General features: G+C 52.0%; 9 protein-coding genes across 9 annotated transcripts in view; 3 read left to right on the forward strand and 6 right to left on the reverse strand.

The window, feature by feature from the left end:
- The first annotated feature begins 1,493 nt into the window (after positions 1 to 1,493).
- On the forward strand, positions 1,494 to 3,191 carry LOC34621177 (CWF19-like protein 2). Its single transcript, XM_026337481.1, has 5 exons — positions 1,494 to 1,655; positions 1,815 to 1,953; positions 2,360 to 2,396; positions 2,656 to 2,721; positions 2,876 to 3,191. The coding sequence occupies exons 1-5, from the start codon at positions 1,494 to 1,496 to the stop codon at positions 3,189 to 3,191; spliced, it is 720 nt and encodes a 239-aa protein (XP_026193266.1).
- Positions 3,192 to 3,673: 482 nt separating this feature from the next.
- Positions 3,674 to 6,304, reverse strand: LOC34621178. Its single transcript, XM_026337482.1, has 3 exons — positions 5,804 to 6,304; positions 4,917 to 5,716; positions 3,674 to 4,796 (listed from the first exon to the last, which is right to left on the reverse strand). Exons 1-3 carry the CDS (start codon positions 6,302 to 6,304, stop codon positions 3,674 to 3,676), a joined length of 2,424 nt encoding a protein of 807 aa, XP_026193267.1.
- Positions 6,305 to 8,153: 1,849 nt separating this feature from the next.
- LOC34621179 lies at positions 8,154 to 11,685 on the reverse strand. The gene is made up of 4 exons (XM_026337483.1): positions 11,533 to 11,685; positions 9,503 to 9,574; positions 8,852 to 9,173; positions 8,154 to 8,407 (listed from the first exon to the last, which is right to left on the reverse strand). The coding sequence occupies exons 1-4, from the start codon at positions 11,683 to 11,685 to the stop codon at positions 8,154 to 8,156; spliced, it is 801 nt and encodes a 266-aa protein (XP_026193268.1).
- Positions 11,686 to 15,929: 4,244 nt separating this feature from the next.
- Positions 15,930 to 20,169, reverse strand: LOC34621180. Its single transcript, XM_026337484.1, has 9 exons — positions 20,141 to 20,169; positions 19,775 to 19,849; positions 18,745 to 19,225; positions 18,529 to 18,612; positions 18,244 to 18,324; positions 17,608 to 17,684; positions 16,944 to 17,475; positions 16,592 to 16,754; positions 15,930 to 16,429 (listed from the first exon to the last, which is right to left on the reverse strand). The coding sequence occupies exons 1-9, from the start codon at positions 20,167 to 20,169 to the stop codon at positions 15,930 to 15,932; spliced, it is 2,022 nt and encodes a 673-aa protein (XP_026193269.1).
- Positions 20,170 to 20,768: 599 nt separating this feature from the next.
- Positions 20,769 to 22,800, reverse strand: LOC113147318 (zinc finger CCCH domain-containing protein 13-like). The gene is made up of 2 exons (XM_026337485.1): positions 21,546 to 22,800; positions 20,769 to 20,818 (listed from the first exon to the last, which is right to left on the reverse strand). Exons 1-2 carry the CDS (start codon positions 22,798 to 22,800, stop codon positions 20,769 to 20,771), a joined length of 1,305 nt encoding a protein of 434 aa, XP_026193270.1.
- A 4,706-nt stretch (positions 22,801 to 27,506) lies between these two features.
- LOC34621185 (ATP synthase subunit beta, mitochondrial) lies at positions 27,507 to 29,714 on the reverse strand. Its single transcript, XM_022734409.2, has 3 exons — positions 29,340 to 29,714; positions 29,088 to 29,229; positions 27,507 to 28,579 (listed from the first exon to the last, which is right to left on the reverse strand). Exons 1-3 carry the CDS (start codon positions 29,712 to 29,714, stop codon positions 27,507 to 27,509), a joined length of 1,590 nt encoding a protein of 529 aa, XP_022586579.1.
- A 9,276-nt stretch (positions 29,715 to 38,990) lies between these two features.
- Positions 38,991 to 41,190, reverse strand: LOC34621187 (zinc finger CCCH domain-containing protein 33). The gene is made up of 3 exons (XM_026337487.1): positions 40,461 to 41,190; positions 39,338 to 39,685; positions 38,991 to 39,088 (listed from the first exon to the last, which is right to left on the reverse strand). Exons 1-3 carry the CDS (start codon positions 41,188 to 41,190, stop codon positions 38,991 to 38,993), a joined length of 1,176 nt encoding a protein of 391 aa, XP_026193272.1.
- A 7,111-nt stretch (positions 41,191 to 48,301) lies between these two features.
- Positions 48,302 to 49,546, forward strand: LOC34621189 (coiled-coil domain-containing protein 8 homolog). The gene has a single exon (XM_026337480.1). The coding sequence runs from the start codon at positions 48,302 to 48,304 to the stop codon at positions 49,544 to 49,546; it is 1,245 nt and encodes a 414-aa protein (XP_026193265.1).
- A 15,966-nt stretch (positions 49,547 to 65,512) lies between these two features.
- The window catches only part of LOC34623994, a 5,985-nt gene continuing 4,375 nt past the window's right edge, over positions 65,513 to 67,122 (forward strand). The window contains exons 1-3 of the mRNA XM_026337488.1: positions 65,513 to 65,593; positions 65,838 to 66,544; positions 66,901 to 67,091. Of these exons, the coding sequence (XP_026193273.1) occupies positions 65,513 to 65,593; positions 65,838 to 66,544; positions 66,901 to 67,091 (979 nt within the window). The remainder of the gene's footprint in view (positions 65,594 to 65,837; positions 66,545 to 66,900; positions 67,092 to 67,122) is intronic.

Raw genomic sequence — 67,122 nt, forward strand, 5'->3', positions numbered from 1 at the left:
CCCAGCTCCACTGATTCCTCACACACGCGCATGTGCCCCCCTTTAAGAGATAACAGTAACAGCGGATGTGTGTATTCGTGCAACGAATGGTAGGGTAAAGAGATTTTGTTTGTTGTTGGTTTTTGAAGCGGGGTACGGCGAACGTGTTCCTCATGTGTCTGCAGTTCTTACGTGTGCTCTTCCGCTCTTCTCTCTCTCTCTCTCTCTCTCTCTCTCTCTCTCTCTCTCTCTCTCTCTCTGTCTCTCTCTTTCTGTCTCTCTCTTTCTCTCTTCAGTGTCTGCGTTTGTAAAGGCTTTTCCTGGCCGGCACGTTAGATGCTTCTTTGGCTTAGTTTTTCCAGTGCAAAGGCAGCGAGAAGAACGTATATACGATTCTATCGAGGGGGCAGGGGCGGAGGTAGTGACCACACGTAAATATGGAGCGAGACGGCGGAAGGAGGACGAACGGGGTGCACTTGCTGCGAGGGGATGTGCTGCTTGCAGATCCAAGTTCCCTTAACTCTCTCAAGCAACAGCTGCGGCAGCGAAAAGAGGACGAACGCCGCGGTCGCCTCAACCAGGCCCAGTCAGTACAGCACAGTAGCCTATTAGCCCCTCCCTACACAGACTGCTAATGATGCATGCGTGTATGTTTGTGTGTGTGTGTGTATGTTTGTGTGTGTGTGTATGTTTGTGTGTCTGTGTGTGTGTGTATGTTTGTGTGTGTGTGTGTGTATATTTGTGTGTCTGTGTGTGTGTGTATGTTTGTGTGTCTGTGTGTGTGTGTGTATGTTTCTGTGTGTGTATGTTTCTGTGTGTGTATGTTTCTGTGTGTATGTTTCTGTGTGTGTGTGTTTGGCGCCCGTCTTCCTACGGGCATGGGGGTGGAGGGGAACGGTGTGTATGGGGACGCGATGTGAGGGGAAGGGAAGGGATAGAAGTAGGTAGAGTTGCTCTTGATGCGGCTGTAAAAGAGTCTGTTTCTAAATGTGCGTTTGCATCTGCGGGCGCTTCTGTGGTGTCACAGAACAAAATGTCTGTGGTGTATCGACAGCACGGAGTTTGAAAGGGCTCGGAGTCAGAGTTTGCTCTCGCTGTCTCCCCTGGCTTTCCTTTGCACCCCTCCCATCCACAGATGCGTCCATCCGGACCATCTTCTCATCGTTCCGATCGTAAGATGACACCCCGTGCCACTCCCTATGCCGCCTGCCGCCCCGCTCGATGCGCCTCGCTCACGGGTTTTTCTTTGCCTCTCGCGTTTTGCCCCTCCTCATGCCTTCGCCCCTCCAGTTCCCCTACGCTCGTTGGCATGGCAGAGAGATCGAGAACCCGCCAGCTTGCAGTTCCCCAGCCGTAGAGACGTGCTTGCTTGCTCCTAGTTGGCTGGCCCTTGCTGGTTAGCTGTGTCGCTCGCAGTGGTGCTTCTTCTCGGGTGTCTCGGCTTTTTCCCGCAGGCGCACTGTGCCGCCCTCACGGGCTTGGAGGAAGAGCCTTTTGAGTGCGTGCGCAACTACATGAAGTCGCTTGTGGCGTTCTTTGCAAGCAGAGGAGAGGCTCCCCTTTTCTTGGAGACGGTCCCTAAGCAAGCCGAGGCGGAGAGGCAAATGGCGGGTCTGGGGGAGCACACTGAGATCGAGGTTCTTCCTCTGCCTGCGGAGAGGCTAAAAGAAGCCCGAGTGAGGCGTGTCTTACGGTGAAGGCGTTGCGCTGTGTTGGAGTGGGGGTTTTAGCGTCTCCCAGCGGACCTCATTCTTGCCCTGTGTAGCCACTACGGCCGAGGCTCTGAAACTCCCCTTACAAGCGAGCAATTCTTGGGGTGTGGATGTGCGTCTTAGGTATACTTTCGGAAGGCATTCGACGAGTCTGAGGGGTTCTGGCAAAGTCACAAGACTGTGATCGAGGCGAAGGGACGCCAGGGCGTCCGCGCGGCTATCCCGAAGGGATTCCCATACATTTACGTTGACTTTTCCCTGGGTAAACCACAAGCTTCCTGCATCTTAAGGGGCTCTCTCTCTCTCTCTTAGACGCCAGCTAGCTGGGTGTCTACAGGTTGCTCTGAGGAGGTCTGCAAAAACGCGCTCCCCCTTGGGGGCAGCCGTAACGAAGACCAGCAGCCGCCGCGCTAGGGTCAAGATCTACATACATGTAGTCCATGCATGCATGCATGGACTAAAATTATGTAAAACTATGTATGTACGCAATAGTGTCTGTGAATGCGCGCGCGCTCACACACACACACGTGTGTGTGTGTGTGTGTGTATGTGTGTGTGTGTGTGTGTGTGTGTGTGTGTGTGTATGTGTGTGTGTGTGTCTCTGTGTGTGTGTGTGTGTGTGTGAATTTCCGTGTCTGTCTGTCTGTCTGTCTGTCTGAGGGGTTCAGAGGATGGGCTAGCCCACGTGATCGAAGATGGAGAGGAGTTCAGTCGCAGTTTTGGCCGTGAAGTCTTCTTGGGGATTTTGGAGAAGAAGACGGAGAGGCCTTTTAGGGACCCCAGGTAAATGCCGAAGGGCGAAGCGTAGAGCGTAGACGGTGGGCATGCCTTCGACTGCATGCTGTGTTGCCATGTCCAGGCAAGCACGAAATCGCCTAGTGCAGAGCTCACCGGAGCCAGCAGTTGCGAGGTGGTCCTTCAGGGCCTGCTAGCATGTACACGGTGCGTGTGCTGTCTGTTGTAGAGCGTACAAGTCGAACATTGAACGTCTAAAGCGCGACTATGCCCCATATGACTGGACGCAAGCGCAGCAAGGGGATCGCTCTTAGAAGACTTTACGGAGGCCTTAAGAGACTCGCGTTTGGCGTAGCTCCCTGAACCGCCGCTCACAGGCTCTCTTAGATGTCTTTCGAGGAGGCTGTGTGGCGGCATTGAATGAGGCCCTTTCAGGCTTTGCCCACGAGGCCTGTGCACTTCTCTGGGGGGAGAAGAGGGCTGGCGGGGAGGGTGCTTTGGCCGTCGCCGTTGCAAGCTCCCTTGCAAGACTCCCCCAGTGATTCTGAAGATAGCTCGTTGAGAGGGCCTTGTTTGCCTCTGAGAGGTAGGGGGAGGGGGCCTTACGCAACTCAGACTGCGTGCTCTCGGGCACCTCTAGTAGGGCTTCTGGCCGTGCCAAAGCTTTTAAGACAATGCAGTGCAGGCTTTTTTGGTAGAAGCCGATGTGTAGTGTCTGTCACTTGTATACGTCCTCCACCCACCGAGAGAGCTCTAGTGCACTGATACAACGGCGCCGGCAAATACAACTGCAGCCAGCTATCGCAGGCCTTAGCGGCTGGCACTGACTATGCCTGACTCTCTGCGCCTTGCCGTCTGCGGCTGCCTTAGTGTTATGGTGTTCTTGCCTCTATCGCTGCAGCTGCTGCTTCGGCAGCGGGCTGCTCGACTGCACGGGAGTACGTGCCGTGCATGGCGAAATCGCAGACTCGCTCGCGCCGCGCCAGAGCCACAGCCCTCGTTACACTGCGTCGCCGCAACTATGGCGAACCTGTCTGCGGGCAGCTGCAGCACCAGCTGCTGCTGCTGCAGGCTGCCGGTGCAGCTACCCTTAGTTAGGCCTTCCGCGCAGCCTTTTGGCTCGAAGGAGGGAGGTGTACCTGGTAAGTCAACCGAAAACTCCTTACCTGCTTCCTTGCCCTACCTGCTGGCGCGCATGCGTCCACGCATGCGTTCACGCATGCGTTCACGCATGCGGTAGCACCACCTCAGAGGGCCTTCAAGGGAAAGTGCTGCACTAACTCGGGAAAGAAACTCGGCACCAGCTGCTGGCTTGCTGCTCTCTTGCTGAGGAGGGCCAAATCCGCAGCCAGGAGGGCCTCTTGCCCCGCTCGTGCCCGCAGGGCCTCTACGAGGGGGGCCCCCTGCATGCTTTTTTCCAAGGCAGCAAAAGACAAAGCGTAGCTCTTCCTGCGAGAAGGCACACTCTCTGGCCCCGTGTGGGGAACCAACCCTGGCGTCCCCTCGCCTTGCGCTCCACTTGCTGCCCCCGCCGTGCGAGCCGCTGCAGGCGGCTCCTGCCACAGCATCTTGGCAGCTGCAGCTCGCTGCAGCTCCCACAGACTCCCCTCTATGACGTACAGCTGCAGAGACTTAGCGGCGACACGCTGGGCCTGCTGCAGCACATCGCGGAGAACAGCGGCAGCCGCACTAACGGCCTGCTGCTCTGCGGAGAGCAGCAGCAGTTGCTGCTTCCGTGCGCTTGCCTCCGTGGGGTCCGCCTCCGTCTGCTGTTGCGCTTGCTGCTGGCGTTCCCCTTCGCGCTTCTCCTCACCCTCGTCTCGCTGCTCTGGTTTGGACGCTTCCTCTTCGCCAACGGCCCGCAGGGCAGCCCTCTGGTGGTTGTGCTGGCGCTGCGGCGAGTCGCTTTTCGCTGACTCTGCGTTCCTCTGCAACATGCGCAGGAGAGAAACCACGTGTTCATGCAGCTCCTGCTCTGCTCGCACGAAGGTGCTCACGAGCGTCTCGGAGGCTTTGCGCTTCTCCTGGAGCGCCGCTTGCATCAGCTGGGAAGCTTCGCCAAGCCTCCCGCCGCTAACGCTGCTCTCTCTGTCCAGAGGCCCCTGAAAACTGAATGGCAGTTCGCCTCGCAGCAAAGCTTCACGGATCGGCTGCTTTTCAGCAGGAAGGAGCAGCTGCTCCTGCCGGCTGGTTCTTTCCTTTTGGTCCTGGCGTTGCTGGCCGTGCTGCAGCTTCGAAGCGTCTGCGTTTTGCAGTTCTGACAGACCATCTTCATCTTTTTCACGGTGCGCTAGCGGCTGTTTTGGTTGTTGTTGCTCATTTTCAGCCTTCACTTTTTGATGCTGTTCGCCTTGCGGCTTGTGCTGCTGCCTGTGGGGCGTTCGTTTTTTCAGGAGCAGCTGCTCTTCGCTCTGCGGGTGCTGGTCGCTCCGCTGCTCCTCCTGCCGATGCAGCTGCTGCGCAGCCTCCTGCTGCTGCTGCTGCTGCTGCCGCTGTGGAAGACTATTCTCAGCGTCGCGTTTTAACGCCTCCTGGTCGTTCTCCTCCCTCCCGGCCAGTGCTGCTGGCGGAGGCGATTTCGCAGTTTCTGGTCCAGGTGTCACTGCACCTTCTGCGCTTTCTGCGCTTGATCCTGCAATGTGCAGTGACGTCCTTTGAGGCGCTGGGTGTGCTTCTACAGGCTCGATAGCCGCAGAAAGCTGTCTCACAGGCAGAGCTGACTGCTGTCTTCCCGGGGAAAGTTGTGGTGCGTCGTTGTTGGGTTCTTGCATCAGCAGCTCCAGCTTACGCCCTTCCTCCTTCTCCTCAACCAGGTTTAAAAGCACGTTATACGCTTGCTGTTGCAGCGCGACACCCCTTCTGAGCTCGATGTAAGCATGTGTTGCATCAACGATCAGACTGGCCATGAAGGAGCTGCTATCGCCAAAAATTGCGGCAGCAGCTGCTCTCGCCGCCGTTGCTGCTTTCGTCGCAGTCTGTTGCTTCTGGTGATGCTGCTGCTGCTTGTACATCCATGCGTGGTGCAGGTGTTGCTGCTGCTGGTGTGGCTGCTGCTGTAGATACTGCTTGATCGAGACGCCGAGGGTCCCATAGCCTCCCGGGAGCAGCCCTTCTTCCTCAGCTGCATGCAAGGCGATAATACACTTTTTTGCAGCCTCAGAAGGGAATGCTGCGCTGGCAGAAAGGCACCAGCAGAGAGCTCCCATCAAAGCAAGCCCAAGCAAGGCGACAATGATTAACCATGAGAAGCAGGGTTTGCCTCGCTTGGCATACTCCTCGGCGAGCTGCCGCTGCTGCTGCTGCTGCTGCTCGCGTTGCTGATGCTGTTGCTGCAGGGTGCCGCGCCTCTGAATGCCGCCAGCGCCTTTGCTATCCACCCGATCTTCAGAAGACTTCTGCGGGATGTCGGGGGGCCTCCACGAGGGGCCCCCTGCCCCCCCGTCGCTTGTTTTGCCCGCCATTCCGCCGACTCCCCCAAAGGCGGTGGCTCTTCCGCCTCCAAAGCCTAGGGCCAGAAGAGCCCTCTTGAGGCTGCTACGGCGCTGTTGCTGCTGCAGCGCGTCTGCGGCGGTGCCTCCAGAGCAGCCGAGCGGAGTGTCTGCAGACTCCTGACATGGCTGGAGACACAGGGAGGCCCCCTCAGCGTCCCTTGCTGACCAGGGGGGCCCCTCTTCGCGGCTTGCCGCCGCTAAATGCTTGGCAGCGGCTGACCGCGTTGCGCCGACTGCTGCGGCCGTGGTAGACCCCGGGGTGGACGCTGCTGTGGCAAGCGAAGCCGGATACTGCGGAGTAAGTGGTTCTTCCTCGTACGCAGAGTCTACGCCCCCGCTGCGCTGCTGCAGGAAGGGGGGAGCAACGGCCGCAGCAACGCAAGTCATGGTTGCTGAATGCTCTAAAGAGAGAGGCAATACCTGAGGGATGGTCAGTGCGCAGGACGGAAGCTTTCCTGCGCCGGACGCTGCATGGTGTCTGTTGACAGAGGCGGCCCCACGGGCTTCGGATTTCCGCCAGTCCAGCGAATTTACGGTACCTTTGATACTGAATACAACTTTCGAATAAAAAGGCGCTTTGGGCTGCGAGGCGTTGCAGCAGCAGGAGCCAAAATGCTGAGGTTGCGGCTGCGGGGTGACCAACCTCCGCCTGACTAGGTACCAACCATCATCTATTGCGCACCAACTCTCGGTTGCAAAACTCAATTAGTGGTGAATTGACCTTTAGATCGCATTTCACGTGTGCTTCCTTCTAGTTGTCACATTCCGATCCCTAATGTAAGGCAGTCGGTTGACGAGGTGACCTGAACCGCCTCGCAGCCGATTTGAGACCAAGGCGAAATTACGCGAAACATGGCAAGATCTGGACTGTCATTTGGCTTACAGCTTGTTAGGGTTCAAATAGGTACCTTTCATTCGCACGGGGGAATGATCGGGTGCATGATCCCTCGCAGGCCGTCTGTTCGGCCACAAGCCGTAAGCTCCAAAACCTCGTAAATCTCATGCCTCAGCCCACGAAGACGCCTCAGTCTTCTGCTTATTTGAATCCAACACCAGAAATCGAGTGATCACCGAGCTCTAAACGCTGCTGAAAGCATTTGCCCTCGCCTAGTGGTCACCTCAGTCTCCTGCTCACCGCTTCCCCCTGTGCATTGCGCGCGCTGCTTCGAAATAATTAGGAAATCACAAGCAGGAAGTTTGCATTAAACAAATGGCTCAAAATTTATCTGCGGGGCAGGCAGTATGCCCAACACAAGCACCCGTGTGCTCATCGCCCATGCTGGTCGGCGTACAGTTAAATGCTCAGCACAACTCGCTCTAGGCGTGCCACTCCGTGCAGTTAGATCCTTTGCACTTCATCAGTCTCATGAAGCCCACGCCTATACACGACGGCTGTTTCGCGACCACCTGTTTTCACGCCAGCCATCCAGACACAAAGCCTGCTGCTCTTGCTGCGTGATATCTTCCCCCCTCGCCCCCGTAGCCCTGGCGTTTGAAAATACGGTTAAATAGCATGACTGACAGTTCAGAGGTGCCGTGCGTGCACTGTATGTAGTGCAGAGACTAACGCTGCCCTCTTTGGGTGAGCTCGAAGCTATCCACTGCTGCCTCCCTGCTAGCATATTTGAGAGCGCTGCGACAAGGCTGTTCGCAGCATGCACGTTTGCAGAGCAACAAGCCGTGATCTTTAATGAGAAAGTGTCACTTCAGTGCCTTCTCTCCGACGTGCTGAGACTATGCGGCTTTGAAAAGCGGAAAGCCTCACAAAACCTGTGCGGCCCTCAGCGGCCTCGCCACTGTTCGTACGAACAATAAAACAAAAGAATGAGTTACGTTGAATGTGGCATAAAATTCCAGAAGGGAGGTCAGAGACACCAAGACCGTCCACGTCAGTGGAGCAAAGGAGCCTCTCAGAGCAAAATGTGGTACTTTTCTGCTGTCGGGATCTGATGGAAGGCGGCACAGCCATCCACACAAAGGGCAGCGAAGATCCACGCGTCAGCGGCAGACCACTGAACGCTGCACAAAGAATCCTGCAGCAGCAAGCCACGCAGAAGACACCGCAGCTACATGCAACGAAGAAGACTTCACGAGAGGAAACCACTGGCAACACGACGCATCTTGGAGGCACACACAAATACACATAGAAACACGTAGGCATAGAGATTTCTTTAGACAACCTCTAGCACTTCGACCCCATCGCGCTCTCCTCCGCATTCTCCTTTTCTTCCATTTACTAATTCCACTGTGTCTCTCTGAGGTCTTGTGTTTCAGAGTTGCTCTGGCGCGTACCGCGCATATGGCGCTCCTGCCTCGGTTTTCTAGAGAGCCCACCTCTCTCGGAACTCACATTGCTTGTTTCGTCGACACACAGGAGGCGGCCGTTCGTGCTTTCAGGTGCAGCCTGCTTTTCTTCAGGTAAGCAGACACTCTGAGAGGGCCCTGCCAAAGCGTGTTCGACGCGGTGCAGCTTCAGACAGCCGTCTGTGCCTGCAGACGTGAAGTGGGAAAAGCGCGCGTGTAAGGACCCTGGTAAAGTGCGAAGTCATATCAACTTCTTGTGGGCTAGGAATTTCAAAGAGGATTCTATCTACACCACCTAGCGTTTGCGACCAAGTACCTGCAGTGAGGAGCAGCTGATCATGGAACGGATTAAGCTGCGTGTGCGCCACCCAGTGTGCTTGCACGTCTCGTAAGGTCTGCAGCGCGGCAAGCAAGCAAGGCGGCAAAGAAGCAGAGGTGAGGTCCAGGCAGATTTGTGGAGGGCAGCAGCAGTGAAAAAGCACCGGAGGCGAACCAGGGAGGCCCCTGGACGCGGTGCGATCACAGTCGGCTGGGAGCAGGAATGCCAAGACACCGCGCAGAAAAAAGGCAAAAAAGAGGCGGCGAGAAAGACGGCGAGGCACACGGAGAGGAAAGGACAGTTGCTCCCGCTTTTTGCATGCAGAAGAAAGACCTTAACGGGCGCTTGAAGGCTTCGGATATCCCACGTTCTGACAGCGCCGTCGGTTCCTCCTGACACGAACGAGAATGGCAAGCTGGGGTTAAAGCAGAGGGAGATGGGGGCAGCAAGCGGCCCGTGAGGATCCGTTGAGACGCGCACACACCCGAAGGTGCTCTCGCCGAGGCTGCTGCAGCCAAGCACCCCCGCCTCGTGAGGCTGTTCCCGCAAATCCCACAGCGCGAGGAGGCCTCCGCTGCTCCCACCAGTGCGAAGCAGAGATGGATATCGGCTGCGGCTGTGCGCCGTCAGCACCTGTCTCAATACACACCCCCACACAGAAAATGCAGGGGCACACATGGGGGGCGCTGCTGCAGACGGAGAGCTAGCTAGCTAGCTAGCTAGAGCTGGGAGTGTCCACATGTAGAGTGCCAGGAGAGGTCCAAAGGACGATAGGAGTCAGAAAACAGAGGAACAACCCGGCCCTCTGAGAGAGAGGAGGCGCGCATGAGAAACGGCTCGGCACGCAGCCGTCATTCGAGCGGCAGTCCGCCTTGGCGTCCTCTTGCTAAAGGCGCTAGAAACACCACGCTATGAGACTCTCCCCAAACCTCGAGAATCAGGGATGCTCTTGCAAAGCCTACGATGTTGGAATCGTGTGGATCCCATGCGGCCGCTTCGCACGCCATCTGCGCCTGCTGAAGCAGCCCGAGAGCCTGCAGCAGGAAGAAGCAGCGTGATAGAGCAGCTGCATGTAGCAGCAGGAAGAAGCAGCGTGATACAGCAGCTGCATGTAGCAGCAGGAAGAAGCAGCGCGATACAGCAGGTGCATGTAGCGGCAGGAAGAAGCAGCGTGATACAGCAGCTGCATGTAGCAGCAGGAAGAAGCCGCGTGATACAGCAGCTGCATGTAGCAGCAGGAAGAAGCCGCGTGATACAGCAGCTGCATGTAGCGGCAGGAAGAAGCAGCATGCCGAGGCACTGGCGCTCAAAATTCCGCCTCCCCAGAAACGAGAGAATGAGAGGCTGCCGAGGGAAGAAGCAAAGAGAAGATCCAATGTGGAGACACAGCGAGCTCTTTCTCTTTCTATCCTCTCTCTCTATGTATAGAGAGAGGGAACGCAGCAGAACACGGTTTAGCTGAGCACCACTCGGGACGTACTTGAAAGCATGATTCCCTTTGCTGAAAGATTTGGCATCTCTCACTCTCTGCACACAATGCCTTTAGGGGTCTCAGGCTTTCCGGTGCAAGCAACACACTGCAGCCACACAGCAGCAGTCCTCGAAAGGGGCCATCCAATGCGAGCAGGAACGCCACATGCGAAGCCGCAAAAAAAGCAGCAGCAGCAGCAGCGCCTTCCCACAGATGCGTGCAGGCCGCATGCATGCATGCGCATGCCAGGCGTTTAGAGCTGACGGAAGGGCCACTTGTAGAGAGCGGCTAAAGATTCAGAGAGCGGCGCAATAATACACCATAGATAGGATGCCCTTTTCCCCTCCCTCCCTCCCCTCCTTCGGTCGAAGCAATCTGCAAAGGGAGAGTAGATTGCTGGCAGATAGAAAGTGCCTTCCCCCAGCCCCCTAATCCTCTTCTCCCTCCCCACGCCACCTGTCGCAGTGCGCACAAGCAAGGAATTTCTGACTGCAGCCCTATGCTAAAGGACCCCAGTGCTGATCAGGGAAGCCTTTTGAAGACACGCCAAGGCGAGGGCGACAAAAGGTCCGTGAAAAATCCTTTACCTGTGCAGCAAGCCAAAAGGACGGGCTGGCTGCAGTGTATCGACGCCTGGGGTGCGTAGGTTGCTGCTGCCCTTGTTGAAGTCCGCATGCTGTTGAAGAGGGGCAGTCGCTCTCCAAAGGGACACTGAAGGGGCTGAGCAAAAACAGAGAGAATCTGCATCTCGCTAGCGACTGATGCCTCGGCAATACGCGCAGAACAAGCCTTTAGACCCTACGCGTCTACTGGCAGGCGAAGGACTAGAGAGCTGCGGAAAGTTTTTATGCACCTGCAAGGGCATGATAGAGAGAGCGAGAGACAGAGAGAGACAGAGACAGAGAGAGACAGAGAGCGAGAGAGAGAGAGATAAAGAAAGAAAGGAAGAAAGAAAGAGAGGGAGTCGGCTGCACCGAGCGCCTTCCCGCTTCGATGAATAGTGCGATGTCTTTCTCTCAGTATGGTGTGGTGGTATCTTCTACTAGAGGACGGCGGAAGGGAGGAAAGGGGAGGGAAAGGAGACGCTGAGGAGCTTGGTGGGCAAGGAACTTCGAGAAGAGTTACCAGGGTTGTTTGACGCCACGAGCAGCGAAATATCTGCAACATCCGCATCCGTCTGTTTCAAACACAGCGGCGCAACTGCGGCAGCTGGACTTGGTGCTGGGAAACTGAGGACTAAAGAAGCCTCCAGAGTCTCTTCTTCGTAGAGCAGCAGATACACCTGAGATCACCACCGCATGGGGGAAGGGGGCCATGGGTTTTTTTTACGTCTTACAGGATTTTTAGGATTTTGCGCGAAGAACACGAAGACAGCCCCCATACCGCGCATACACACGGAAAACGCACAGCTACAGAAGGAGGGAGGAAGCGCATGCTCCGCCTGCAGGAGACGTGTCGAAAAAGGGCATGCTCTAAAGAGGTCGCAAAGCAGCGCAGCCGGCCGAAGACTACTGGGCGTACCTCATTCTCTTTGGTGGGATGTGCTGAGCATGCCAGAAAGAGATGCGGTTCGAGCGCAGACGTCGAAGCACTGTCTCCTCCAGAAAAAGCAACTGGACAGAGACAGCCACCCGGAAGAGGCAGCTCTACACAGACACCACACGCCTCACACATCTTCGCAAACGTACACACACCTATACACATGCAGACGAGCAGGCAAACGTTCACATGCCTATACACATGCCTACACACAGATCTACACACAAACACACCCACACACCTATACACATGCAGACGAGCAGACAAACATACACACACCTATACACAGACCTATACACATGCCTATAGACAAACACACCCACACACAGCTATACACATGCAGACGAGCAGGCAAACATTCACATGCCTATACACATGCCTACACACAGATCTACACTCAAACACACCCACACACCTATACACATGCAGACGAGCAGACAAACATACACACACCTATACACATGCCTATAGACAAACACACCCACACACAGCTATACACATGCAGACGAGCAGGCAAACATTCCCATGCCTATACACATGCCTATGCACAAACACACCCACACACAGCTATACACATGCAGACGAGCAGGCAAGCATACACACACCTATACACATGCCTATACACAAACACACCCACACACAGCTATACACATGCAGACGAGCAGGCAAACATAAACATGCCTATACAGAGGCCTATACAAACAGATCTACGAACATATACATTCACCTACACACGTGTGCAGACAACATCCACAGACCTACACACATGCGTACACATGCCTATACTCAGACATTTCATCCCCATGTCTACAGCGCCTGATGTGCGCGGAGCTATAGGGGGCAGGCTCGTGATGGCAAAAGGCCTTGCGCTGAAACAGCTACAGTCTGACGCTTCTTGGAATGACACTGTGCAAGTGGCGAGTGAGGAGAGGCGCAACAGTCAAGTGGAGGGCTAAGCGGTGAGGCATGTGGATCAGACGAGAAGGCGATCGAAGAGAACGGGAAAGCGTGTTTTGTTTCCACGAAGGGGCGAAATCTTCCACAGAAGAAGGGGAAAAGACGCGCTTACTGTAGCTATGTGCAAACGTCTGTGAAGGCGCTTCAGGCTCCTCTTTTTCAGTGGTGGCTTCGGCATCCATTGGAGGCAACGAGATTCAGAGGTTTCTTGTTGTTGTCTATCCTGGGTGCCGATTGATGCACGCATGCAGGGGTACTCTGCTCTCTTTTAGAGCCCTTCTGCCCCCCTTCCCTCCCCCGAAATAGTAGGAAGGTGTGTGTATGTTGTGCGTGTGTGGCGGCAGGGGTGACAGCGCCCACTCACTCACTTCCTCACACACACACACAAACACCTCCTTACAAATTAGAGGAGAATGCCTTCCTCTGCAGCCTGTAGCGCTGCGGCGCAGCTACAAATGCGGAGGGGAGAGCGGTGATCGCAAACTCGGATTCGCTGCACAAGGGGCCTCCCTCCTCCTGGCAAAACAGCGAAGCGCTAAATAATTAGGGGCGTTCTCCTGCAGCCACGTGGCAACGAGCGCACATTAGGGGGCCCATATATTGATACAGATATTTACATCTATATATGCAGCCTCTCCGGGAAGCCTATGTTGCCTGAGTCGCAGTTGCATCGGCTGTCAACGCGGGAGGGACGCATAGGGCGCATCGAGGACTTGCGCTGTTCAGTGAATAAAGCATTCTTTCCTGAGCATCCGATGACACGCATAGCAGACACCTACGCAGAAAAGTCGCAAGTCCTGTATATCGCGTGTAGTAAGCCTTCAGGCTGGCAGGTGTATGGGGAGCAAGGGGAGGCCTGGCAGTAAGGAGGGGGCTGGTGTTGGTAGCGAGCGCCACCATCTGCGCACAGTGCGAGCGTTTTGATCACGAAATCGACCCTTAGTTCTACGCTTTGTCCTTCTTAATATCCCTATCAGAATTTACGGGCTCAGAACGGTGTAAGCCTGGGCGCGCATCGATTGCCCTCTAGCAGCGGAACGCCTTTCTACACATGCCCCTGCTGCATGTTCAGAAGGGGGACTGCCTATGCTGAAACGGCAGATATTAGCTCTTCATAGCCTTCGTGCCTGTCTCTCGCAGGAAATTTGCGCAACAAAGCGCTCAGCAGCGTAAATTTAGTCATGCTTTCCGTGCTTGCCACGCCCTGAGAAGGCGCGCACCAGCTACACCCCATTCATCATCCCACCACACGACACCACACGACACCACACTCACTCATTCGCGAGTTTGGGTTTTTCTCTGTACTGCCCGTGCGTGTGTGTTTGTGTCTGCGTTGGGTACGTTTGCTTCCTGTCTCTCGCATGGGAACTGCCGCCTCAACGGCTGCTGTCGTGCCTGATGAGGCAGAAGCAGCAGCCGAGAGGCTCTCTGCTGCGCCGCTGCCCCCAACCAGGGATGGCTCCATTATTCTTGGAGAAGACTTCCTCGAGAGGTTCAGCGCCAGCCGCAGCCGACAGCCGCAGCAACAGCAGGCGCAGAGACAACAGCAACAGCCACAGCCACAGCAAACGCAGGCCAAGAGCGAAGAAGACGATAGCAGTTACTTGAGTCTCCCACCCGCAAAACCTCTAGGTAAGTGTTGAGGGGGGTAGTGTCAGAGGGCACAAGGTGGGGGCGCTTGGGAATGGAAGCTGCATGCAAACTTGTAAGGTGGAGTTCGAATTCTCAGGTTTGCTTCCGTCTCTATCGGGAGTCGTAGGCGCAGCAGAATTTTCTTTCGAGGAGCAGCAGCAACAGCAGAAACACCAGCACGCGCGCCAGCAGCAGCAGCAACGGCAGCGCCTGCTGCAGCAGCAGCAACAGCAACAACAACAGCAGGCAAACAGCCTAAAGTCGCGTGCAGCCTCCTTGTCACAAGCGCTGGCATCCGCAGGCTCCAAGTCTATACCCGCATCTCCCTGCAAGGAGCAACAAGAGCAAGTCTTGCAATGCCTCAAGCTAGTAGGACAGCAGCAAGAGCAGCAGCAGCAGGATCAACAGCAGCAGCAGGATCACCTTAGGCCCTTCCTGTCTTGCGCTGAATCCGTTGAAGCGCTTGTTGCCTGCGCCGTAGAAGCCAAGGCACATGCCCTGTAGAAGCAGCAGCAGCTGCCGCTGCTGCTGCTTCTAAAAATTTACCGCGAAGAAGGCGGGAAGGAAGGGGTAGAGACAACAGTACATCGTTTGACATTTCGCAAGATGCAGCTCATAATGCCTGCGCTCCTTTGCCGGAGGTGTAGTCTGCGCCACAGTATTGGGTACAGGTGGAGAGACACCTCACGTCTGCAGGAGGAGCCGCCAAGGCGCTGCGGCAGCTTTGACTTTACCCACGCAAACCCTACACTTTACCGAGTAGAAAGCCTTAGTTACTGTTTAGCCTTAGCAAAGAGCCGCGTGGAAGAACGGGAAGACGCGGCAAGAACACGCATACACCAGCAGACGCAGACAGGAGGAGGCGCTAAGCTGTGAGGCAGAGCCGCCTTTACACCACCTTTCAAGAGCATCGCCAAAGACAACGTTTCTGTATGTATGGGGGTGCCTGTGTGTGTGAGTGTATTTAGGCATGTATCTGTATTTTTATGTGCATATGCGTGTTTTGTGTATGTGTGTGTATAGGTATGTTTGTGCATCTGTGTGTATAGGTACGTTTGTCTATGGATGTATGCGGGTCAATGTGTGTTTGTATGTATCTGTATTTGTGTGTATATGTACGTGTGTGTATTTTTCTGTGCATTTACATATATATGTGTTTTCATGTATCTATGCGTGCTCTTGTATCTTTGTATGTGTGCTTATGTATCTTTGTGTGTATGTAGAAGTTTGTGCATGTGTGTGTCTGCATCGATGCGCATATGCATGCGTATGTAGAAATCCCCTGGAATACGCTTTCCTCGAGTGCAGACAGCTGGACTCAGACACACACGCGTATAGCTTGCCGGCCTGTAGAAAGGCCGTTGTGTTTTTGGCTGGTGATGCGTTTCTGCTGGGAAGCTTCCCGCCTCTCCTAGCTGTGTTGGTGCGTTTCTTACTAAATCCATGCGGTTTTGGCGAAACGCTGGCGCGTGCCTGCCGACTTCGGTTCCTCTGATGCATCTTTGTTGCTGCACAAATACTGCAAGCTGCCGTCGGTGTTCGGGGAATCAAGATGCACCACCCCAAGAGGGGCAAGCAGTTCCTCTCGCTAGAAAATAAATAAGTGCGCGCCAGCCGCAAGAACACACCATGCCTTCCTGATGTAGGCAGGCTCCTCCCCACGTGGACTCTAAAAGACGTATGCACATTCATATAATACGTAAATAGGGAAAAAGCAATCCATGCATGTACACGGGAAGGCGGGGAGGCACGACGACCCCACCACGACCATTCGGCTTGCCGCGCGCGGCTTATCTGCCCTTTCGAGGCGCAGCCTTCGCCTTGGCCTTTTTTGCTGACACCCTTCCTTTAGCTTTACTGCTGCCGCTGCTTGCTGCTGTCTCGTTTCTGTTCGAAATCGCCTCCCTGCCAGCAGCAGCGAGGTCCGTGCTGCTGCGCTTGACTGGCCGCGCACTTGCGAGGAGGCTAAGTGGGGTGTCTTCATCGCTGCTGCTGTTGTTGCTGCTCTCTTCCACCGCCTCCTTGCCTTGCTTTGCTGTCTCCGCTTCTGCGGTGCCACGCGCTGCCTCTGGGTTCTTCGCTTTCACGTCTCTTTGCCCCCCCAGCTGCAGAACCATACCGCCACTTAGAACCTCTTCCCTAGCTGCTGACGGTGCTGTGGCTCCGATTTCCACGGCACCAGCTGTTGGCATATCGCCTTCTCGCTTGTTACCATCCTCGCCATCATTATCATTATCCTCGCCTTCTCGCTTATTACCATCCTCGCCATCATTATCATTATCCTCGCCATCTCGCTTATTACCATCCTCGCCATCATTATCCTCGCCGTCTCGCTTATTACCATCTTCGCCATCATTATCCTCGCCTTCTCGCTTATTACCATCCTCGCCATCATTATCCGCGCCTTCTCGCTTATTATCGCCATCATTATCCTCGCCTTCTCGCTTATTACCATCATCATTATCATCACCCTGCTCGCCATCGCTGGCGCTGCTCCCCGGAGCGTGTTTCCTCAAACGACTTCGCTTGGTCTTACCGTCCCTTGCCTCCTCCCTTCCCTTTTTCCTCTTCGCCCCCGCCTTCCTGCTGCTACTACTACTGCTACTACTACTGCTACTACTGCTGGTGCCTGCTCCTGCATCTGCGTCATCAGGTTCGGCGCAGCTACCCAAGTGGTCTCGACTTCTTCTAGCGGCAGCCTCGCCATCTTCCGCCGCATGCGGCTGCTGGACTTCTGCCTGCTGCTGCTGCTGATTTCGCTGCTGCTCTTCCTCTTGCGGCTGCTCGCGTTTCTCGGAGTCTACCGTGTCACTCGATGTCGCTGCTAAAGGAGCAGTTTCCGCCTCCTGCTCCGAATCGCCCTCTACAGCAGTCCTTGACAAAGCCTCCGTAGCCACTCCCAAGCCGCCCGAGCGCGCCGAACCCTCGACAACACATGCAGCAGCCGTGAAGTCTATCAACAGGCATGCGTCTTCTTTCTTAGCCAAGCTACCACTGGATGCAGCGCCTTCTAGCAGCTGCACATCCTGCTGCTCCTCCTGCAGCCGTCTCTCCACTGGCTGCTGCTGCGCCTCCTTCAGCAGCTGCTGCGCCTCCTTCAACTGCTGCTGCGCCTCCTTCAGCTGCTGCTGCGCCTCCTTCAGCTGCTGCTGCAGCGCCTTGCTTTCAGCGGCTGCAGCACCCGCAGCAGCAGCCGCGGCAGCCTCCTGCTGCTGCAGCAGAGACGCAAAGGCCCCCTTCGCCGCTTTCGCCTCTTCGGCTGCCTCTTTAGTCTTCGCAAGCTCCCGAGACACCACAATCTGCTGCCGCCGCAACTGTTGCAGCTCTTGTACAGCCCTACAGCACGCACACCTCTTACGCAAAGACGCAAAATGCCGCACAGAGGCGTCGCTTTTCTGCCTCCCTCTATCTACCCCTCCCCTCTCTTCAGGACCTTCAAGCCCGCCAGTGGTTTGGAAGACGCCTGACTTTGTCTTATCGGCTTCTAACTGATCGTTCTTCGACTTGAGCGCATCCACGCAGCCGTTCAAAGCCTCCATCTGCTCCTGCAGCCAAGAACACACGCGTCTCCGCGCCGTTCGGTGTATACGTGTGTGCAGGCGGGTTCAAGCTGCGTCTTGCTCTATTTTCCAAAAGAACGCTTCGACACTGTCGTTGGTGTGCCCTCTGCTAACACTGGAAGCTCGTGCCAGCAGCAGCAGCAGGAGCAGCAGCAGCAGCAGCAGGAGGAGGAGCAGGAGGAGCAGCAGCAGCAGCGTTCAAAACAGCTGCGCTGCTGCAGCGGAGACAAGCGCAACAACACCGGCACGCCTTTTCCCCAGCCTGCAAGCAGCAGCTACCTCAGCGCCTTACCGCATGGGTAGCTTCGAGCTGTCGACGCTCCGCAAAAAACTTGGCAGAAAGAGACTCTACCTCGGCAACAGAGCGGCGCAAGTCGATGGACTAAGAAAAGCAGAACAAGCACGAGCGCAGCCGAACTTGCAGCTCGGCAAAGGCAAGAGTCGCCACGGAGCGCAAACGAAATGCCGCATGCTGCTGAGCGAGACTGCGAGAGGCACAGCATGCAGCAGAAAAGCAAGAAACACCGACAGCCCCCATACTTACAAGTTGCTGCGCGTGCCGCTGGGAATTTTGAACTTGCACTTGGAGCTGCCGCTCGGCTTCGCTTGCTTTCTGTTGCATATCCTGTGTGCAGAGAGTTCATTCGCAAGAAGATGGAGGTCTGTCAGTCTTCGAACTGGCGTGAAACTCATAAAGGCAGGCAGTGCCGCAGGCTACCTGTCAGCGGTGTTGTTGCCTCTGCGCAGTCCACTGTCGTGGAGGCAGCATTTTTCGTGTACTGTGTGTGTGTGGAGTTTATTTGATTGAGCCATGCGTAGAAATTCGAACCCCCGCAAACACACCTGCGCTAAAAGGTCCTTCTGAAGCAGCTGCTCCTGCAGACTGCGAATTTCCTGCCGCAGCAGCTCCACGCTGTGAGTGTCGCTTTCCGGGAAGCACCCCTTCGTCTGCATGGGGAGACGCAGACGCGGCGCACACGACTCCGCTTTACGCGCTAGGGGAGGGAGGGGGAGGAAGGGGCAGCGCTGAAAGCAGTCATTACGCCTGATCACCAGGCAGAGAAGCGACAAACGCATACTCAAGGCAGACAAAAGGCAGGGGCAAAACAGCAGCAGTGAGGCGCGCGGCAGACGCGAAAACGTCAAAAATCACGCCGAAGCAGAGACGAAAGGCAACAAAAACGCATGGAAAATTACGACACACATCCTTGGAGGAGATGTCAGTGCTCTCCCCTTGCGGTGCAGACGCCGTTCGCTGGATTAGTGACAGTTGTTGTTGTTGTTGCTGTGCAAGCTGCAGCGGAAGACCGTCCCCGGGTGGGGGAAGATCGCTCAATTTCCCTGGCATGAGCAGCTGCAGAGTTCGCTGCTGCCTTTGTCGCGCTCGGAGCTGCACAGCCACATCCTTCTTGATATTCCAGTGGCACAGGAAACACAGCGCCACCCCCGCATATCCAGCAGCAGGTCGTGAGTGGGGAAAAGCACCAATGCAGTTGCAGTGAACGCACATCTTCGGCAGACCATGTCTGAGGCAAAAACAAGGCAAAATACCCCAGAGCATGTACAAGTGCACAGACACACACAGACAGCACACAGACACAGATACAGAGACACACAAACACAGACAGCACACACACACACAGACAGCACACAGACACAGATACAGAGACACACAAACAGAGACACACAAAGACAGCACACACACAGATACAGAGACACACAAAGACAGCACACACACAGACAGATACAGAGATACAGAGACACACAAAGACAGCACACAGACACAGAGACACACACATACACACACATACACACACAGACACACAGACAGCACACAGACACCCACAGACAGTGGCAATGATACGCGCGCAGGCGCTCTGCTACTGCAGTAGCTCCTGCAGTAGCTCCTGCAGCAGCAGGAAACGGTGGTGTGCAAGCACATAGCCGGCTTAGCTGACATGCCGAGCGCTGCCTTAGGTGTAGCAGGAAAATTCTCTTTGTCGGTGCTGCCTGCCACGAAGAATAGCGAGAAGTTAGAGGTGCACTGCACATGCCATCAAGCTTGTGGCACTCACCTGGCGATGCGCGAGCGGCATCTGTTGCACTCTTCTGCTTCATGCCACGCAGACCAGCACCGGCAGAACCTACAGCTGCAGGAAGGCACCCGAAAACACACTGCGAGAGATATTCATTTGATGTCTTTCGCGGCAGCAGCACCGACAGACGGAAGAGGCAACTCTGGAAGGCGCGGCAATCGAATGGGGACTGTTGAGAAGGGCAGAGGAGGCATCCCCCGAGAGCCTCGGGGGATGGCGTACACCCCCTTTCCATCACCACAAGTCTTCGAGCGAAGGAGAAAATTGCGATCTGCTCGCGACAAAGACTACGCAATGCAAGGCAGCAAAAAGCCAGCACACTAGCGACACACACGAAGCACCTACATGCTGGGATCTTTTTTGTATTTCGCCATTTGCTGGGCGCATGCGAAGCAGGCTGGCCTTCCTAGAGCCTTTTCGATCTGAGCACAAGTGCGTGCGGATGCAGGCACTCTTTAGAAAGCGCATGCAGGATTCCGACGCTGCTGCCGCTGCAGGGAGGTGGGTGGGTGGGCTATCGATTTGGAGAGGCAAGTGGAAGCACGAAGGAGGGAGGCCAGAAGAAAGCGAACTTCCCCACGGCGTGGAAGAACCCCTCACTCCTCCTGAAGAGGCGTGATGCTAGAGCCAGAGGAAGCCGCGGAAGAGAGGAGCGAAAAGGAAAAAACGCGATGAGGTCGTGCGAGTTCGCGCAGCACGCGGGGGGTGGACAGACAGCTCGAGAGAGACGGGCAGGGAGGAGAAGACTATGCATGCGTGAGGGAGGAGCGGCAGCAAGAGAGAACCAAGGGCTGATAGCGTAGGACCAGAGAGGAGGCAAACGGGCAGTACAGACACACGCGTCGAGCGTTCAATGCAGTCGCTCGGTGCCGAGACAGCGGGTGTGACAGCGGCAGGAAGGGGAGGGAGGTGTTCAAAAAGGCCTCCTTGAGGATGCATTTTACCTGCACAGCAAATCGGTGCTGAATAAAGTCTACACCGCAGTGGCAGCAGGCGCTTCTTCCCACATGACGGAGGCATCCCCTGCAAACTCCGACCATCAACGCGCTGCTCGTGGAAACGCCGTTGTTGCCATTGTTGCTGCCGTTGTTGGTGCGACTGCCTGCTCGCTCGGGGAGCAGCGGCTCCTTGCAGTTCAGACAGAGCCGCTGCTGCTGCAGCTTTGCAACTGCCCGAAGGAGCGTCGCATCCACGCAGGCAGCGTGAGCTGATGCAGCGGGAGGGAGCAGCGGAGGGCGAGGCTGTGCTGGAAGCAGCGGATGCGCCTCGCGAGGCAGTTGCTGCTGCTGCTGCTGGAGGAGGAGGAGCTGCTGGGGGTGCTGCTCCTCGAGCTGCTGCTGCTGATGCATCGGCTGCTGCTGATGCATCGGCTGCTGCTGATGCATCGGCTGCTGCTGAGACGTCATATCCCGCGAAAAGCCGGCAGCTCCCCCCGCAGTGACAGGAGAGGGTGCGTCAAGGCTAGAGAAAGACTGCTGCTGCAAGTGCTGCTGCTGCTGCAGCTCCGGAGGCACAAGCAGCGCCTCCGCAACTGCCACTGCTGCAGCTCCCTCCGTCGTGCACAGCAATGCCTGGATGGAAGGCCTTAAAACTGCCGAAAGAGACTGCCCTGGTGTCTCTGACTGCTGCTGCAAGTGCTGCTGCTGCAAGTGCTGCTGCTGCGTTCTCCACGGGTTGAAAGAGAGTGCCTCTTTCTCCCCCCCCCGCAGACTTGCGCCCCCCCGACTCGTCCTCTGGGGAGAAGCAGAGCCTTGCCGCCTCCCTCCCGAGAGAGGCTGAGCCTCCTCCAGCAACTCCTCCTCTCCCCCCGCGTCTGACACAGACATGACTGAAGGAGACGGCAGATTCGAGTAGAAGAGCCCTCTCCCTCCTCCAGACGCGGCTGGATTACCTGCAGCGCTGCGACTCCCAAGGCTTCTTGCAGACTGAAATTCTCCTGCAGAAAACTTCTCATCCTCAGGAAGTCTGCAGAGAGAGGGCGACGACACACTTCGACTCAGACTCCTTCGCGATGTCTCCAAGCGGCGGCTTCTTCTTGGCTTCTCGTTAGAGCCGTCTCCAGAGGCTGCCGCTGCAGCAGCGCCTTCTTCACGCGAAACGGCTGCATTTCCTCTCTCTTTTCGATTGCCTTCAGGCAGGTGTTGTTGCTGTTGGTGCTCCTTTTGGTGTTGCTGCTGCTGCTGCTTTTGCAATGCAGGGGTAGACGCATCTGCCCCTGCGTTGTGCCACCCGCACTTGGGAAGATGAGCCTGCTGGTGCAACTGCTTTTTCTGGTGCAACTGCTCTTGCTCTTGCTGTTTCTGCTGCCGCTCTTGGGCTTGCTGTTGCAGCCGTTCCTTCTGCTGTTGAAACTGCTGCTGCCGCAGCAACTGCTGCATACGCTCCTTCTGGAGTTTCTGCTCAAGCTGCAACTGCTGCTCCAACTGCCTCTGCTTCTGCTGCTCTGCCTGGTGGGCTCGATCCCTCAGTCTTTCTCTATCCCTGTCCCTTTGCCTCTCTCTTTCTCTTTGCCTCTCTCTTTCTCTTTGCCTCTCTCTTTCTTTTTGCCTCTCTCTTTCTCTTTGCCTCTCTCCTTCTCTTTGCCTTTCTCTTTCTCTTTCCCCCTGTCTCTCTCTTTCCCCCTGCCTCTCTCTTTCCCCCTGTCTCTCTCTTTCCCCCTGTCTCTCTCTTTCCCACTCCCAGTCCTTGCCTCTACCAGCCTCTGCCGCTCCAGACTGCCCTTCGCTGCCTTCCCGCTGCGTGAGGGAGGCATTCGCTTCTGGAGCCTTCACTGCGGCAGCGCTGATGAGGCTACGAACGTCGAAACGACGCCGTCTCGCTGGCTGCGATGAGGATGGAGGGGCAGCCGCAGCAGTGGGGGGATGCTCCGCCTGAAGGGGAATTCCCTTGCTGCTGTGTGCAACACTGTTGCTATCGGTGCGCCTCCAGGGCGGAAGCGCATCACCGTGATGCTCATTTTCCAGCTGCGAAGGCGAATACAACGTGCCCCCTCCGGAGAACGCCATCTTCCCGTGCAAACTCCCCCTCCCCGAACCGCGCAGTCAATTGGAGAGACTCCTCCTCCTCGCTTCTTGCCCCTATAGGCCTCCTGCAGACCGCATGGAAGCTGCACCCAGTTGGCTTGCTCGGGAGGAGGGGTCGGTGCGAAGAAGGGGCGGGTGCTGTGGGGAGAAAAGTTGGATGACGCCTTGTAGAGCGACTGCAGTTGCTGCTGGTGCTCCTGCCGAGGCAGCCTGCCGCTGCTACCGCCGCATGCGCACGGAGGGGGGCAAGATCTGGCTTCTGCTCCAGTACGCGCCTCTTAATGTAGGCGTAATACGCATGCGTCAAGGTTTGACTGCTGAGGAATTCGCTGTCTCGCGTGGCGGTGCAGCACCTGCAGCCTCCGCCGCTGGAGGATCGCCACAGGCGCATGCGGCAGCGCCAGGTGGGGTGAAAAAGGGTCAAAGGTCAGAGAATAGCATTGAATTTTCGAGGACGGTTGCTCGCGCCTCCGAAGGAAGGGCCAAGAGGATCGGCTGTCACTGGCGCCGGCGGCGCCGTAGGTGCTGCTGCCCCCCTTTCTGCCGCTGCGGCAAAAAGCCCCAAAGGCTGCAGCTGTTCAGGGGGTTCTTCCGGCGTTTATCGGCGAAAAGGCGACTTGCACCTGCATATTGGCGCGGAATTTCGAGCGGCATAGTGCTGCGCCACGCCCAGAGGCGACGCCTTCGAAGAAGCTCTTAGGACCATCCAGCGTGGGCGTGGCGGGTGCGTCCCCCTTCCCGCCAGGCGGCAGACGGCACGGGTGCTCGGGAGATAATGCATTGCCGTCTTCCTCTTACTACGTGTTACACGCTAAACAAGCGGAATACGCCCACCAGAGACTTGGCACCCGAGAAAGCGCAGCCAAAAGGGGCTCGCAACCCCTCCCGCGTGTAGAGGTCCTCCTACACCTTGAGCCGGGCTCTGTCTGTCTGCCACACACGCGCAGGGAGCCCGCGAACTGCTCGGCTGTCAGCTTTGCTGCGCTTGTGCTCCAGTTCAAGGCGCATTAAGCGCACTTTATTCTTTTAAAGACACTTGGGAGATCTAATCGCAGAACCGACCCTTTTTTCTACGCAGTAGTCTGGCGGTCGGTCAAGAGCCCTCGGCTACACAACGGACCAGCGGGTCCACCGGCTGCACCTGCCAGCAGCCTCAGTCTTCGCATTTAGGCTTCCCCCGAACCGTTTCTTCTCGACTTTCACGCCAAGTTTTAAGTTATTTTCGATTTTAAAAGGCGTTTCAACAAAATCGCAACAAGCGCGCCGGAGGCATCAACGACCGCGAGACACGATCCTCCGACGCGTCACGCCACCAGACCTTCCGGCCCCATTCCCGAAGCGGCAAACTGCACTCCGAACTTCCAACGTTCAACATCAAAATCCGAACATGCAGCATCACCAGGGCGTTCCTGGAGCCTACGACATGCAGGCTCCTGGATTTCCGCATTACCCAAACCCCAGTGCGACCCCACCCGCAGTCCCCAAAACTGGCCGTACACCCCAACATCCCAGCCCCTCAAAGCGCTAGACAGGTGTCTTGGAGAGTAGTATGTGCCCCCATGGGTGCTTCGATGCCTTCCTTGTGGCTGCTGTTGCAGTGATGGACGGGAGCTACATGGACGCCTACGCGCAGTTGGCGATGCCTGAGCCTCCTCAGCCTGGACCGGACCCAAGCAGATCTGGAGCCTCCTTGGTGTACCTCGGCTTGCAGCAGCAGCACCAAATGCAGCTGCAGCAGCAGCACCAACAACAACAAATGCAGCACCACTTTCACATGCAGCAGCAACTGCAGCACCACTTACACATGCAGCAACAGCAGCAGCAGCAGGAGGCGTACGGACGCGGCGTAGGGGGCGCCGCTGCTGCTCAGGATTCTTTCTCTTTGGGCGTGGCACAACATCCCTCATCAGCCTTCCTCGAGTTTTGCAACGCAGCAGGAACCCACACCTCCAAAACACTAAGCGCCTCGTCTGGCTGGCCACAAGGAGACGGCCTGCTCCAATCTGTCCATCAACAGGCTTCGAACACGCCGCTCCTGCCGACAGCGCAATCGAGTGAGCTCCTTTCTGGGGAGTGGATGGATGTGGCGTCTGCACCTACGGGGGATGCCGACGGCCTTGCTGCTGCTTGCATTTTTAGCCGATTTTCTGCACACCTTCCGAGCGCCTGCGCTGCCTCATATCCCTCTTTTCTGTCCTTGTTTGAATGCTGTCGATCTTCCGCAATCCGAAGGATTTACAGCTGAGCGCTGCACTTCCGCTTCTTCACCTTGCCAGGTACGCAGAAACCTCCAGCAAGGGCGCCATGACAGCCCTCATAGGCTTCTTTACATGCGCATACCGGCTGTGTGTAAAATCTCAGCGGTTCAGGGCAGCTGGACTCCTTATAATTCGCATCGCGAGACATGTATTTGCATGTAGATAGCGTCACTAGGCTCTCCGTACTTTTGTTTCATTTTGCGGCGCAGGAGATCGAGCTTCAGTTCGAGTGTCTAGACGGCGTGTCTTTGAGTCATCCCGCCGCTCGTGTCTCTCTCTGCTGCTTTCTTCGGCCAGAAGAAGAGCACAACAGCCAGTGCCAAATCAACAGCGTAGAGCCTTTCCTCCTTTCGGGTGCCGATTCAGAAAGCACCGCAGCAGCTCAGCAGACACCACAGGCCTTTGTTGACTTCAAAGGAGGTGAGCGTGCCCAAATTACCATGGACGCGTGCCAACGAGCATGATTATGCAAAATAGGAGAGCATGCAGAGAGAAATGTCATGATGAAGCAGCGAAGGATTCCCCATTTTTGCACTGATACATGCACGCTTGCATGCGCGCACGCATTGGCTTCCGCATTCGCTGTTCTCTTTAATTTCAGCTTGATCCTGGCTATTTGCATGCTTCTTTGTATGCCACGGTATTTTCATTTAACGGCCTTTCTGCACGTGCGGTATACGCTTGTATTTATCGTGCAGCAAGGATGCGAATGTTGTGGAGAGGGGAAGAATTCTTGCATCTCAAGATTAATGAAGAGGTATAGCAGTGCCGGACCCAATCTCTTTCTGAGCCTGTGCTGTGGCTGTCATGAAAACATTACCTCGAATAATCGAATGCACGTGTGTATATGCATATATTTACATTTGTATACGTATATACATATGAGTACCTCTCGATTTTCGCTTTTTTGCGACCTGGTGTCATACTCTTGCGGTTTTACTTAGGTGCACGGGGAATCTAGCAGTACCGGTTTCATCAAGTTACAGTTCTCCTCGCTTCAAGAGAACATTCCTATGCGGGTTGACGTCATCAACAGGAGTGGTTTAACAAATGGATTTCTGATCCTCAGATACGCACTACTTGGGGATGTTCGTGCGGAGCCTGCTATACCCCTCTCCGCAGGTCGCTTGCAACAGCATCCTTCAGCAGAAGCGGCGGAGGTTACTACATCTGCGGAACTTACCCGGCTCCCCACGATGCCCAGCAACTTTGCACTGCAGCAGCAAATGCAGCTGCACCAGCAGTTACAGCAGCAGCAGCATTTTGGCAGCTTTGGGGTTGGAGAGACCCCAGTGCAACTCAGAAATCCGGAAAAGAGGCAGCAGATGAAGAATGCCGCACACCGCCAAAGCAAAAAGGTGAGCCGCGTCGTTCCCAGATTGATGCGGACATGTTCTTTGCACATCGCATACCGCTTTTGAAGGTTTGCTCAGCAGACACCCCAAGTGCCCTTTCGCGCCTCCCTTCGACACGCTGAAGGAATCATCTTCCGTCCACGACAGGTCCTTGCCGCACGTCTCACGGACTGAGGTAGCGGAAATTTTATAAGTTCTGTTATTTTTGTGTGTATTTTGCAGCACGGCGGCAGCACTGTCCTCTCTCGCTTCGGACGCTGGTGTTGTGAGCTGCCCAGTGTGGATCTGAACTAGAAGAGGGCGCCAACCGTGGGTCATAGTTCAGGACCCGTAGACATACATTGTACATTTCTATCCCCGAGTTCAGCTTCATGTATTCCGCCGTCAGATTTGACTGCCTCTGGACGCTGTGTAATTCGTTTGCTTTCGTGTTTGGCAACACCAGCAGTAGCCCAGCCGATGTAGTGAGCGTAGCTGTGCAACAACAGTCCCAACCTTCCAGCCCAGACGACCCTGGTAGTCACGGGGTTGCTGACAGTCAAAAGAAAATAAGTGGAGGTTTATAAACCTAAAATCAAATTGAGGGGCGACAGCTCAAAAAGACACCGAAGAAGGAAGGGATGACGAAGGGGGAAGGAACGATACAGCGAGAAAAACCCCCACGTTTCTGTCTGGGCACGCAGCGCCTCGTACTCGGCTAGACAGGTTGATTCAAGCATACAGACACACACATAGATGCGGGAATATACCCGTGAGAATTTCGTATCGGCACAGAATCCTTTTCTTGCACTCCTATTTAGACCTATATGTGTATTTAGCACGTCAGTAAGCAAGCAGTGGCATGCCTACAGCGCCCTCAGCCTCGGGGTCGCGCGTTCATCCTGTGTGGCTGCAAAGCGAGCACGGTTGGCCTCTCCAACGTGCGGTCAGAAGTCTGCATTAGAGCAGCCTCCTGCATGTGCAATCGCATCCCTGATGCTTGGTGTCTCATCTTTCCTCTTGCTTCCTAATGGGCGGCAAGCCTGCTGCTGTTTCGCCCTGCTGTTGCGGTTCAAACCTCATATTCTCTCGCCGTCTACATGGCAGCCTGCTGCGCCATCTTAAGGGCCTTTTCCTTGACTTCCTCAAGGCCTCCGCACATATAAAAGGCCATTTCGGGGAGATCGTCGACGTTGCCGCCAACGATGTCTTTGGCGGATTCGATGGTATCCTTCAGCTCGACGAACCGACCCGGCTTGCCTGTGAACACCTCGGCCACCGTGAATGGTTGCGAAAGGAAGCGTTGCATCTTTCTCGCTCGAGCGACAGTTAGCTTGTCTTCTTCGCTTAGTTCGTCCATTCCGAGGATTGCAATGATATCCTGAAGAGACTTGTAGTCCTGCAGAATCTTTTGAACTGCCCGAGCTGTCTCGTAGTGCTCAGTTCCAACAATGTCGGGTGAAAGCATGCGAGACGTGGAGTCTAGGGGGTCGACGGCTGGATAGATACCCAGTTCGCTGATCTGCCGAGACAGCACAGTTGTTGCATCCAAGTGGGCGAAAGTAGTGGCTGGTGCAGGGTCTGTCAAGTCGTCTGCAGGCACGTATACTGCCTGTACAGACGTGATGGATCCCTTCTTGGTGGTGGTAATTCTCTCTTGCAAAGCACCGAGATCCGTTGCCAGGGTCGGCTGATAACCCACAGCAGACGGAATGCGTCCCAGCAGCGCCGACACCTCACTACCTGCCTGTGTAAACCGGTAAATGTTATCGATAAAGAGCAACACATCTTGCCCTTCCTCGTCCCTGAAGTACTCCGCAACCGACAGTCCTGTGAGCGCCACTCTGGCCCTCGCCCCCGGAGGCTCATTCATCTGCCCATACACCAGAGCGGCCTTGCTGCCAGTGAAATCAAAGGAACCATCCTGCCGCTTTTGTCGCTTGATAACTCCCGTTTGCAGCATTTCGTGGTAGAGATCATTCCCTTCCCTTGTCCGTTCCCCGACTCCAGCGAAAACAGAGAAACCTCCATGCTTCTTGGCAACATTATTGATCAGTTCCATAATCAGCACCGTCTTGCCCACACCAGCACCCCCAAACAAGCCGATCTTGCCACCCTTCGCGTAAGGCGCCATCAGATCCACAACCTTAATGCCCGTAATCAGCAAACCTGAACAGCAGATGCGAAATAAACACAACAGGGCGTCAACAATAAAAGACGGATTTTTTTCGCGCACCCACGACAAAAACCCATGCACAAAACAGCGCTGTATACGCTCATGCTATTAAGTGCACAAAGCATGGTGTGCAGAGAGGAATATGCATAGCAAAGAAACCGGTCCCAAGCGCTATGGACAGACCAAAGCCACAAGAAAGTGTACAATAAATAAAACACGAAATACGCACTCGAAGCACAGGCATACTGGTATCCATGCATCCCATCATGGAGGGTCTTCCGCCCTCCCCCATCCTAAGAGGGAGCCGTCCGCTTCTGGGAACGACAGTTCCGGTATACTGTGGCTTGCACTAAGCGCTGCCTAAGTTCCCTGCTGTGGCTGCTTTCCCATCCCTGAATCGAAAGCTCCCAAAGAGCTCCTTCCCCTCCTCCTCAGTGAAACCCCCTTACAATCCAGCGTGGGGTCTCGCAATCAGGAATTTGTTGAACGAAATCCACTCACCCGGTTCTGTGGACTGATCTGCGAAAGTTGGTGCAGGTCTGTGGATCGAGTACGTCTTCTTGGCTGCAACTGCTCCACATTCATCCACAGGCTCCCCGATGACGTTTAGGATGCGGCCCAGCGTTGCTTCACCTACGGGTACCTGAGGAATTGTAGCACAAAGAAATCCATTAGAACCAACCTCCCACGATAACCCGAAACAATGACTCAGATGCGTATCGACGACACCACAAACCCAGAGGGGCTCCTTACCTGAATGGGTGCTCCCGTGTCCGTTACTGGCTGGCCTCTGACCAGACCATCCGTTCCGTCCATCGCAATCGTGCGTACAACATTTTCTCCCAAGTGTTGCGCTACCTCGAGCACCAAGCGACCCTCCCCCTTCGGCTGCTGCACCTCGAGGGAGTTCAGGATCGGGGGCAAGTGGCCATCGAACTCAACGTCTACCACCGCACCAATCACCTGCGATACTCGACCGGTTGCACTGCCCCCAGCTCCGGCTGCTGCCGCTGCTGTCTTGACAGCCGGAGCCGCCGCAGAAAAATATCGAGGATACAAATTGCACCGCGGAGGGGTGGAGAGCAGCCGGTTCCACACCAGCGCCCCGCGACTAAAGAAGGCACGCATCGTAAACCCTAAATCGTGGACCCTTAATAGGGTTGATGGCGGAGCACTGCCCTCTGAGAGACACACGCACAACAGCAAACAGAATGTGGGGATGCACGGGCACCGATAACGCCACCTCCCAGGTCGCCCTGAGATATACAAGCGCGTGGAGCATAAATAAGCAGATTTCAACCGGAGCGATAGACAAAAAACAACGGGAAAAGAACCTCGCAGACGCAGAAGAGTACAGAGGAGGGAACCCCCCGCCGCAGGGGGCGCCCTCGCTTGGAAACGTGAGGAAAGCTTTACCCGCTGGAGAGATATAGATCGAGGTGCAGAAACGACCACCTCAATGAGCTTGCCTAATAGCAACTGATGTCCTCAAGCTTCGTGAATACACCACCACACAGAGCCAAACTAGCAGCCAGCGCCGACTGCTGCACCCCGGAGCAGGAACAGCAACAACGGTAGCTACACAGACCCATCCGCCAAGGAGGAGGGTCATTCTCTTGAGCCTAGATCCCCCGCTTAGTGTACACAGCAGTCGTGTTGTACGTATTTTCTTCTATGCTTAATGCTTAATTACGCTTAAACCCTCCCTTTCTTCTGACAGCGTGACGCTGGGTTGCATGTTTTTATGGGACTCGGCTGCTGCGGCGTGGGTTCCCCTTGAGGGATGGACGCTTCATAAATAGGCTTTGTACATGAATTAAAGTACATATGAGGATCCGCATCTCACTCCCATGAGAGGAGGGGATATATTGATGCCATCCAAAGCAATCATGGCGTAAGGCAACTCATGTGGCTACACCCGTGCAGCGCTTCTCTTGATTTCTCCGCAAGTGAATCTTCTACCTAAAAAGCTCCAGATTCTCCTTGCTTTCACCCCGCAAAACTGTGGGCCCTTGGAAGGAGGGGTTAAACCGGCGTGCGAGTAACTGCGCAAGCGGGCCAACCATTTTTCAATTTAATTAAGAATTTAAGGGCTTACTGATTGATTTGTGTACTTCTGTCTTTTTTCTTGCGGAGGACTGTTAACTCGACGCAACGAGGCTCGAAGCGTACATGTGCGCTACATGCTATCTGCAACTAGTTGTGAACGGTTGGAATGCTTAAAATTTCCAACATAAAGGAAGAGGGACAACTACGGTGTGCGCAACTGCATCCTTTCGAGGAGCTGAAGCGGGGAAAAGAGAAATTTCACCTAAGAAGGCACTCAAGAAGCTTCGGCTCAGTATATAGAGGCCGGAGCTCAGTGTTTTCCTACGGAGACTATATATGCAGCGTTACAATTGCTAACTGCATGGTTCGATACAGCTGCTCCCTGCTCATTCAGTCGCTGTCAGTCCAGTAGTGTGTCAGGCCTCCATACAACAGTTTTTAGGCTTCGATCAACTTGTACGGTATTCGTTAATTTAAGGTTTTGGCGGCAGGCTGGGAGAAAACCGATCATCGATGGAAGTGGAGGCGGGATGGCGCCTGTTGGGCTGGCAGAGGCTGAGCTGCAGGCTATTCAAGAAGCAATACCTTCCACAGCCGTCAGAAAGGCATGATTTTTAAGTGGATAAAATGTTTGTGAGTGAGTCGGTGAGGCTGTGCTGACTATAAAAGTATGACGCCGGCAACGATGGGCAAGAACTCGAGGATTTTCTCAACCGGCTGGAAATGCACCTCGCTTTCGAGCCTACGGATGGAAAACAGGTGCTGCTTGCGACTCCTCGGTCTGTGCGGAGGTTAGCTTAACAGCAAGGTTTGGGAGGGTCGAGCAATAAGATGCAAGGATCCTAATAATAGATAAGTGTGTCGAGAAATATAAAAGCTTTGTTGGCAAAAACCACAGCATAGAGGAATAGTGGCCTTATCAGTGGTTCATCTCGGATGTACGCAAAGTGTAGAGCACATTGTCAAATGCGCCAGAGGTCAGGCCCTGCTGCCACTGTAAAAAGATCACAGAGCATTTAAACACTAATTCTTGTCTTAAAAGAGGGTCCATATTCTTAAAATGAACACTGTTCGACCTTGAAAACCTCGGGATCCAATAAATTAGCTCAGGCGTGGCCCTCCGGTTTTTTTCAACAGTATAGCCCTTTTGGAACGGTGGTAACATGTTGGGCTGACATCTTGAATATTTTACATATGTTGGCAACACGGAAGGTGCAGCTGTGTATACGGTTATGTCAGTTTCCCTCACGTTGGGAGCTTTGGGAGGCGGGGGCGCGGTAAAGAGGGAATTCCTTTCTGATCCTCAATTACTTTCTATCGAGTTTGTAGTGGGTTTGAAGTGAAGCTCCTCGCTATAATGGCCTTAGCTAAAGTGATACAAGTTGTGTTTGTGTCATTCACCATCCGCTTCCATCCCCAAAGTGTTCCTTTCCAACACTTTGCCAACGAGCATCAGATCAATGCGACAAAAAATAATCTAATTAAAACCAGATAAGTGCTCTTTTTCTAGATTCTGGCAAATTTACTGCATCCGGAGCCTGTGCCTCAGCGCGGGAAGCTACACCAAACCAAACAATATACTCTCAACGTCGCGCCCTATTTGATGTCTGCGTGGGAGACACTCGGCTTCGAACTAAAGAGCTCCAGGCCTGCCTGCCCCAGACTATCAAAGTTTTCAGTTGTAGAGGGAAGGGACAGCTACTGTGCGCTGTACTGCACCCTTGATCCGAACATCCACAGCTACTTGCACTGGACAAAAGCCCACATTCAGAAATACCGTGCCTTTCTGAATCGAGCCAACAACACTCAGCAAGAAATATGATATACGAACAGACAAGCCTTTAGCATCTTCTTTGATAATTTTTAAATAGCTAAACTCAGTGTTGTAGAGAGTGTTTAACTCTAGATTACCTCGCCAAAAGCACTACTGCAAAACGCGTTCGCGGATGCACGGATACGACATAGCACAACGCTAGCCCTGTTGTGCAACGACCAAGAAATAAGAATGTCGAAGGGACAAACTCAATTATTTATTATGTTCTAGTGAATATAAGCAGAAGGAGGAAATTAGCAGTTACCTTTCGTTTGTCCAGTCAAGCGAGCTCGAAATCCGACGCCATACTCGGGCTCCCACGCTCCAATATTAGTTGTTGATTGAAACCTCATCAGCATACTAAGAGCTCTTTGATATTTTTATATAGCTAAAATCAGTGTTGTAGGAAGTGTTTAACTCTAGATTACCTCGCCAAAAGCACTACTGCAAAACGCGTTCGCGGATGCACGGATACGACATAGTACAACGCTAGCCCTGTTGTGCAACGACCAAGAAATAAGGATGTCGAAGGGACAAACTCAAATTTTGAACATATTTCAGTGAATATGAGAAATTAGCAGCTACCACTCGGTTGTCCAGTCAAGCGAGCTACAAATTCGACGCCATACGCGGGCTCCCAAGCACCCAAATTAGCTCTTAATTAACACCTTACTAAGGGCAACATTGTCAAGAGGCACGTGTCTGCTACTGATGGGGTGCGCAGCCGGAAGCTGGCGGCATTCGGTACGATTGAAGGTAGCGAGGGTCGAAGAATCGAAGCGAATGCCCTCCCTGCCCCCGCTTTCTCACAAAAAAAGAAACTAGAAACGCGCACTTATACATATATATATATGCTTTACTTTGCAGCATCAGTCTAGTACAACAAAGGTTTAAATGGTAGAGCGCGTATTATCCCATATTTCTTCGCCGGAACATCCCATCGTTCCTGCTATGCTAGAAATTCCCGAAGCTATGCAGGCAGCACAATGCTCATATCTTCAAGGTTTTAGGCTTCCTAATAAGGCTAGCATTAATTGACACGCATACAAGCTAGATATAGCTGCTAAAAGATAGCGTTTCTAGTAGACTCAGCAACGCTTTCCCACGCCTTCAGCAAGGACAGCGTCCGTCTCGTTTCCGAGTCCCCCAGTCCCTGCGTGTGAAGCAACCGTAAACAGCTATCTCTCCGAGCCATCGTTTATAACCCCAATATGGATGCCATAAAGAGTGATAATATTGTCATCGAAGACTATAACGAGAATAGAAAAGCGGGCACACATAGCGTTAAGCACTTATCATTCATCGCACTGATCAACAGGACGTCACAGACCGTTTTGGTAAGCCACGAAACAAAAGGCATGATCCATGCAAGTTTCCACGCTATATCATTGTAAATACATCCTTGGTACAGCTCAAGGAAAAGGAACTTCTTTGGTTCAATCTTGGCGTTCTATTTTGTTGTGACAGCTGCACACCACTGGAAGGGCTCTCAACCTACTCTACTACGCGCACTGTTTCAGGGCCTTCTTCAACAGACAGCCTGTCTTGTAGATTCACATTGGATAGCTACGCTGAGGTATGGGACCAACTACCTGTTTTCTGGTGGATTTGTCTACACTTGAATCATGCAGGCATGCACGGTTGGCGCATTAGTGGTAGTGTGTGTCGTGTTGTGGCCGATGGCAGGAAATGCGGGGCTGATATTTCAAAAGAATGGCTCTGATGTGCTTGACACTTCTGCTGCTCCAGTCCCGCAGGGCCTTCCCTGTAAGGAAGCACACGCTCGTACCAAGCGTTGTTCGCATGCTTCTTCAGGTCAGCGCACGCTGGTTGCTTTCGCAGCGCTCTTTACCGTGTCTGTAGTTGTTCTCCTAGTCACAAAGTGTTACAATGCACTCAACGGGGACTACATATCACGAGGAGGCGCTAAGCAACGAAGTCTTTCAAATGGAGGCTATGAGTACTGTGTGGGGGACGCCAACGAAAGCAGTTCATACGACAGAAGTAGTGACTACTCATTACTCAACGATGTAGCACAGCAGCGCGATCTCCTTCAACTTGATATGCCAGATATGTTGAGTCTCTCACAATCGGAGGGCGCACGTATCAGTGTTGCACTTGGGATCGTGTGCATTGCCATCGCAGCAGATGAGAGCTTGAAGATCTTAGTGGAGGGGATGAAGGGGCAAGCAGATATCAGCCACAGGTTATTCGATAAAATATCTGGTGTCAGAGGTTCTGTAAATCAGCGAGTTGCGACACTGCGATCGGCATTTCGGGCGGGGAAAAAGCGTCTGGAGGTCGCTTTGGCGAAATATGAAGAACACAAGAAAGTCCTATACTCATTGGCATATGATCCAAATCAGAAAAAGCTCGCGGCTTTCTTGATGCTTAATGCTCTGGCTAGTGGTAGAAAGCTGAGTGACACAGCAGCAAAAGGGTTGGCTGCAGCTGAGCGAGTCCTTTACCCAGAGAAGCGGTTTTCATTTCGGATGAGCGACTACCAGAGCCTCTTGCTACATATACTAGCGCATGAGAAGTTAAATAAACTGGAAAATTGGGTTTCCACTCTGTCGCGCAGTAAAAATAGTGGTATGGGGGCACAGGAGCGTGCAGCCCTAGCGGATCAAGCGCTGGAAGCTATTGAGGATACTGCATTATTGCTTCTCCCGTTGAGAGCTCTCGGCGAAAAATACTACTCTGAAATGCTAAGAAAACCGCTTGGGGAATTGGACTCATTGATGGGCGAAATTTCAGCGGATATCCCAGCAAAGGACAGTATGCTTGGAAGTGAAGCTCAACAGAAGACAATTGGTGGACCCTCACGGCGCCTTATTCCCAATTCAGTGAAACCTTTTGGGAGCCTCAATGAAGTCGAGAATATCTCCAAAAACTTGTTAGCTAGCATGGCGTTCTTGCTTGACTATATAAAGAAAGGTGGCCAAGGATCGGGGAACCTTGATGAGATTATTGAAGCTGGCAGGGCTCACTATTTTCTATTGGATGCCTCGCTTCCATCGATGAACGCCAACCAACGGCTACATTCTGAATACAAAAAAATGTCGGAAGCCTACCGTCAGGCTCTGGAAGCTTTGTCTGATCTGGTACCTTGGGCGTACTGGGAGCCATTGCAAAGTGGCGAATACTACAATAGTGAGCACAACGAAAGCCAGAAGTTGTCTGAGGTCTAGCACAAGACTGTCTTACATCCGTAGCTTTATCAGGAAAGCTGTGCGTGAGCATTATTATTCCCAACGTCTTCGTGGTTCAATCCCTACAGCGGCACAAGTTTGCAACAGACATAGGCCCTCCCACCTCACAACCTTTGGCAACAACACCTATCGCCTGTAAATCTCATACAGGCAGCTCTGGAATTTCAAGCCTGGAGATTTTAACGGCGTTCAGCAATACGTGAACATCTCGCTGCCAGAGAGTCACAGCAAATTGTGCTCAGAGTCACAGCGAATCGTGCTCTACAGCCTACAACGAACATCAGCCGGTCCATGGCTGGCCGAAATGAACGAAGAATGAGTTGGCTGAACTTTCGAGCCTAGAAAACTTCAACGACCATAAGTGTTTGGCCAGCTGGAGCGAGATATTCCTGGAGCAGCGACACGATGCCTTTCTCGGTACTGCACACTGGTTGGATTCTAGAAGGACCGGTCCTATTGCAGCAGGGCTCTAACGTGTCCTGTATACTATGTAAATTCGACGTGAGTGGGATTTGCTTGTCAGAATAATGTAATCCGATTGCAATTAAGGTTTTACAGCCTCGTTCGAGACAACGCTACGGGAGCGTGTACGACTTTGACAAGTGTTTACAGCCATTTGAAGCTAAATTCTATACATCCATTATCGAAGTTGGTGTGACCACATTCAAAAATTTCCCTGGCGTGATATAATGAGCGCAGTATTAGGGGCTAGTGGATTTGCATTATGAACAATGCGAGCATCTGTAGAACTTGAAAGGTCATACAGCTCGTGCACTGTACCGAGTAAACTTTAGCCCCCGGAACCGCCCAGTACAGGAATAGGAGCATTCCAGGAGGATATTGTATTGTGCAAGGATACGGCATTTCCAATACACATATTGACGCGATGCTGACTGTACTACACGTGTAATCTTCGTGGCATGTTTGCCCTTGGATTTTTAAAGAAACCTCGCTGGAATGTATCCCTATAGAATGCATCAAGAAGGACGCTGCCAGTAGAGAGTGCATCATGGCAAAGACACTGCTATAAACAGGCGAGGCAATAGAAGGTACGTCACTGGTGATATTTGCTTAACAGGCATTTGGGTTTGAGTAACGGATACGGCGGAGGCAGCCAGTAAGGCTTTGTGAGACAGGAAAGCTTTGTGCGTTTGTACAGAAGCGCAGGCAAAAGGGCTGGATATCGAATACGGTCTTGAAGAAGATCACAGACGCGGCAGGGGGTAGTTGAGACAAACATCGAAGGCGACAAAAAGAAGATTTTGCTGACCTTCCCAAAACGCTATGCTGCATTAACTGCAGTGCATTTCTGAGGCCCTACCCAAGGAGATACCTAAATCCTTGAGCCCAATACAAACCAGAAGGTCGCTCCCCCTTTCGCTCCCTGGCCTAGACCCTCATGGCTCAGGTAAGAGAGGAGAGGAACAACTAGAGTACCGTCGCTGCAACCGCGAAAAGCTCTGAACGCTGACAACTACTTTCTACGTAGCATCAGGCGCACATGCAGACAAGATTGCGTCTTCTTGTATCGGGCTACTACGTCGCACGAAGCAGAATACATGAACAGACAAAAAACGTCAGTCAATTCTTGACAAAATCTTGGATAATTATAGCGTATGGAGTAAATTTTGTATCAGAAAATGGCTAATTGTTGCTAATCGTGCTGTTGGGGAGCTCTTTCAGGCGAGAAACTCAATTATCTGTTCGAATCCGAGTTGTAGGTGGACCCGAAAGGATCTAGGTAGACCTCTAGTGGCAGGCTACAAATAATGCTAGTCTACTCTTAAACAAAATGTGTCCTGATGGCCTCCATACTACAGTAACTGGTCTGCCGTATGGAGCGAACCAAGGAACTGTGCGGCAGTTCTGTCTACTCGAGTTATGTATGAAGCAAGTTTCCTGTGGCACTTACAGTATGAAGAAACAGCATTTTTATTGCGCGTTTTACGAAGGAGGCATACTAACTGAGAATGCGTCTCTGTTCGTGTTTCTTGTGCATGTGCTTGAATGAGTTGAGAACATGTTATGTGTGCAAATGATTAAAATGCCCAGATGACATGAAAGTGCGCTCCCCTTAGCCGGCCCCCTTCTCCACTCAGGAAGAAACTTATTAGGGTGATGATAGGGGTAAGGAGCGGCGGGAGCTCATGGACGCGAACTCTCCTATCAATGATCTCTAGTCTTATGATAGGGCATGGGGCTAAAGATCTACCTATGGGGCCTTAGGAGACGTGTGACGACTGCCAAGCTCTAATTTTACACACGAATAACAAATTCAGTGTCGTGGCCGCTTTGGCGAGTACTGAGAAAGGTATTTTCATTGAATTCCCAGATTATGCCTGGGCACCGCCAAAAAGGTTATTTAACGACAGCCTTAGCATTAATTCACAAGGCTTTAGGGGAGCTGGAGATTACTACACCAGGCAAGTGATGAAGAAGCTACATGTCCATTCATTGCGAGCGCAACAATGAACGAAGAAGAGATGAAAATGAGAAAGCTGGAGGGGCGCAAGGAATCATAAAGAGCATCATTAGGACCAAATATCCTATAGAAAAATAATCAAATGGAATGAATTCAAAATCGAACACAAAGGGGCGCCCCATGAAGCTATTCTCTCTGCTGTGCACAGCCACCTAATAAAAAGAAAACAATCGGAAGCACAAATAACTGCGAAACCATGACTAGACTTTTCTTAGAGGATTAAATACCATTTTAGATATTTACAGGAAGCATTGGCAGATGCAGAGACAGCGTAGAGCAGTAGACACTCACGAGCAAAACTTGCTGCAAATGAAATACTTCGGAGTTCCGAAGTCATAAGCTCTAGACTGGCACTCGAAGGGCCCACAGTAAATAGTACGCAAATAAAGGATCCAGCAAGCAATACTTCAGCTGAACTTTAAGAAAGTGAGATATGCAATGAAAGCGAAGAGCTGACTCTATACCCCCCGGACTGGGGAGTGTGGGCAGGCATCCATCGTCGGGTTAACGTGCACCAACCGGCAACCACTAACATTTCGATGAAACAGTCAGCAATCCAAATCAAGCCGTTATTAGAGAACAAGCGACAGAGAATCAGAGTGTAAGTACCTCCGCAACAAGAAGCACAAACGAGACGCATGCAACACCACAGCCGCGCACTTGGTTGACGAAACAACAGGTACCTACCCTTACACCAAGAGGGATGCCGTTGCCGTTATGTGGTCCCTAAGAGTCCCTTCTGTCCACCTCCTTCCTTCTCTACATCCGATTCCTTTGCCGTTCTTCCGCCTTTGGCGGATCCGGAGAAGTAACAGACAGTTTTAGGACGCCTTGAGGAGGCGTGCAATCTATTGTACAGCATCTTTGCGCGAGTCTGAAAGAAGCAGAGACTTAAGTTCTGTGGCAAGCTGCAGCAAAGCCGCTATATCCAAAGTGTTGGTTGAAACTGCGGGGGAAGAGGAGCCCTCTAAAGTCTCGTGCGATTGATATTTCTGCTGCAGCTGGTGGAGGAGCTGCTGCTGCTGAAGGAGCTGCTGCAGGCGTTGTGGTGGGTCCTGCTGGAAGTCGCTCGTGCATGTTTCGTGTGGCCAGACGGACTGAGCCGCATCCTGCACGGATGTTCTATCTTCCCGCCGTGCAGGATCTGTGCAACAGCTCCACTGCCCGCCGCTGCTGCAGGAGCCGTAGGACGCACAATCCCCTGTCTGCGCTCCCCTAGGGTCCATTGCATGCCAAAAAGCCATCCCGTCTCCCATCTTGGCCTTCTGTTCTGGCTGCTGCTTGTGATGCAGCAACTTGCTGAGAGAAGGCTTCCGTTCAGGTCGGGCGGCATCTCTTTCGCCCACGAAGTCTCTCCTACCCAGCTGCAAGGCACGATGCCTATGGAGCAGCAGCTCAACCTCGCCATGGGCATGCGTGCACTTGTCAGCCTTCAGGCATTTACCGGAAAGGAAGGATCGGCACATATTTGTCTTGTAGTGATTCGCTGTCTGGCGGAGCTCCTGGCTACAGTGCGCAAAGGAGCAGCTTTGCCCGCTCATGACTGCAGCGAACACAAGGATAAAGTAGCATACGACAGAGAGAACATAATACACATGCCAGATGGAAGCACAGAAGGAGACTGACAGATAGAAAGAGACACGAATAGGGGTAAAACTCAGAGAGCAATCGGGCGCGAAAAAAACGCACGGATCCACGAAGCGACCAGATGCTTGCTAGAAGCAAGCATCTGGATAGGAGCACTCAGGAGTCGCAAGAGCACATCACGCACAGACAAGAAACAGAAACCAGTGACACCGCGGAAGGGGGTGCAATGGCCTCAGTTCCCTCGTGTACTGGACAAAGCCCAAGAGGGGCCTCGAAAAATTGAGAGCGGTGCAACAAAAGGGAGATGAAAACAGCTAAGAATTAAGACAAAAAAAGGCAAGGCACGCAGTCATTCATTCTTCTATCCACACCAACCATATACACGGTTTGATGAAAGGGAAGGCAGTAATACACACCCAGAATCAGCCGCTAGGAAGACACATGAACGTGAAGAGTGCGTCAGGTCAGTTTCACAGGGATAAAAGAGGGCGCACTCAGAAACAGGATTCAACAAGAAGACGAAGAGCACCAACAACACATCAGCCGAAGCATTTGAAAAAGGTCTCTGAAAGCCTTTTAAGGGTTGCCTCCTTTTGTTCAGGCATCTAGAGCCACCCATCTCGCGTCTCGCAGACACACACATGCCGCATGAAAGCCTTAAGCGCAACGTGAGAGCTGGTCTATCTCGATTAGAGCGAGTCTAAGCGTTTTGGATGCGCATCATAGCATACCTCTTTGGCAAATGCCTCCCGCTTTGACGTCGGGGCAAATCATCGTTTTCGAGAGTGTGGGAGGGGGCCTGAGTTCTTCTCTCGAGTGCGCGAACGGGCAGGAAGTGCCATTTCTGCAGTAGCCCCTCTCCAGGTGCTTGCACAGCTGTGTTTTGTGGAATACGCGGCGTCTATCTGCCACTATCGTTGGCTCTAAAGGCACGAAGCTGAAGAGATCCGCGTAGTTCGACAACACAGCTGCTGGATTCCACAGCGCGGAGGAATAAAGGGGGCTCGCTGGCGAGATCTCTGTGAGAGATCCAAGTGGCGTTTCTGCAAGAGGCCTTTCGGGAGTACCTGACGGAGCGTTCCTCCACGATGCTCCGGGAAAAGGGGCGGAAGGCGGTCCGGAGGGGGAAGGGGGGGGCACCTGAGCTGCGCTAAGCGGGGGGGCACTAATGCTCAGAAGGCTACCTGAAGGCGGCGTCATGGGGGGACTTAGAGGTGCTCGTTCTTGGTTTCCTGTAAGGGTAGGGCTTGCGCCTTGTGATCTCTCAATGCTGAGATGCTGCGAGGGGAAAGAAGACGCAGTTGAGAAGGAGGACAGGGAGGCGCACTCCTCCGCGAGCATATCTGCAGGTGAGCAAGCAAGTATTGGGGCAGTCGGCCTGCTCTTATGATGGCTGGAGTTTGGGGTGTAGCTGGCGAAGCGGGCGCCTGGATGAGGGGGGGCGGGAAAGGTCCACTCCATTTGGGACTGAAGGAGAGGAGCAGGGAGCTTTGGGGACGGGGAATGGTATGGATGAAAAGGTGGTCTACTGGCAGAAATGACATTAAAAGGACTGGAGAGAGGAGGGGGGAGCGCTGGGAAAGTGCAGGCCCTATGCAGGGGGTAGGAGGCCCCTGTGGAAGGGGACTATCCGCGGAGGACGGAGATCATCGCCAAAAACAAGAGAAGAGCAACATGCGGCATAAGGTACTGTGGCTTTTGGGTGAGAAGGCAAAAAGCGGGGAGGGATGAAGGGCAGGAAGCGAAGAGAACACAGGAAGAGCAAAGGCAGAGGGAGAAGGCGAAAGGGTTGAGGCATAGAGGGCAGCGCATCAGGTCACCGACTGAAGAAATGCCGCACACAAAGGAAACATAATTTATAATACAATAGCCTCAGACACCGAGCACATATAAAGGGAAATATATTTGTGGTGGAGCAGGGTGCACTGGCTCTACGGGGGCGGCCGCACGATGGCAACTCGCGAAACTTCTGAATCGCTGTGGCGTGCAGGTAGGCCTCCAAAGAAATAGCCTTTTATTCAATCAAAACGCTGCGGTAATGCTTTGAAAATATGATAACTGACTGCTCAAGCACCCCAAGATCCTTAGTTTCCTTATCTTTGGGCCTACATCGGTGTGCAGTCGAGGGGCCACGAAGGTATCCCTCAGTGATGGGGTAGGCGAGGAAAGAGCTGAGAAATGCGCACGCATATACAGAAATCTTTGCTGCATGCTTGTAAAATGACTAATGGACTAGTCTCGCTTTGATTTTTTTCTCTAATAAGGCAACAGACGGCTTCATTTCTTCTATCGAAACGGCCTTGATGTGCAGCCACAGTATTCAGCTTCATCTTTAGGTAAGGCGATGTTGAAAGAAATGGCAATGTCACTTTTTAGACCTCAATCTCGTAAAAAACTACTTTGTTCCGAAAAGAAGGACCGGAGGGGTCCCCAGGTGAATACACACCGTTGGGGGTAGTGCTGCCACCCAATGAAATTAGCACACAAAACTGAGCAAGTATTCTTTGGCCTTCTGGTGACTAAACACCCTTCAAGGGGGGAAATAGCCACATGAGGCGAGTACAGCCAGCCACAATTCATAAATTTCTTTCAGTTTAGTGTTTTTTGCATTCTGTCAATCGTAACTCCGCCAAAAAATCTGCAGCACAGCACAGAAAGCAGTCACTCCTGAGCCGTCATCTCTATTGACGTTCGCTGCAACTATTCATCAAAGGGAAGACAGAGCGCAGCGGATACAGCACCTGCTGTGTGCCTTATGGTAAATTCCGCATTCGTAAATGTCGGGCACACGCCTGGTCTTGCTGTGGGCCCTACCTAAAGCGGTAGAATGCCAGCACATAGTCGTGGAGTGAAAGTACTTACGGAGATCGCTGGACGATGACACAGCAACATTTGCTTGTCTAGTGTTGCAGAGGGCCTCAGCGTGTGACAGGAGAATAGGTGAGTAGGGGTTGTAAATCAGAATAAAATACAGCTGCCATTGTACACAAGGACACGATGCAAGCAACAAAAAATGCCGTATTGGCCGAATAAGAATCACCGAACAGCACTGCCAAAAGGGGCTTATGAGTACAAAAGAAAAGATGTAGGGAAATCAAATTTGTGCTAACAGTACAACCAGAGCATACAAAGGAAAACAACCAAGGGAGAACTCGACATGCGAAGCTGGTATATCATATAGACGAAGCACAGGAATTACGAGAAAGAAACACATGCACGTGTATGCATACTTTTGAATGGGAGGACGTGTAATGGTCCATCCGTTGTCTCTGTAGGTAAAAGGTTAACTCTGCATGCATGACAAATATACTAGGAAGCTAGTGAGGGCAATTTCGAGGAAGTGCCATCCTGCACTGCCCCCCTCTCACGATGCCGAGATATCGGAAGAGCAACATAGAGTGTGTGCATAGCTAGAGCCTTCAAACACTCCTGGTAGCCACAGCTTGTTGCATATTGCACCTGCGGCCAACGCACACAACAGAGCGTCTTCTTGTATCGACAACAGTAATATGGAAGAAGGAAAATGTGTGGGTAGTCAGAACACGTAGTCAAGTGACTGCTAATTTATTTATTAAATATAATCAGTGTAGACGAGAATGGTCAACTGTAAGCAGTCTGCTGCATCTAGTGTCTTTCTCGGCGGTCCGTAATAATATATTTTGGAACATCTACACCCCCATGTATAGTCTCCGTTCCACAGGAATCTCTTGTCTGATCGACAAAGCCGGTGAAAAAGATGAGTAGTTTTGGAGCTTTGAATGGAGCCATCTTTTACTTCTTTGGCATCTCCAACTTTGGGGGAGAGCTATTGGGCAAGAATAAGAGTTCATTTGTGAGAGAACCACAATGCTCCTGGTCACATGGTCTCAAACTCGTTCCACTAGTGACCCCTCGCTGCAGCTCGCTCTGCCTGCATATCCACTAGAACCCAACTCTCCACGCTTAAGGCGCACAGCTGACCTCCACATATCGAAATTTTATGCTTTTATCTCTTAAGCTTTGCTCCCAAATGCGTTTGTACTAGTCAGCTGTTCTCCTGATCCGTCCACTGCTTCGTGTGACTGCTTACTGTGGACCACCAGATCCAAGCCCAGATGTGCCAGGTCATCCGCATTGTGAAGCAGGGAAGGGAGAGAGCAATGGGTAGACGAATGCACTACTATACTGCAAACCCACTTGAAGCAAAACCGAAATCAAGCCGAGGCAACCTGTAGGAGTGAGAAGTCATAAATCGTTGCATAAAAGTGACTGGTGCTCCGTGTCTGTCCATCTACCTCATTCGCAGCGGTCAGATTATGGATCAATAAACAGGCCAAGGCATGCAACAATGCACTTACGGAATGCGAATTTTGAGCCCTAATGATGCTTACAAGAGATCGGTAGAGCTTCAGGAAATTGGTGAGGAAGAATAAGTGCTCACCTCCCTGAGCCGTGACGCAGCCGGCGAAAGGGATGAAATGAGCATTTTTGCTGAGTCTGTCAAGACTGATTCAGATGCTATCCTGGCACTGAGTTTCCGACGTCCAACAGTGCAGGATAGAGGTGGATTAGTCCGAATCCGTCCAGCAGCCAGAAAGCTTTGCAAAAGACCGCTTTAGGACAGTTACTTGGTTTCAGCTGTTCACGATCTGAGCGTGACGGTGCGTACTGCTAGGCCGCAAGACGCATCCTGAGCCAGCAGAAGAACGCTGAGAGCTCTTCTATTGTACTATCAATCCTCCCGCGATTAAAAAAATTACACGGTCACGTGCTTTGCGCAGACCGATGCTGTGGAGCGAAGTAGGATTGTACAAGCGACAGAGGCGGCGCTGTGTTTGAACCGTAGCAGGCCATGCTTAACGATTAGTACTTCACAGCTTAGCCAAGATGGATTTTGGGAATAGCAGCGGCTGCATTGGCGTCAAAAGCACAGGACTTGTGCAATTTCGACGGGAGCCGTGTATTGGTACAGGCAGGAGCGGGAGCGCTAATCACTAGTGATCGCTGGGGCGTCGCGAGAGTGCGTCGGCTACCACACTGGGGTCGCCCTCAAATTACTTTGCATGCCGTCCTACTGCAGGAGACACCCAAGGCAGCGAACAACTCTAGAATTATCAAAGCCCTGAAGCTCTTCGTATTGTGCACAAAGGACTGACAGTCAATTAGGATAGTAGAGTGACGCTCACATGATTACTGCCGGCATTTTTTGGTTGCACCACACTGCATACCGATTGCTGTGTCGCACTGGACATCGATGTTTGGTTTCAGTGAATTTGTGAGAATACGAAACAGCACTTTGGACAGCCCGAACCCTGATGGAGAGAGTACGCATCACATGTTCTAGGTGTCTATGAATATATAAAAGGCACAGTGATCTCGGAAATATCCGGAATGAAAATACGCAATCCAGCAGACCTTCGCAAAGTTTGTGCTGCTGCGCAGAAGTAACTGCCACGCCTTGAGTGCCTCAAGTTTTGCCAGAGCTGGCTTGATGTGCACATCCAGAGTATGAAATCTTCGAAAGTGACCTTTTTGCGTCAAAATAATACTTGCGAGATTGCACGGATCAGTGGTTGTCCCTCAAAAGCTTTATCGCACGTCGTGGGTGCTGTAGGTGCTTTTGAACACAGGATGAGTACCAGTATTGCGTCTATCAAACACCATCCACCAAGTCTGTTGTAGTGCTTCTTTATCCCTGCTGATCCTCGGTTAAAGGCTCAATCGAATGCCGTGATATAGAGTCTGCTTCAAAAGCGATGATGTTGCAAGTTCAGTAAAATTCCCTAGTAAGGAACCAGCTGTGGAGATACATAGACACAATGCTCGGCCAAAATTGTCTTCTACTGCTCTGTTAAGGTGCCCTCATGGAAAGTTCAGCTTTTCTCGCCACTGCACCGCTAGAGCCCGTCCGGTTTTCCAAGTTCTTCGAATTTTCGTATCCGCTTGCACTTCCAAATGGACAGTAGGACCCCATTTCCCATTGTAGGAGCAGGTGAGTGACTAGTAGTCTGTGTGGAACTGCATAGGGACGCGGGTTTCCTCCGGCTTTGGTATCTGGTCCACCTTAAACTGGAGGCTAGGGCCACTTCACATAGCCCCGAGACCCATAGATTCTAGATCCAAGAATTGGATCTTCCTTTTAATGTGCATGCGCAGGAGCTGCGCTCGTTGGCATCTGAAGTCTCAAGTGGTCCATTGCTTACTGATACCCCACCTGTCGGTTTGCTAATCGCTGCGTGTGTGCCCATCTTGTGATCACCTGGCATGACACTTGAGCTAGACCTGAGACAAACCAATGTAAGAATAGCATTTCGTTTTTGTGGCAGTTTTGAAGCAATGCTCCATATTTCTCGATATACTTGTATATTGGTAGCTTTTCCGGCTTGAGCTTTTTCACCGCGGCCTATGCTTGCTGCTTCGTTGATCTACGCAAAACCATTTAGTCAGGGCCTGTGAGACGGCTTGAGCTGTATCAATATCTTCTTCTTATCCTGCATGCATGGAGGCAACGTTAGACAAGTTCTTTGTTTAAATAAACAATCCTCCAGGAAGACTTGCTCTTCTCCATGAGGAAAATAAAGTGAGACACATCTCCAACTGGTCTGACTGGCTAAAGGCGTCTCCGCTTACGTGTCCATCCTTACGGCCGTGATATATTTCTGGTCTCTACCACCTCATCAATGGATCCATATACATTTTATTGAAGTAAAGATCATTTCGCTTGGCTGGCTGTGAAGCCAGTGTGTTCGTGTCCACACGTACACCGGCTTCTGGCGCCCTAAGGCTTCCATCGCCAAATGGCTTTCTCCTCCGAGCCTTATGCCAAAGAAATTCCTAGTTGAATTACCAAATAACTTTATCGAAGCCAGGCGCCTTTCGTGGGGAAGGCTCTTTTCCACTGCTGTACAGCTATTGTATATGCGGGGAAATTGCATCGAGCCATCTGGTGCCACCAAGCGTAACACTTCATAGAGTGTCTCCGTAGGAAGACACTTAAACCAATACCAAATACAAACTGATCAAAATTACTGAGCTTTTTCCTAGAAGCGTTTCAGGTTTGCCCTGCCCATACCCCTTCTAATTAGCCACATGGTGTTTGTTTGGCAACACTCTTTGAGTGCTCCGAGCATTTAATATTTATTGTACGTTACGCATCTAACACACGCCGAGGGCATTGAGTCCTTTTGTATTGAAACATCACTTTGCAAGGGAGAAGATGTTCAACATACAAGCACATTAGTCGGATCTCTACTACTTTTCATAGGAGATCATAGGAGATAATTTGTCTAGTGCAACGTTTTAAAGTGTTACTTGGCCTATCACACAGGTAGGATTGGCGCCAATGTGTATCTTTACGCTTTAGGCCATGTTGCCCATAAAAGTTATTAAGACGTTCCCACTGGGTGTTGCTCTATGATGGATATGTGAGGTGCCCGTCTCGCGTGCCTTCATTTTACACGTATGTCGAGTTGTGGGCCGCTCGTTTAGCAACAGATGCGATCTTGCGGCACCTGCTGTCTACGGAAGGATGTACACGGCTCTGCTCTTTGGTGCATCCGCTGCCCACTCAGAAGAGTGGAATAGTGGAAAGGGTCATTTTGTAAAGCCTAGTCTCATAAACATGCGAACGGTTGTAATAATGCATGCCTGTACAACCTGGACACAGCAGCATTTTGGTGTATGGACCGCAGCAGCAGCAATCGCAGCAGCAGCAGCATCGCAGCAGCAGCAATCAGCAGCAGAGCCTGCACAGTTCATAGCGTATTTGTCCTACCTAATTATTATTCTGTTCATATAGTGACAAGTTCAGCCAAAAAGCGAGGCATCAGACTCGTTAAAGGCGTGGAGCAGCACCTGCAGTGGTGGCGTCTCTCTTTTTCGGGTACGCAGACACTTCAAGGCGTTGCCCACTTTTGCTTTCATGCTTATACATATAGGCCCTTCACGCATGCATATTTCTGTAGCTTTTGACCTGCAATCAGTAGAGAGCTGCAACCTCAGTCTCCAGCTCGCAGCTTCCTCCGGTTGATTCTTCCTTTCCCGTGCCACCTCTCTTCTTGGCATGCCCTGGTTCTCTTTCCTGGTTCTTCGTGCGTTTTCCTCATAAATTGCATCTCTTGTGCTTTTAAATACCGTGAGCTCCCCCACGTCCTTTGGGCCGTTTCCTTCGCCTGACATATCCCCACCTCCCATCTCTACTCAGCAGCAGCAGCACGAGAAGCGGCAGGGGCTGGTGCTTTCGTTGCTGCGGCAGCGGCTGCGTGAGGCCATATCCCCCAGACGCTTGCACACACTGTGCTTCGCCATCAGCCGCTTGGGGCGAAGCTCGCCCAACAGCGCCACAGCACCTGATGGGGGATGCGATAATAGCGGGTATTGCTGCTGCGGCGTCGGGAGGCACTTTGGGGCCCCCGCAGGCTGATGTTGAGGAACCAGCACAGGAGAGGTCGCAGCAGCATTAGCTTTTAGGGTTAAGGGTGTAGGATTCTGGTTTGTGTTGTCTCAGGACCCTCAGGGATATCAACCTGCCAGAGCGCTCGACAGGCAAAGAACTAGTAGCGGTAGCAGCGAAAAGCGGTTCGTGTTCAGCACAATGGACGTCCAGTCGAAGATAAATTGTTCTCTTGATGATCTAATAAAGCTCCAGAGAAAGGCTGCCGGAGGGGGGGGCGCCAAGGGCCCCCGAGGAGCCGCAACGTTCACTCCTCCTCAAAAAGGGTCAGCACCGCAGCGTGTTGTCAGAAAGGGCGGCGGCATCATGAAGCATGTCTCCAAGCAGCGGCAGCTCAAGCAGAGTCCGAGTGCTCAGCAGCAGCAGCAAAGAGGGGCTTTCGATGGCAGACCGCAGAAGCAGCAGCAACACCAGAAGAGCCGCAACATGAGCGTTTCCGACAAAATCGGCTTGCCGCTCGATGCATTGGTGGCCTCGCGACAGAAGCAGGTGCAGAAGCAGCCGCTTTCGCAGGAGAAGAAAAGACGCGATTTGTCTGGCTTAGGGAAGCGGCGTGGGAGTGCGCTGGGAGCCCGTCGCGGTGCCTTCTTGGCATCCAAGGCAGACGTAAGACGCGGTCGTCTGCATGCTGCCGTTGCGGCTGCCTCAGCTGCCCGTTCAAATCAAAGGAGTGCAGCCTCCAAGCTCCTCGCCGCGACCGTCGGCATGCGGCGCAGAGCTCGCACACCGCACCAGCAGGCCGTCGAGACACTCAAGACTGCTGCAGGCTTCAAGGGCGCCTCCTCGCGTCGCAACAGAAGTGGCAGTTACGCCTCCTACCCCCGGGGAAGTGCAGCTTCGAGGGCGCGACTCACGGCGGCAGCGGGGAGCAGATGGCAACTGCGCAGACAGTCCACAGCCATTGCTGCTGCAGGGCCGAGAGCGAATACTTCCCTGGCTCGAAGGCGACCTTTAGGGGCAGCTGTTGTTACGGCTGCAGCGGCTGCAGCGGCTTCTTCGGCGGCTCGGAGCAGTAGGGGTGGCTTCAGCGCGCCTAGTAGGCTCTATAGGGCTCCACCGTTCGTGGCGTCGAAGTCAACTACTCCCATTGATAGAAGGAGGCCTTCGCCCTCCACCACCACTCCCGTGGCAGCACCAGCAACGGCGGAGGCAGAGCCTTCGTTTGCAGCGGATTCCGAGCTGCTCGCCAATATCAAAATCATGGCAACTCTTGATACAGTCCCGGCTCCTCTCCCGCAGCAGCGAGGCTCGCATGTGGCGGTTCCTGCGGCGATGCAGCGGCAGCAGCAGCAGCAAATGCAGCAAATGCAGCAGGTGCAGCCCTCTCGAGCTGTCGGTACTGCCGCCGCCGACCATGGCAGCCTGAGCACCAGATTTGGGTATTAGGAAAAAATATAGGCTAGCAAGCAGCAAGTGGCGTTTTGCTTTCTTCGCGTCCCTTGTGATTTATGTGGTCTCGCCGTTCGTAGGAACTTGTTGCGAGAGGCTGGACGGATACGCATTCACGCATGCACCCTTTCGTGAGGGCTGCATTAGTCCACGCTGGAGCCTCGCATATCACGAGTTGTGGCGGCTCTGTGCCGCTAATATACTGGGCTTTAGTAGTGAAGTGTGTAGCTCCAACCCTGTAACAGCAGAGCAATCGGCACAGCAGCGGCTTGCACCGCAATACGTAGTGTTTGGGATCCGCGAGGCTCTGCCCCGATGAGTTATTCGTTCTTGGCTCCTTTTGTGTTTCCAACGAAACACTTACCGTTGGCGCCACGATCGGCCGCGCTGTAAATCGTTTTCGCTGTCTCTTCGCCTCTCTAGAGAACCCCGAGGCTCAGAGTTGCTGTTCGGGTGCTGCTGGCGCAGTGCTCTGGCTTGGCTTGTTCTTAGACGCCGCCGCTACGGTAGGGTGCTTTCTTGTCTGTTTCCTGCATGTGCCCCTATTGTAGATCACGTTATGGCTGCTTTTTGCGGTCAGTGGCGCGCAGCTGTGTAGCTCTTTGTCAGACAAGCTTCCACAAGAGGGGCCTATCGTACACCTACCTCTCGGCAATGTGGGCAAGCTGCACATATCGGGTTTCTGGGATATCACGAGCTATAAAGCGTTTCTTGTGGAGAATGGAGCCCCTCGTCCCCCCTCACCATGAAAGACTTCCTGAGGTCTGCATCATGACAGTGGTAGAGATTAGGCTGTAGGAAAGGCAGTCCCACTCGCAGCATGCGTGCGCAGTTGGATCTGCTCCGTCTCCTTGGAGCAGTGATCCTTTGCAGGTTTTAATCTACCTTCTCTGTCCTGAGGACAGATGTACATTCAGATAAATGGGAGGACGCGTGATAGATGCTGCCACGTAGATTAGCGTTGCGTAGTATGCTCTTCTGCTTTCGGGAGCGCCCCCTTCCGTCACGCCCCAGTATAAATGCATCGAATGCGGCTCCATTCTCCGGAAGACTCGGATGTGAAAGCTCCGCTATCGGTACTTCCGGATTGGCTCCTTGTCTTTTCATGTGGCAAGGCCTTTTGCCCTAGCCGGTTGCACTTGGCGGTTTGAAAATGGCATCTTTTGAAGCCTAAGGGGGGTCTAACCGCTGATGTCAGTGGCGTTGAACAAATATAAGGTCTTTAACTAGCCCAAAACCAAACATGCAACTTTATAGGGTGATACTGGGTGTCGCTCCAACGGGCTCTTTTTTCCCTCTCGCTGCCTTGTCCCTCAGGGTGTCTGCATCGAGGGAAAGGGACAGAGAGCTGAATAGTGCGTTACCCCACCGTATAGGCATTCCAGGTCTTCGGAGCTAGTTGCACATTGCATACGGCGCATACAATGCTCACAGCTTATCCTTATTGTAGCCCTTGATCTAAGATTTCCCAGGAAACCACTCAGCGTCGCATTCGTTGCAAAGGTAGTAGGAGGTCATAAAGTGCTATCGAAGAGCTTCCTCCTTCCCGTGTACGCGTCTCATGGATCCCGAAGTGAGAGCAGGGAAAGAGCTAGCGTGTGAGTAGCTGAGACCTTACTACATGTAATTCATACAGCTAGTTGCACATTGCTTCGAGCACACGCAAAAAACACTTGCGTCTTCGAGTACCGGGATGACAGTAATGTGCAATAAACATCCACAGAAACACAAAGCAATTACTCAAGTGCTTGCTTATTCTTTAATAAATGTAAGTAGTGTAGACAAAGATGTTCAGGGGTACTCGACCCGCCGCATCTAGTGTGTTCTTCGACAATAAGTACCGCTTAACCCCAGAGCTTCTACGGCTCCATCTGAGGCTTCTGCTCCACGCGGACAATCTGCCTGCCCGAACAAAGCCCGTGAATAACTTTGGGATACTTCAAACTTTAAAAAACCAATCTTAATAGTTACATGGCACTCCAATTTTAGGGGAACATTCAGAGCAAGAACCGCCATCGATTGGTATAACCGTCACAAGGGTTATGGCCACATGGTCTCAAACTCGTTCCACTAGTGACCCCTCGCTGCAGCTCGCTCTGCCTGCATATCCACTAGAACCCAACTCTCCACGCTTAAGGCGCACAGCTGACCTCCACATATCGAAATTTCATGCTTTTATCTCTTGAGCTTTGCTCCCAAATGCGTTTGTACTAGTCAGCTGTTCTCCTGATCCGTCCACTGCTTCGTGTGACTGCTTACTGTGGACCACCAGATCCAAGCCCAGATGTGCCAGGTCATCCGCATTGTGAAGCAGGGAAGGGAGAGAGCAATGGGTAGACGAATGCACTACTATACTGCAAACCCACTTGAAGCAAAACCGAAATCAAGCCGAGGCAACCTGTAGGAGTGAGAAGTCATAAATCGTTGCATAAAAGTGACTGGTGCTCCGTGTCTGTCCATCTACCTCATTCGCAGCGGTCAGATTATGGATCAATAAACAGGCCAAGGCATGCAACAATGCACTTACGGAATGCGAATTTTGAGCCCTAATGATGCTTACAAGAGATCGGTAGAGCTTCAGGAAATTGGTGAGGAAGAATAAGTGCTCACCTCCCTGAGCCGTGACGCAGCCGGCGAAAGGGATGAAATGAGCATTTTTGCTGAGTCTGTCAAGACTGATTCAGATGCTATCCTGGCACTGAGTTTCCGACGTCCAACAGTGCAGGATAGAGGTGGATTAGTCCGAATCCGTCCAGCAGCCAGAAAGCTTTGCAAAAGACCGCTTTAGGACAGTTACTTGGTTTCAGCTGTTCACGATCTGAGCGTGACGGTGCGTACTGCTAGGCCGCAAGACGCATCCTGAGCCAGCAGAAGAACACTGAGAGCTCTTCTATTGTACTATCAATCCTCCCGAGATAAAAAATTACACGGTCACGTGCTTTGCACAGACCGATGCTGTGGAGCGAAGTAGGATTGTACAAGCGACAGAGGCGGCGCTGTGTTTGAACCGTAGCAGGCCATGCCTAACGATTAGTACTTCACAGTATAGCCAAGATGGATTTTGGGAATAGCAGCGGCTGCATTGGCGTCAAAAGCACAGGACTTGTGCAATTTCGACGGGAGCCGTGTATTAGTACAGGCAGGAGCTGGAGCGCTAATCACTAGTGATCGCTGGGGCGTCGCGAGAGTGCGTCGGCTACCACACTGGGGTCGCCCTCAAATTACTTTGCATGCCTTCCTACTGCAGGAGACACCCAAGGCAGCGAACAACTCTAGAATTATCAAAGCCCTGAAGCTCTTCGTATTGTGCACAAAGGACTGACAGCCAATTGGGATAGTAGAGTGACGCTCACATGATTACTGCCGGCATTTTTTGGTTGCACCACACTGCATACCGATTGCTGTGTCGCACTGGACACCGATGTTTGGTTTCAGTGAATTTGCGAGAATACGAAACAGCACTTTGGACAGCCCGTAGAGTGTTGGAATAAATAGCACAGCGTTTCCATCACCAGGAAGGCTGTTAGGACGAAATGACGTTTATGGCCGGTCAGCGCAAGCACCGGAGGAGTGGTAAGACGGCTGATCGGCATCCTTGCTGCGGCACTAGCCTCCTCTCTTCATGTCGTCTGTTCTACGTGATTTGTGGATGTATAACAGCAACAGCGATCTCGGGCATCTACGGAGTGAAGAACGGTGATAAGACGTGAATTCGCAGAGCATCGCCAAGTCCTTGCTGCTGCGCAGCGGTGACTGCCACGCCTTAAGCACTTCAAGTTTTGCCTAATCTGACTAAATTTGTCCAAAGGAAACCTGGAATCGTAGCTACACAATTATAGGTGGGCTATTAGTCCTTGTAGATTTTTCGGTACTTCATAAATACGAGACATCGGCACATTATTTTCTGTACAGTGATTTTGTCCAGGGGTTTGAAGCTAATGCACATGCGTCACTTACAACTTTTTGTAAGCAACACGAAGACATTTTGGAGGCTCTACTTACTTTCTGCACTCAGCCTGTTTCAGTAGCATATCCGGCTCGCAAATCATATTCTACTATTGCTGGGGGGGCTTCCGATGCCGCCTAGTATAGTTTCGGGCTGATCCGGAAACTAGCTGAATACGATGAGCTGGAAGAGCAGCAGATGGCCAACTTGCCGTCAGCCAATCATGTTGATGCGCCAACTGTGCCCCATTTATCTTTGGTTACATGAGCGCTGTTCAAGAGACCACATGATGCTACTCCCGGTGCTTCCCCGCACAGCTACCTCCACTTTTAGCCGCATGCGCGCATTCCATTATGTTCCCCATGGCAGACAAAGGTTTTAATTGTGGCTGAAAAATCCAACATTGAGGTTACAGACCACGCCGTGAGGACCTGATTCCAGTTTGGAGTAAGAATTTACCATCGGAGGTTTGCCAATCCTTGAGCTCTGCCGCCCATCTGCAAACCTCAGTCTTAGGAGGTTGACGAGAGAATGAACGGGCAGATGGCACATTTGCGCTGCCTCTTCCAGTAACAGGCTTACTTCACATAGAGTGACAAGCAAGGGTAGCGATGCTTCATCATTAACGCAAACTCACATCAATGTGGAAGTGAACCTTGAGGAGTCCCCCCATGCGACACTATCCTCTATGTCCTTCTTCACTGCTCCCCAGCCTGCATGAAATGTATTTGTTTTTCTGATGCGCATTCGTTGGTTGTCGAGCTTCTACTTCCCCCAGGCCCAATCCAGTTGATAGTCGATGTTTTTGAGCGTTTTACAAGCTCTTGCACGTCGGACAATGAGACCCAATTTTCCATTGTAGACGCAGACGCGGCGAGGGTCTCTCGGGGGCAGCTTAAGAGCGCGGGTTCCCCTTGGCCTTTTCTTCTCTTCCACCTTAGACTGTAGGCTAAGGCTAGGTGACACAAACCCGGTATTTATAGGTTTGAAGTCCCGATTAGTCAAAGACGCAGCAGTTGCGTTCATTTGCTTTTGAAGCTTCAAGTACTTCGTAATTTCGGAAGCTGTATTGGTCGCCTGTGTATTTGACAAGTCTATCCTCATCCTGCAGCCACTTGATATGGCACTATAAGTAAATATGAGGAATACACAGAGGGTGCTAGTCTACGCTGTGGTTTTTGTGAACAAAAGTTTTATGTTTCTCAGAATACTGCTGTATTGATAGGCGATTCCACTTCAGCTATCCAAATCCTCCCAATCTTTGCTGTTGAGCGGACCCGGGTATAAATTGGTGCGCGGTGCCTGTGTGTGTAACGCTTTACCGAAGGTCTGCCTAAGAAGATGTTGCCTCCAGACTCGTTACGAAAGTCGTGGAAAGTCATCGTGCTTTTTCTTATTTTAATAAAAGAATATAGATTATTACCCTGCGAGGCACCCCAAAATTTTAGCATGAGGAAGAGGGGAGAGAGGAAGTGCGAGCAGGTACACCCTCTAACTCCTTCAAACCTCTACATCCCCTTGCACATGGTATCTGGCGGACATGCACACAACGTTGTGCCTTGCTGCATCAAGCTAAAACTACTCTCCAAGAAGTAAGGTATACAAACAAACAACCCAATGATTCAATCATTATTTACTCGTTTTTAGACATTACCTCACGTAGTGAAACGTATCTATGTGTAGTTAAGCTTGTACAATGCAGGTCTTAAGTGTAGCAATCCACGTATATACATGACTTCTTTTCATAAGCGATGTCTTGATTGAAGCACTTCTCTCTCCAATAAGCATGCTCCAAAGAACGCTCGTTTCTCTACTTTTGCGTTGCGGCCTAAGCTAGGTTTATACGTATTCCATTACCACTACGGTTTTTAAAGCATAAACTTGGTAAGTGACTGATGGGTTCGCATGTTGTATACCTTACTTTTTGCAGTGTGCTGTTGATTCGGTACTGTACGGTGTAGTGCTATGTGGCTGTGCACCAGATGCTATATGCAAGTGGCACAAATGCCCGGACTGCTGAGGGGGAGCAAGTACCCGAGCGAAGATATCAACTTCCCTCATGCCTGAAGCTTTGAGGGGCTGGGACAGAGTCAGGAACGATAAGTTTTGAACCATTGTATATATCTTCACTGTGCTTGAATTGAGTCTAAATTGGAGTATCTCCCTACAGAGGGCTTTGCTCGAGGACTAAAATTTGCCAATGACAAAGCGAGATGCACCTCCACCCAGCTGATAAAGCCTTCAACTCCTTGCCCTCCCTTAGGCTCAAGGTACTTTTCTGGTAGGCATCTCCTCCTCAGCACATCCACAAGCACTTGCGTGCTCACAATTGGTGCTCTTCTACCGGCAATGGAGGTAGAGCCTTGACAGCAGCTCGCATACTGGCGTGCATTACCCCAGCAGGCACTCTGTCGCCGTCTACTTCAATCACCAGAGCGTTCTTTTCCTGTTTGTTGTCAAAGATAGTCACCTAATAATTTGATCGAAACCAGACCACCGTTTTTTCCTGAAACCTGATGTCTCATTGCATCCGCAGCCAGTGTCTCAGCGGGGGAAGCTACACCGAACCAAACAATACTATCAACGTAGCGCTTTATCTAACGTCCCCGTGGGGATCACTTGATATCAGACAAAATGGAGATTTAAAAAGATTTAGTTTAAAAGAACTTCCGACCCCAGTTTATCACAGTTCTCACTGTTACAGGGAATAGATAGGTACTCTGCGCGGTACTGCATCTTGGAAATACTCCCAACATTCACAGCTATTTGCATGAGGCATGTAACTCACACTCAGAAGCACTGCGTCTTTCTGTATCGAGCGAGCAATACTCAGCAACGCATATGATATACGAACAAAGTCCCCTTAGTTCATTCTCTAACCATTTTCGAATAATTAGAATCAGTGTACTAGACAGTGTTTAAGTCTAAATTTCCTCGCAACATGCACTACGGTAACCGCGTTCGCGGATGCACGGCACTTAGAGCAAATTACAATGCTAGCCCTACTGTGCAACGAGCAAGATATAAGAATGGTCAAGGTGCAAGCTTAGCCCTTTATTATATTTCAGTGGATCTAGGTGGAAGAACGAAAATTTCTCAGTTAGGCTTGACTTGCTTCAGCAACTACTCTTCGGCCGTCCAGTCATGCCGGCTCGAAGTCCGTCGCCATACGCGGGCTTCCAAGCCCCCAAATCAGCTTAGAAAAAACAGCTTACTAAGGGCAAAGTTGTCAAGAGGTACATGTCTGCCTCTGGTGGGGCGCGCAGCCAAAAGGTGGCTGCATGTGGTACAAGTGAGGGAGGCGAGTGTCGAGGAATCGAAGGGTATGCCACACCTCTCCCCGCTTTCCCACAATAACGAAAACAGGAACGAGCATCTATATATGCTTTATTTTGCGACACCACCTAATCACAATCGAGACATTCAAGAATGCAACACTATCCTATGTTTCCAGGCGTGAAATTCTATCGTTCCTTCTTTGCTGGGTCCTTCCCGAAGCTATGCAGGGCGCATTAAGTTTCAGTCCCTGAACATTGCGGGATGAATAAGTCTAACATAGAAAATCATGCATGGAATGTAAAAACATTTGCTAAAAAGGCGTATTTCTGCGACCTTCAGTAATGCTTCCTCGGGCCTTCAGCCAATGCAGTGGCCCCTCTCGTTTATGAATCCCTCTAGACACGAGCGCTATGAAGCCGGAAACAGCCAGCTCGCCGATCAGTCTGTGAGTTCCAGGATATTTATGACATGAGGATTGATGTTGGCGCATAAACAAGGCTAAAAAGAAAATAGCATACAAAGCGGTAAGCATTATCCAGTGCACTGGACAGCAAGGCAGAACAGAACCTCGTTGGAAGCCACGAAACGCAAAGATGACCCATGCAAGTTTTCACGCTATCTCATTGAGAATTCATCCTTAGTACACCTCAAAGGAAGGAAACTCGACCAGCTTTGTTTTATGTACGTGTGCGTGTGTGTGTATGCTCTGTTTTGTGGTGACAGTTGCACACTACTCGAAGGGCTAACCTACTCTACTACGCGCACTGTTTCAGGCCCTTCCTCAACAGCCGACGGGTGCTTTAAATATCGGATAGCGTCACTGCATCTTGGGATCAACTGCTTGTTTTCTGGTGGATTTGATTTAATTCGAATCATGCAGGCATACACGGTTGGCGCATTAGTGATAGTCTGTGTCGCGTTGTGGCCGATGGCAGGAAATGCAGAGCCGGTGCTTCGAAAAAATGGCTCTGATGTGCTTGGCACTTCTGCTGCTCCAGTCCCGCAGGGCCTTCCCTGTGCGAAGGCGCCCGCTCGCATCAGGCGTTGTTCGTATGCTTCTTCGGGTCAGCGCACGCTGGTTGCTTTCGCAGCGCTCTTTACTGTGTCTGTTGCTCTTCTCCTAATCAAAAAATGTTACAACGCACTCAACAGGGACAACAACTTACGAGGAGGCGCTAGGCTACGAAGTCTTGCAAGTGGAGGTCATGAGTACTGTGTGGAGGACACCGATGAAAGTAGTTCACACGACAGCAGTAGTGAGCACTCATTACTCGACGATGTAGGACGGCAGCGCGATCTTCTTTTACTTCAGAAGTCAGATGCGTTTGGCCTTTCACAACCGGAGACCGCACAAATCAGTGCTGCACTTGAAACCATAGACACTGCCATCGCAGCAGTTAGGAGCGCGAAGGTCTTAGTGGAGGGGATTGAAGCGCAAATAGAAATCAAGGAGAAAAAATTGGGAAACATGCTAACCGAGAAGGGTCTCGTTAATCATGGAGTCGCGACAATGCTGGCAGGCGTTGCAGCACTGGAGAAGCGCATGAAGGTCGGACTGGAGAAATATGAAGAGCACAAGAAGGCCCTGTACTCATTGGCGTATAATCAAAAGCAGGAAAAGGGCGCTGCTTTGTTGATGCTTGATGCTTTGGCTGATAATAGAAAACTGACTGGGAGGGCAGCAGAAGGACTGGCTGCAGCTGAGCGAATCCTTAGCCCAGAGAAGGAGGTTCCGACTAGCATTGGAGACAAGCAGTGCAACATGCTGAGGGAAGTGATACCTAAGGCGTTGAAGACACTCGAAGGTTGGATTTTCTTTTTGAAAAGCAATGAAATTCGTTTACTGATGGCACAGGAGAGAGCAGCCCTAGTGAACCACGCGTCGGGTGCTATGGAGAACACTGCATTTTTGCTACACCCGCTAGAGATACTCGGCGTACAAGGCCCCGCTGAAGCGATAAGAGAAAGGCTGCTGACATTGGACACGGTGATAAGCGAAGTTTCACAGAAGAACCTGGCAATGGACAGTATGCTCGAAGTAGTTCAACAGAAGGCTATTGGTGGACCTTTACAGCACCTCATTCCCCAGGCAGAGTTTTCCGAGAGCCTGAGTGAAATCGATGTGCTCGCGAAAAAATTGGCATCTAGTTTGCTGTCCTTAATCCAGCGTATAAGAGATGGTAGTGGAGGACCAACAAGCCCTTTTGGTTTGCTTATGGATGCCAAAACTCATTATTACCGATTGGAGGCCACCGCTTTATCCAAGAGCAGCGATCCAAAGTTATATTCTGCTTTAGCGCAAATATTGTCAGTATTCAACGAGTGTCTGAAAGATTTTACTGAGCTGTTACCTTTGGCAAAGTGATTGGCAACTGCGAACAAGCGGAAAACACTCCGGTGAGCGTAAACGGAACTACATGATGCCTGAGGTCTAATCCAGTACTGTCTGATATCCGTAGCGTTTTCAAGAAAGTTGTGCAAAAGCACAGAGGGTACTTGATGAATTTTCCCGTGCCGAACACCTCCCTACATCCCATTGTCACCTCACCTCAATCGGCCATGGGTGGCGCGAAGCTTTCCGTAGGGGAGGCAACACAATGTTTTGTGGCTGTATGGCACTGGGATCTTGAGGCAGCTGCTCGGTACAGGCGACCGACGGAGGTCCTGCAATGGCGTATGAAGATGCAGCTGGAAACAGCAGCCATTCGGTCATACAGCAGATGACCTGTGTTTGGCTCTTGATGTTTGTAGTGGAGGAAGCACAGTTTCTGGTGTGATTGTACGGCACAACGGAATCTTCAAGAACTGCTGAACGCCCCCACAAGGATATTCTAGTTTGAGAATTCAGTTGCCTGTTTGACATTCAAGATCAAAAGGTGTTGTTGCAAAAAGTTGTAAGGTGGGAAAGCCGATATTTGCTGCAAAACGTGTGCCTGTGTAGCGAATGCAGGAACTCCAGGTCGGGGTCACGACACAAGAAGGACAGGGCGCACTTAGATACTCGAGGAGCAGCTCCATAAGGCCTTCTCGGATCCCGCCAACCAAACGAATTCCAGAAGGACCAATACTAGTGCAGCAGGGCTCTAACATGTATGTGCAATCTGTAAATCCCGCATGACTGAGACTTTTTTTTCACCGAAATGTATTCCGATTGCATTTAAACTCTTTTCTACAACCCCCATTCAGGGCAACAATATGGGGGTGTGCAAGACTTTGACGAGTGTTTGTATCTGTGTTTGGGTATGTCTTTTATTCCTCCGAAGTCGCGTTTGGTCTGATCACATGCATATTCTTCCCCTGGCGTGTTATAGTGAGCGAAACGGTAGGGGCAGGTGGATGTTTACTGTGCGCGCACCAGTGGAAGGAACTCGTAAGGCCACCCACCCCATGCACAGTGCCACGTGAAGTTTAGCCCCAGAATTTGCAGAGTGAAGGATTACAAGCATTCCAGGAGTATTCAGTGTACAAGCCGATCGTAATTCCAATGTACGTTGAATACATATTGTGGTACACGTGCAATGTTCTTGGCGTAATCTTGCGCTTGAATTTTTAAAACAAGGGCTGTGTATTTTTTGAAAAACGCATGTTAAAAGGCGCTGCCACGAAGGGGGCGCACCATGACTGCGACTCAGTCCAGAAGTAGGAGAGGCAATAGAGGGTGCGCCCCTGATGATGATCGCTTAACGGGAATCAGAGTGTAGGTGAAGGATCCAGAAGAATCAGTCAGGAAACTTTCTTTATGAGGGAGGAGTGCTGCATAGCAGCGCAGGAAAACGGGCTTGGTATCGGGTACGTTTTAGGAGGAAAGCACCGGGCGCTGCGGCGGAAAGTTCTTGGAAAAGGATAAGGTGATGAGAAAGTGATGGCATACGCAAAAAAACGCTAGGTCACTCTTAATGACAGCTGCAAGGCTCTTCGTAGGAAGTCGCCCCAAAGGAGCTCCCTTTCTCCCTTGCGTAGACCCTCAGCGTCCAGGCAAGAGGGGGAATGCAGCTAGGTTACCTTTGCTGCAAAGCATTTCGAACACATACATTCGCCTACGTGTAGGAAAATAGCGTATGGAAACACAGTTTATTCCTATTGCCCTTATCAATTTCCAGTTTGCGGCAAATATCGTATCGAATAGCCGCACCAAAGAGTTCATCCTCTCTTAATTACATGTACTTCTACGTGTTATCTGTGTAGCAGAAAATGCCTGAGTGGATCATGGTCCGAGGCATGTCCAGTTTAGTATTGGTAACGTATTTATGAAGCCAGTCCTGTACCCTATGCGGCCCGCACATGGAAATGGCGGCTGATAGCAGTAAGCGCACCGAATAGTGGTTTCTTGAAATGAATGCAACGCTGCCTTTGTACAAAAGTCACTTTGTGGAGCTGTTTGTATAGCCCTTTGCTTTATTGAATGCGAACCCGATCTTCCACAACTTCGAGACGGGCATTTTTTATTTCCAGGACTGAGTGTTGGCGTGGGTTGCTCAGCGCACCATGATAGCACCAGCTAGGTGATTGGACATGGGGGCTGCGACGCTCCATTTGTGACCTCCATAGGAAGATCATTGGCTCAAGAATATATACAAGCCTTGGTAGAAAGATATTCACTGCATCTCCAAGAGGGCTACTGCCTTCCGCTACCCGTGATCCTCAGGATTTTGACATGAAGGGCGAAAGGGAGCTAGAACGCGCGTTTCTGCGCCATTTAAGTGCTCTGAGTGCTCGCAGCTAGCTGCAGATGGCGTCTAGCGTGCGTGCAGACGACAATGCGTCTTCTTGTATCGAGCAAATATTACTCTGCAACAATCACGATACACGACCGTGTGACCAACTAGTCAAATATTTGAAAAATTCTTAATTAAAATAAACTATTGTAGCGCAAAGCGCCTAAGTATACCCCAGCGCACTACATCTATGTCTTCCTTTGTTTTAAACATGCTGTCGCCTGCCGTACCTGTTCACAAGACCAGATGTCCATTTCATCCCTTGCGCCGGCTCTTTCAAGGCTCAGGGAGGCGCTTCATTACTCTTAACTAATGTCTGAAAGCTCTACTGATGTTTTAGGGGTATTAGTACGGATTGCTGCGTGCAGGACAGTGGACGAGTTCTCGCTCTAGCTCCACTCCAGCGGCAGGCAAAAAAGCGAAGAACAGTGAGAAGCAGAAAGGCAAGTTGGCTTATTCCAGCAAAGGAAGAAATAAGGGAAATAGGGCACACACACATACACACATACACACACACGCACACAAAGCCAACGACTAACGCGGCTCGAGGGCTCGATGTAATCGAAGTGCTGAGCTATGAGCCTCATGCACCGAGATACAGGAAACAAGAAAACCACGTGAAGAAAAGCAAACCACATACTAGTTCGATAGTGCGCATGCGCTTTACAAGGGAGTATTTACATGCAAATACAGATGGTGTATGCACAATACTCAGCATCAAATCACAGCAAGCACATGAAGAATATAGAGACACTACACCGCAGACTGCGTGTGTATAAAGCTTAGTGTACAGTATCAGCAATGCTGGGTAACTTGACAATCAGTAACCATAGCTGAAGCAAGTTATTTCAAGCCCAACGTAAGTTTGGAAAAAGAGACTTTTGCAGGATCTCGGGGAGTGGCATCCACGGCGACTAACGTTGTGAAGCAAACAGCCGGAAAGATTCCCGCAGGCAATAAGGCTGGCATCCTTACCTCCGCCAAATCTTAAGCTTAGAGTTATCCACCTCATTCCACTGGTTCCCGTCAGGTCTCTTTTGGGCGCTCTAGTGTCCTAGATGCCAAGGCCTTTACGGCTTACTGTAGGTCCTCCGCTCCAAAAGTGTCATCCGCTTGTGCGAAAATGTACGTGATTAAGTTGGGGAGACTTGAAGCTTCACAGGAAGGCAAGGTTGGTAGCTACATGGCAATTCAATTTCGGGGAAACATTTAGAGTAAGAACCGCCATGGATTGGTGAAACAATGACAATGGTGCAATCGCAGACCATGCTAGTACGGCCCAATTCCTATTTAAAAGGGCACTTAACCTCCACAGCCTTGCCAATCCTGGGGTTACGGTGCCCCTCTATGTACCGGATTTCTAGAGAGTTTGCGAACGGGTGTGCAGACCGCACTTCTGCGCCGTCTTCTCCAATAGCAGATATCCCTTACATTCAGTGTCAAGAGAGGATCGGAATATTTCGACCGTCAGCGCACAGGCAGCAACGCTCAATTGATGCGTGGGGTTTCCGCTTCGAGCTCCTGCCTCCATATTCTCCTCACTACGCCACATCCTGCCTTGGGGATTCTCCGCTTTCCTCATGGGCACTCTTTGTTCTACAAGTTTCTACTTCCCCTAGGCCCAATCTCGATGTTTTCCAGGATCTTGCACATCGGAAAATAGGACCCAATTTTCCATTGAAGACGCAGACGCAGCAAGGGTCTCTTGGGGGCAGCCTAAGAGCGCGGGTTCTCCTTGGCCTTCTCTTCTCTTCCACCTTAGACTGTAGGCTAAGGCTAGGTGACACAAACCCGGTACCTACAGGTTTGAGGTCGCGACTTGCCTCTTTCTGTTTAGTCAAAGACACAGCAGTTGCGCTCATTTGCTTTTAATCCCTCAAGTACTTCGTAATTTCGGAAGCTGTACTGGCCGTTTGTACATTTGCTTAGTCGATTCCCACCCTGCGACCACTTGATATGGCCTTTCAGTAAATATAAGGAAAACACCGAGGCTGCTAGTCCACGTTGTGGCTTTTGCGAACGGCGCTCCATATTTCTACAATACACTTAAGTATTGATAGATTCTCCTGCTTAAGCATTCTCACCTCTACCGAATGTTTGCTGCTTGGCTGAGCTCGACATAAACCAGTGAGTCTGGGCTCGTTCTAAGGCTTGGAATGTGGTAATCCCTTCCGGTAGCTAAGTTTTTGTGCATGATTGAAGTCATCATTTGAGTGCTTCTTTAGTAAATATGCGTCAAGGAATGATCGTTTTCGTCTTCTGGCAAAGCAAGATGGATATGCGCCACCGGCAGTTAGGAAATCCTTTAACTCTGATGTACTCTTAGAAGCTCAAAATTGAGAGGAGAAGATAGTTACAACCTATTCCTCAATTTATTTCCAGCTACGAACCAGTGTACGATTTACTAATCGGTCTCGTTGTTCCTGCATACTATTTACTACAGGGTACTTTTTGATCGATACAAAATAACGCAATGGTATGCGCGGGTGCGCTAAATGCCATGTGCAACTGGCCGAGGATGCTCGGTGCAGGTTGAGAAGCGAAGGGCATCTCTACTTGACTAATAAAGCCTTCCCCCACGTGTCCGTCCATGTGGCCGTGATATTTTTTTGGTCAGCATGAAAAAATCGATCCGCTCAGAAAGCATGCTCTTTGGCTGACTATGAAGTTACTGCGTTCACATCAGCTTGTCGGCTGGCCTGTGCCCCAACAGGCGTTGCACAGCCGTCAGCATCTACCACCGAAAAAGCTTTTCCTTTCCAGAGTGCTGTCAACAAAGACTAAGCCGATAGTTTTTTGAATGGACTAATAGGAAAGCAGACAGCTCTAGTATATGGAAACACGATATCCCACTGCCTCCACAACCACTGGATGAGCGGCGAATAGCTAAATTGAGTTATCTGGTGCTACTGAATGTAGCGCTTCATCAGAGGTCTCCGTATGGAGATACCTGTCCCCCGACGAACTGGATAGAAGGTTGTGGACTGCTTTTAAGAACGCTCACGCCATGTGCTGTCCACGCCTTTCAGAATTTTCAACATGAGGATACAGGGTCAGCTAGACTGCACGTCGCTGCACCCTCTATGCGCTCCGAGCATTCACAACCGGTTGGACGTAGCATCTAGTGCCCATGCAAACAAGATTGCGCCTTATTGTGCCGAGTGAGCACTATTTTACCGAGAAAGATGTACGAAACGGACAGACCAATCTCTCAATTCCTCACTCATCCTTAGTTTAAGATAACTAGCATAGAAGGAAAAGCTTCCTTCTATCTAAGCCCCCTACCAAACACGGAAGGAATTGTGGCATACCGCTCGACGCGTGAGTTGCAGGCGAAGCCATTTCTCAGCCATCCCACGGAAACGAATAAGCTTGAGCAACGAATAACGCGAACACAGGGCCCGTGGCCTATATAATTCTGCTTCTATTTATGTAACTGGACGGGGTCTGGCTTGGAGGGAGTACGAGATATACAGCAAAGGACACCGTTGGACAAAAGTGTTTCGCCTATACGCCTGAAGGAGAGGAACAATATCTGATCGCTCTGAAAAAAATGAAATAATTTGCTTTTCCGCGCTTTTGCGAGGCGTGCGTGAACGCAGTGCCAGGTGAACAGTGACCTCAAGCCATATAATATGAAGGAGGCCCTGGTCCATTTTTCTTTTGCCAGCTGCGGAAAATAAAGCAGCTGATGGGTTTGATCTACCGTAGACTCTACCAACTACAACATAAAAGCGACTGAATAGTGGAAACAGAGGGGTAAATTCGTGTGTGGCTCTGCAAAGCACAGCAGTAGCAGCCGCTGCTGCCTCGGCAGCAGCGGCTGCTGCGGTAGCGGATACGGCTGTTTGGTTAAAGGAATCGAATAAACGGGTTCTACGTCATAAGTCCCCAAAGCTTTCAATGGGGCACACAAAGGCAAGCAGAGGCAAGGGGGAGAAAATGCGGCCACCAGCAGCAGCAGGATGAACTAGAGAGCAGCGGCACGTATGCGCAGCCGAAGCAGCGGCAATTACGGCAGGAATGGCACTGATAGAGCATAGGCACTGCTACAAAGGGACCACGAATCTCTGTGCAGGAGCTGCTGCTGACGATGCACAGCCAGTCGACGAGGAACACTAGCTACAGCCCAGCCCAATTCTCTTTCTCTTGATGCTTCTTCTTCAGTGTCAAGAGGTATATGCATCAGGGGGCCCTCTGCCCCCTCCCATCTCTTGTATACTCCGCCTTCTTTAGGTGGCTGCTGCTGGGGTGCTACGGTTGGTGCAGCAACGGCAGCTCCAGCAGCAGCATGGAGGATAAGCAGGCTTCTTTCTCTTCCCCACGGACGGCCTGTCCTCCACGACAGCAACCCCCAGGCGTAGGAGCCGCTGCCGCAACATCTGCAACGGGGAATGATGGGATGGCAGCGTCTCCCTGGGCCTTGAGCTCTGAGCTGCTGCAGCCACAACTGGTTAAGCAGCAGCCTAGACACCCTCAGGAAGCACCGGAGCAGGATAGGAGTCAGCGGTGCAGCTTGCTGCAAGATCAGCAGATGCAGCGGCAACAAAAACGGCAGAAGAAAGATGCCGACGCTTTCCTGCTCCCTGCCAGCCCCTCTTCCGCATTGGCTGGCAGTTTAGAGCCCGAATCCTCCTTCATAGAGCTGCAGCAGCACCAGGAGCAACAGGAACAAAAGCAGCCATCGCCGCTGCAAGACGAGTGGGTTGCGCCGTGGGAGCTTTTCATTGGCAGTGGCGGCAACAGCAGCAGCAGCAGCAGCAGCAGCAATAGGCAGCAGCGAAGCCGCGGCATGAGGCAGCACCTGCAGCTGTTCATGCGGTGTATTGCTAAAACTCCCGCCTTCATCGCTCAGCATGTGCTCCAGCACGCAGTGTTGCTATTACACCTGCTGCAACTGGCGGCAACGCAAGTTTCAAAGCTGGAAGTCTGGATCCTCGCAGCAGCAACCGGTATAGCAACAGCAGCTGCCGCGGTGTACATCCAGCTCAGCTCCGACTTCGTCGCAGACCTGCGCAACGGGTTTTGCAGACATTCCTTCTTGAAGTCTCAAGCGTGAGGCCAAACGAGAACGTCTCATAAGTTACTTTTTTTGTTTTCTCGCGTAAACGTTAATTTGAAGCGCAGGAGAAGATTAGTAAATTGCACTCTTAGTCGCCTCTTTTGAAAGTGGTTTGGGCTAAGGCCCGGCAAAAATTTCATCTTTTGCAATCTCTCAGTCGGCCATGGATACGCCATTCCCCTGCTGCTGCCTTCGTTCAAAAGGCAGCAGGTGCATGTTTTGCATGCTCGGTATTCATAAATCTGCATGTTTACGTACATATGTGTCTAGGTACATATGTACGTCTGTACTTGCATGTCTGTATGCATGCATGCATGGGTGTGTGTACATGTACGTGTGCGCATTTTAGGGCTTGCCTTGCTGCCGTGCCAGAGGGATTTGTAGGCGAGGGCCCCTGGGTGTCTTGGGCATCTTTCTTTGAGGCCGAAGGTTTAGGGGGAGCCTTACTGGCGTTTGTTGGATTCGTCGCTGTATCCGTTGGTGCTGCCACGGCTGCTGCTGCCGCTGTTGCCAAGCTAGCGCCGCAAGCCGCGGGGTCCGGTAGGTGTTTTAGCAACCCCTCCCTATTGCG

Source organism: Cyclospora cayetanensis, unplaced genomic scaffold (assembly GCF_002999335.1).
Source record: "Cyclospora cayetanensis isolate NF1_C8 unplaced genomic scaffold, CcayRef3 CcayRef3_contig_186, whole genome shotgun sequence".
Classification (NCBI taxonomy): domain Eukaryota; phylum Apicomplexa; class Conoidasida; order Eucoccidiorida; family Eimeriidae; genus Cyclospora; species Cyclospora cayetanensis.

Excerpts from the sequence above, each read along its gene's own strand:
- LOC34621189 (XM_026337480.1), top strand. The coding sequence starts at position 48,302 with ATGGACGTCCAGTCGAAGATAAATTGTTCTCTTGATGATCTAATAAAG.
- LOC113147318 (XM_026337485.1), bottom strand. The coding sequence starts at position 22,800 with ATGGCGTTCTCCGGAGGGGGCACGTTGTATTCGCCTTCGCAGCTGGAA. Across the intron at positions 20,819-21,545 it reads CTCGGGAGGGAGGCGGCAAG|GGGATGCCTCCGTCATGTGG; the intron begins GCTCTGCTTCTC and ends CGGAGTTTGCAG.
- LOC34621185 (XM_022734409.2), bottom strand. The coding sequence starts at position 29,714 with ATGCGTGCCTTCTTTAGTCGCGGGGCGCTGGTGTGGAACCGGCTGCTC. Across the intron at positions 29,230-29,339 it reads ACACGGGAGCACCCATTCAG|GTACCCGTAGGTGAAGCAAC; the intron begins GTAAGGAGCCCC and ends ACAATTCCTCAG. Across the intron at positions 28,580-29,087 it reads AGATCAGTCCACAGAACCGG|GTTTGCTGATTACGGGCATT; the intron begins GTGAGTGGATTT and ends TCTGCTGTTCAG.
- LOC34621179 (XM_026337483.1), bottom strand. The coding sequence starts at position 11,685 with ATGTGTGAGGCGTGTGGTGTCTGTGTAGAGCTGCCTCTTCCGGGTGGC. Across the intron at positions 9,575-11,532 it reads ATCCCACCAAAGAGAATGAG|GCTCTCGGGCTGCTTCAGCA; the intron begins GTACGCCCAGTA and ends TTCCTGCTGCAG. Across the intron at positions 9,174-9,502 it reads ATCCACACGATTCCAACATC|GTGCTGACGGCGCACAGCCG; the intron begins GTAGGCTTTGCA and ends GTATTGAGACAG.
- LOC34621178 (XM_026337482.1), bottom strand. The coding sequence starts at position 6,304 with ATGACTTGCGTTGCTGCGGCCGTTGCTCCCCCCTTCCTGCAGCAGCGC. Across the intron at positions 5,717-5,803 it reads AGAAGTCTTCTGAAGATCGG|CGGCAGCTCGCCGAGGAGTA; the intron begins GTGGATAGCAAA and ends CAGCAGCAGCAG. Across the intron at positions 4,797-4,916 it reads GAGAATAGTCTTCCACAGCG|GCAGCAGCACAAGCCGCAAG; the intron begins GCAGCAGCAGCA and ends AACGCCCCACAG.
- LOC34621187 (XM_026337487.1), bottom strand. The coding sequence starts at position 41,190 with ATGGAGTGGACCTTTCCCGCCCCCCCTCATCCAGGCGCCCGCTTCGCC. Across the intron at positions 39,686-40,460 it reads GGGAGGCATTTGCCAAAGAG|TCATGAGCGGGCAAAGCTGC; the intron begins GTATGCTATGAT and ends TGTTCGCTGCAG. Across the intron at positions 39,089-39,337 it reads GGGAGCGCAGACAGGGGATT|TTTCAACCAACACTTTGGAT; the intron begins GTGCGTCCTACG and ends CTTCCCCCGCAG.
- LOC34621180 (XM_026337484.1), bottom strand. The coding sequence starts at position 20,169 with ATGGCGAAATACAAAAAAGATCCCAGCAT. Across the intron at positions 18,325-18,528 it reads GCGCAGGTGTGTTTGCGGGG|GATATGCAACAGAAAGCAAG; the intron begins GTTCGAATTTCT and ends CTCTGCACACAG. Across the intron at positions 16,430-16,591 it reads GGGTGATGATAATGATGATG|ATGGCGAGGATAATGATAAT; the intron begins GTAATAAGCGAG and ends GTAATAAGCGAG.
- LOC34621177 (XM_026337481.1), top strand. The coding sequence starts at position 1,494 with ATGAAGTCGCTTGTGGCGTTCTTTGCAAGCAGAGGAGAGGCTCCCCTT. Across the intron at positions 2,397-2,655 it reads GTGATCGAAGATGGAGAGGA|AGCGTACAAGTCGAACATTG; the intron begins GTTCAGTCGCAG and ends TGTCTGTTGTAG. Across the intron at positions 2,722-2,875 it reads TATGACTGGACGCAAGCGCA|GCCTGTGCACTTCTCTGGGG; the intron begins GCAAGGGGATCG and ends TTTGCCCACGAG.